Source organism: Staurois parvus, unplaced genomic scaffold, assembly GCF_062004578.1.
Source record: "Staurois parvus isolate SC_StPar_1 unplaced genomic scaffold, SC_StPar_1.0 ptg000102l, whole genome shotgun sequence".
Lineage (NCBI taxonomy): Eukaryota > Metazoa > Chordata > Amphibia > Anura > Ranidae > Staurois > Staurois parvus.
In genome coordinates, this window is record NW_028317898.1 from 1,458,202 (window position 1) to 1,519,149 (window position 60,948).

The 60,948-nt window shown below is 40.2% G+C and overlaps 2 protein-coding genes across 3 annotated transcripts in view; both read left to right on the plus strand.

Annotated features, from left to right (window-relative positions):
* The window catches only part of LOC149467744 (serotransferrin-A-like), an 18,132-nt gene extending 9,178 nt beyond the window's left edge, over positions 1–8,954 (plus strand). The window contains exons 4-9 of the mRNA XM_089671258.1: positions 783–818; positions 2,253–2,333; positions 5,506–5,650; positions 6,418–6,482; positions 7,609–7,793; positions 8,662–8,954. Coding sequence (XP_089527384.1) covers positions 783–818; positions 2,253–2,333; positions 5,506–5,650; positions 6,418–6,482; positions 7,609–7,793; positions 8,662–8,832 — 683 coding nt within the window. The 3' untranslated portion in view covers positions 8,833–8,954. The remainder of the gene's footprint in view (positions 1–782; positions 819–2,252; positions 2,334–5,505; positions 5,651–6,417; positions 6,483–7,608; positions 7,794–8,661) is intronic.
* A 13,051-nt stretch (positions 8,955–22,005) lies between these two features.
* On the plus strand, positions 22,006–60,106 carry LOC149467745 (serotransferrin-B-like). Of its 2 annotated transcripts, XM_089671219.1 has the most exons (17): positions 22,006–22,134; positions 25,926–26,080; positions 27,308–27,416; positions 31,286–31,462; positions 35,852–35,990; positions 38,613–38,668; positions 41,448–41,611; positions 41,690–41,837; positions 41,934–42,082; positions 43,327–43,423; positions 44,510–44,551; positions 45,889–46,047; positions 49,998–50,148; positions 50,308–50,372; positions 52,945–53,129; positions 56,249–56,441; positions 59,877–60,106. In XM_089671219.1, exons 1-17 carry the CDS (start codon positions 22,092–22,094, stop codon positions 59,909–59,911), a joined length of 2,067 nt encoding a protein of 688 aa, XP_089527345.1. In that variant the 5' UTR covers positions 22,006–22,091; the 3' UTR covers positions 59,912–60,106. The 2 variants fall into 2 exon arrangements, with proteins under 2 accessions (XP_089527345.1, XP_089527346.1); XM_089671220.1 differs by lacking the exons at positions 22,006–22,134; positions 25,926–26,080; positions 27,308–27,416; positions 31,286–31,462; positions 35,852–35,990 and adding an exon at positions 36,842–37,117.
* Positions 60,107–60,948: the final 842 nt, after the last annotated feature.

The window sequence follows — 60,948 nt, forward strand, 5'->3', positions numbered from 1 at the left end:
GGGCAGAGACCGAGGGGGAAGTTACGAAAATTCTTGTACAACAGAATAAATATTCAAAAGTGATGTAATGTATTGTATTGTATTTGTATTGTATTGTACTGTATTGTATTTGTATTGTATTTGTATTGTATTTTTGGACGAAAACTGTACTGATTAAATGAAAATCATATGATCTGGTATCATACAAGAAAGATTTTTGTGTTGTCCCTTTGAATAATTTCAGGCCAAAGCTTTGTACTAACGATCAGGTTATTGTACGTTTGCTTCGAAAGCAGTATTTTTTGTAAGATTTTCTGATCACGTGTACTAGGTTTAAGGGTGCAGATGTTACAAAAGAATCTTAAATAAATAAATGTAAAATCAACAACATGGGAGTAATAAATTAGCAGGAGAATTGCATGGGAAAATATATAACCAGTTAAAAGGCCAGAAACGTGGATACAGTGGATGGGACATTGTGAACTTTGTGATGTACCTAAGGCAATAGATGAAAAGGTTCCTGATAGTATTCTCTGAAGAGGTATTTTCATGCACACTTCAATGTCTGATCATGATTGTACATTAGACTATGCCATGGTTTGGCTAGTAACTTGAAAGATAAAGTGATTGTTAGAGTTTTCTTTCTGATACTTCTCCCTCACACAATACACAGTATTTCCATTAGAAAAAAATACAAAGTTACTAAATTAGAAAAAACTACTGTATGCATATGTATGTTTTACTGATGTATCTTCATTTAGAATAACAGAAATGAACTTACTTCTTACTTTTATTTCTAACAGATAATGTAAAACCTTGCAAAACACAACATTATCAAGGTAATGTATAAGCTTCCATTTAGACAGTTACATTTTAATTTTATGTTTTTGATCAATCAGCTTTACAGGTTAGCAATGCCAAAATCCCCCTTTTGAACATGCACTCATTTTATAAGAAAGCAGCCAGCACAGCACAAAACAATATCATAGAGAAAGTGTGAGAATCTTGATGAATCAGACTAGGTAACTTAAAACAAATATTAGAGGCAATATTAAAGACAACTTTACTTTTATACATAAAGCCACCAGCCCTCCCAGGTACTTACTTACCTTTGCCTGAGAGAGACAATCTTTAGTGTTTACCTACCCTCCTCTATTCTGAAATGTTCTCCAGTGCTTTTTGCACACGGCAGTGAGTCTTCATAGGTTTGAATAGGGTCACACTACTACACTAAGAGGCTGATTTGTAAAGCAGTTGTATGGGTTAAAGTGATATTAAAGGCTATTAAAAATAAAAAAAATAACAAACATGTTATACTTACCTGCTTTGTTCTGTGGTTTTGCAAAAAGCAGTCCCATTCTTCCTCTATCTCAGGTCCCCCGCTGGCTCTCCTGTCCACTCCCTCCAGCTGAGTGCCCCCAGAGCAAGCAGCTTGCTGTGGGGGCACCTGAGCAGGCTCACTCCTGAGCCGCTGTTCTGCGTGTCCGTTCACAAACAGTGCAGCTGCTCGGCCCCGCCCCCTCTCTCTCCTCATTGGCTGTGATTGACAGCAGCGGGAGCCATTGGCTCAGCTAATGAGAAGGGAGAGTCCCTGGAGAACTGAGGCTTTCATGTACATTGCTGGATCGTGATGGGGCTCAGGTAAGTATTCGGGGGGTTTGGGGATCTGTTGCACACAGACTTTTTTTAGCCTTCATTCATAGAAAAGCCTTGAGCCTTTACAAGCACTTTAACAGTAGACATACTGCTGCTTTAAAAACAATCCTCTGATGCATTTTTAAAAAACAGCGTTATGTTTCACAAATGTGATTTTTGATTTGTGTCCTTTGGGGCTCCTATGCAAGTGAAGTTCTTTGCATTTTATCAAATGTTGGAAAAAAATGGATGTGGATGGGGTGTACACAGCAGGTACTACACCATACATATATGAAAATTAAAAAGAAGGTGCAGTCAACACTGGAGAAGATTCAAGGCAAAGACTATAGAAGGCTATCACTGTAGTCAACCCTTTCCATCCTACCAGCCTAATCTAACCTGGGTGGGTGAGGTTGGGGTTAGATTAGGTTAGGGAGTTAGTGGTGGTGGAATAATGTTATTTTGTGTATAATAGTAGACTTTTTTTTTAGATCCACTTGATGGAAGACAAATACCGTATGTGTGTATTATTGGGTTAGCATATACTGTAGACTAGGAGTGAGTGTGAGCATTTATAGACTAATCTTGTCTATGCTTTCAATGCATTATTAACTATCATATTATACATTGTTAAATAGATGATCTCCGGATGGACACTTACTACATTGTTGCTGTGGTAATGAAAAAGAACAAAGTCATATCATGGGACTCTCTTAGAGGTAATAAACCAGCTCTGAGAATTACCTACACTCATTATATGAGCTTTAGATCTTTTCCGACTCCCTAAAACACATTCAGTGCAAAATGCTAACACCAGTTTAGGCATATTCTTGTGCTACAATAGAGGTGAGCTGAGCACAACAAATGGAAGCCAACATACAATTTTCAGGACAAGCTTTCAGGGCATGCCCCCTTCTTCAAGGTCCAAGCAGTACTACTGTTTCTTACTTAGCAATAAAACCTATTTCCTGGAGTACACTACAGGACACGGGCTTCTATAACCACTTCCATACTGGGCACTTTTACCCCCTTCGTGCCCAGGCCAATTTTCAGCTTTTAGAGCTGTCGCACTTTGAATGACAGTTGTGCAGTCATACAACACTGTATCCATATGACATTTTTAGCATTTTTTTTCACACATCTAGAGCTTTCTTTTGGTTGTTTTTAATCCTTCTGTGTGTTTCATTGTTTGCACTAATAACAAAAAAAAGCACAAAATTGGAAAAAAAAAGTTTTTTTTTGTTTCGATTATAACATTTTGCAAACAGGTAATTTTTATCCTTCACTAGTGTGCCCTGATGAGGCTGCACTGATAGGCAGCACTGATGGGCACTGATAGGCAGCAAGTGATGGGCACTGATGAGGTGGCACGTATAGGCAGCACTGATGGGCACAGATAGGCTGTACTGATGGGCAGCGTGAGGAAAGTGCTGCCAATAACTGTATGTACTTGGTGATCTGCTGTGTCATTGGACACAGCTGATCACATGGTAAAAGGCAGCTGTGATTGGCCTTTTACCTCATCATGTGATCAGCTGTGTCCATAGGACACAGTGATCATGGAGATCGCCAGGTGTGGTCCGCACCCAGAACTCGCCCTCCCAGAACTGGACACCCGCACTGTAGCATTCGGCTATAGCGTGGTTGGCAAGTTGTTAAATAATTTCTACCTTCAAGTGACTAGACACTGACAAAAAAGGAAAGCCGCAGGGACAAGCAGCCCCCTATATAACCTCTCCCACCCCTAGTTAGCCAAAGTTTTGTAGAAAGCAGTAGGGAGATCACAAGAACAGAGAGGAGTGTCACGTACCTGGTTGGTGAGCCAGACGTGGAGAGGAGGCGTCCTCTTACTACTCCTGTTCGGAGCCCCTAATAGTGGGAACAGAGGGCGCAGAACCAGGAGTGGAACGAGTGCCGGGTAAGTCTGGAGCTGGCGGCAGGTAGGTGAAGACCCAGGAGATCCGGATGCAGGCCAGGTGCGGATGCAGGAACGTAGGTGCAGCAGCAAGCCAGTATGGCAGCAATCAGGATGCAGACTGGGACTGGACACAGGAGCGTGGATGCGGCAGCAAGCAAGTATGGCAGTGACCAGGATGCAGGCCGGGTGCAGGACCGTGGGTGCAGCAGCAGGTAAGTATGGCAGCCGTCAGGATGCAAGCCAGGTGCAGATACAGGTAAGTAGGTGCAGCAGAGTCAGACAAGCCGGGTCAGGATCAAATGAGCAAATCAAGTACAAGGGAGCAGGCAAGCGGATAGTCAGGGATAGCCAAGGTCGGTGCAGGCGGAGTTCTTTCTTAGTCAGGTCAGATCAGGATACAGGCAACAGAATCAGGTAATATAGTGCAGGGATGTTATGGACCAGAAAGCATTGATTACACCATATTGCAGGTTTAAATAGCCCACCTTGCGGTGACGTGTACGCAACTGCGCATGCGCGTACTTGCGCACTTCTGCGCATGTGCGCCCACACGCTCCTGCGCATGCGCACTTGCACCGCCACGGTCCAAGGGGATCTGTTGCCGTCGCACAGCTGCACGGTGACAAGATCCCTGACAGGGAGTGTTCTGTACTCCAGGTAACAAATTTTACTGGCAAGTCAAAAATCCTGTTTGCCTGATTGTACAGTACAGGACACAATGCCAACAAGCTCACATAACAACAGGTCAAGAGGGCTTGACAGACTCAGAGCACCTTGTACCACCTTACACCCCGAATTGGCATCAGAGGAGGCTCGAACATCTACCTGACAGAACTTTGAAGTTTGAACAGAAGCCCAAGTGGCTGCCTTGCAGATCTGAGAAACAGATGCTTGCTGCCCATAAAAGCCCATAGAGCACTGCCAGATCTGGTACAGTGTGGCTTAACAAGGAAGGGAGGAACCCTATTCCTTACCACTATAGGATGTATCGACAACTTATCTGAACCACTTAGCAATGGTGGAGCGAGATGAGACATCTGGTAATTCTTTTTTATGATCCCAGACCTGGATGACTTATTTAAAAACAAAATGACAGGTTACTGCATGGAGAACCCTGTGATTTGGAGGGAGATTTGGGTTTTTGGGATGGCACATGCCACCATGCTTCGTGTTATACCCTAAATATGAGTATATCATGAAACATTTTCAAAAGTGTGGACTAAGCCTTTAAAGTGGAACTTTACCCATAACAACTTGATAAAAAAATAATGTTCTTATTAGGAACATACATTCAAAATTAGTAATTCTGCTACCAAAATTAGTGTGCGTTGTAAATTGCATCCAACATTTTTCGTGTTACTTCTTGCTGCAGGCTGACATTTTTGCTGAAACCTAGAGACCTGAGCAGCAGTAAATCTTTAGGTTGTCGGCAGATTGCCCTCTACAAATTCACCACAAAATAGAGAGCAACTGAGCATGTGCAGAGCAGTGTGAGGCTGTATATTACTGGATTCAAACAGTATAGACACTAAGTTTAAACTTTTTTCATAGCTATACCTGCAGAATGGGTCAGCATAAAGTGATATAGCAGGACTTAATTTTCTGACTAAAGTTTCACTTTAAGGAACAAGAAGAGCTCACGGTGCAGTTGACTGCTTCAATGGAGACGAGCCACGCCAAAACGTGACATGTAATTGTGGGATGTGGCTCCTGATCTCACCTGGAGCAGCATGTGAAATTTTTGACCACTGGAGCTCATGGCTTATAAAGAGAATGGGACATTATCAATAATTAGTAAAATATCATTTTCTGATAAAATTTGTAATCTTTGATCAGCTTGAGTATGAGTATCTGTAGCCTGATCTGTAAGTAGCATAGAGTCCTAAAGAACTGGACCATTTAAATGGACAGTAGGTATAGAAAGAGGTGCATACAGAACATTAAGTACTAATTTTACCTCTCTCTGTATAAAGGCATCGACTTTCCAGCCTATGACATCACTGAAAATCTCTGTAGACTATACAGAAATGATCACTTGGAGAAACTATCTGCTGAGTCCAATATAGTTTGTACTTCTGGAGCTAAAGAGAATCATCAAGACTTTTCTGCAACTTTCAGGTAATGGAAATCAAACCATTAGTAATTATTTATGGAGCCTATTATGCTACTAACCTGTTACACTTTCACTATATGTTACCATTCAAATCTAAATTGGAGAAAGAGTATTTTATCTTCAGAAGAGAAAATGACATAGTTCAGACTCACAATAATGCTAAGTCGATACAGTATGAAAAGAAGGCAGAAAGACAGAACAGCTGGGAACAAATCAGTAACATCTGCTAGAAAATCTTTTAGAGTTAGCCCCGGTTCAGACCAATGCGACTTGTCATGCGATTTGATGCTTCAGAGTGCATGACAAGTCGCACCCTCTGATCAGCAATGGAACAGTTCTAATCGGTGCAACTCCTCGACTTCATCAGCATCGCACTGATTTGAAAAGTAGTTACTGTACTACTTTTTCTGATTTCTGTCATGATTTGCATTGACATCTGTGCATGAAGTCGCACAGGTGTCTTACACGTTTCATGTGAAATGTCACACTGACATGCGACTTTGAAATCGTGCGAATTCAGGTGAAGCTGATGATTTCAAAGTCATATTCAGAGTAAACCAGGGCTTAATGTTTAAACTGGAAAGAAAACTATTTTTCCCAACGACATGCACAAAATGTACAAGTAATTGGGAGAAGTTTTGTGTTTGGGTGTTTAGCAATTATTCCAATGTTTAGCAATTATTCCAATTCTGTTTTTTCTCTGAGACACAATTTATATTTTAATACACCTATAAAACCTACTGTAATGTAAACAATTGTCCATCGGTTTTAGGTGTCTAGTGGAAATGGGAGGTGTGGCTGTTGCAAAGCATAGTACTGTGTTTGAGAACACAGATGGTAAGTGAGCACAGACTGTAAGTAATAATTCTTTGAATACTCTACATATGTAATATAGTGCAGATTCTTGATAAGAAAAGTCAGGGTGAACTCTGTTATTATATTGACCAACTTTACAGTGGCATATGCACAAACACACACACAAAAGCTGTGTGCTGACCAGAGGTGGACTGACAACTAATGGGACCCCCGTACAATAGGGGATCATAGGGCCCCTGTGTCCTTGCCCACACTCAAACCACTCCCAAAAAAGCCTATGAAAGGTACCAGGGGCATCTCATGGGGCCCCCTACTGACCCCGGGCCCTCGAGCAATGCCCGAGTGTGTGAATGGTCAGTCCGCCCCTGGTGCTGACTCCTCCTCCTCTTGGTGACCTTCATTAATTTGAACACTTCAATTGTGGATGAGATCATGCCCATTTCTTTAATAACACAAATACTACCTGGTGATCCTGCCATGGAGGTCCTTGTTTAGTCACTTCCTGTTATGGGGTGTCAACGTCAATGTCTTCCAATTGTGCTCCTGCATTTTCGCCATGACAATATGGGCTTCCAATGGAAACTACAACTACCAATTGTACAGACATGGTTAACTGTTGTCACCGTCACAAAACCCACCCTGAGAAATGCCATGTAGACATTGTTGGAGTGCATGTAGACAGAAAGTGGCTGCAAAGGGGCTGCAAGTGATCAGCAGAACTGAGATACAACAAAAAATGACAACAAAGTATTTTATTTATAAAATAGCAATGTTTTAGTAAGGGGTTGATTTACTAAAGGCAATTAGACTGTGCACTTTGCAAAGTGCAGATGCAATCTGCAAGTGCAGTTGCTCCAGAGCTTAGTAAATAAGTTAAAGCTTCACTTTTCAAATAATACCCAATCACATGCAAGGAAAATAAAAAAACAGCATTTTTGCTTGCACTTGATTGGATGATGGAAGTCAGCAAAACTTCTGCTCATTTACTAAGCTCTGGAGCAACTGCTCTTTCACAGTGCACAGTCTATTTGCCTTTAGTAAATCAATCCCATAGCGCCTTAGCAAAATTAATGTCATTACGTTAGGGTATATATCTACTTTCTGACATCCCTAGTTTTGACATGCCAATGCTATTCCTGCTATCCAGGTAATAACCTTGAAGACTGGGCAAAAGACTTGAAATCTGATGACTTTGAGTTGCTGTGTGCTGATGGCTCACGTGTCCCTGTCAGTGAATACAAGAAGTGCAACATTGCGGAGCTCCCACCAGGCATCGTCTTCACTCTTTCTGAAAAGAGAGATGTTGTTGCCAGAATTCTAAAAAATCAACAGGTAGGAAAACACTATGACACACTTTGCCTAGATGTTTCGAATCTGGTGTCTTCTGCAGCCAATCATTAATCGGCTTTCTTTTTCTGTCCTGCACCAGGAAATTATGAAGACTGCCAACAATGTTCAGCAATCCCAATTTTATTTAGTTATTTTAAAAAATAACCCCTTTACAGTGATCAGAGCCAATGCAGATTTTCATGTAATAGTGAACAGCTGAAGCTAGATATTATTATTATTATACTGTATTTATATAGCGCCAACAGTTCGCTCAGCGCTGTACATTACAATGAGAGACAATACATGAGACAGTACAATAACAGTACAATGTGATACACGAGGGGTTCGAGGGCCCTGCTCCTTGGAGCATACAATATAAGATAATACACTAATTTATGAATAATCCTTTTTTTTATTTAAACCAAACAAAAATGCGTATAAGGAAACATAATGACTGGGATGCTTTGCATACCACATCTCTTCAATCTGGAAATATAGTGGTGGGTGACCTGTGTATTTCATGTTAGGTAACATTCGGCATAGATTTTTTGGAATGATTATCACTGTTCATTAACTAGGTTATGATTTATGCACCTTTCCAGATTCATTCTTTTTAATAATCAATTGAAATTGAATAGATACAATGGAATACATGTTAATACATAGAAAACACTATTGGTATTAAGCAATACTACTGCTACTATTATATTATATTTTGATTTATCCTCTATCCTGGTTTTACTCTTAGTTCAGTGCTAGATTGTTATGTGTTGCATATCCATACAATTAATTTAATCAAAATCTGTTTGTTCAAAATTATGCTGTCTTCAAATTATTATGCCCACTTTCACATATTGTTGTGTCTCTGCAGTCTTTGTATGGAAGAAATGAGTTTCAAAGACACATATTTCAGATGTTTGAGTCCACAGAAGGCCATGATCTTCTCTTCAGTGATGACACAAAATGCTTGGTGGAAATTGGGCAGAAAATCACACTAAAGGAATATCTTGGAGAAAAATATCCTGCTACATTACGCATTTGATCAGTAAAATCAGGTGCATTCCCAAACTTTAGGAATTTGCATACCACTATCACAGCCACTGCATTCTTCAAAAACCACCTGTACTACTAAAAGTTGCCCAATAAACAGCTACAGCTATACAAGTGTTACTCTGGATATCTGTGCAAAGTCTTGACTGAGCCCTTGCCAACAAACTCACACTTTCTCCTTTCTACCTGAGGTTTTTTAAGTAACCTTCATTCCCATGCCAACACATTGCAGCAAAGTAGCAAAACTATCTAGCACGATGCCTATGTCAGTATGCTCTATCATATGCCTGCCAGTAGTAGCCAACATTTGAGTGTGCATATCTACCTTCAAGTCTAAATATAAATAGTGGTTGGCTATGGATTATATTATTAATAATAATTATAGTGTTCATCTCTAAATTAAAGCAGGATTAATCCTTGTCTTAATGACACCCTTGAGCTTTATGTCATAATGTACTAGTGTGCACTGCCTATTAGCACATTATGGCAGACAACCCCAATTTCAAAAAAGGTTGGGAGGCTGTGTAAAATCTATATACAAAAAGAATACAATGATTAGTAAATCTCAAAAATCCAGATTTTATTTCCAAAGGAAAATAGAAAACATATCAAATGTTTAAACTGGAAAAATTTACCATTTGAAGAAAAAATAAGGTCATTTTGAAATTGATGGCAGCAACACCTCTCACAAAAGTTGAACACTTACTTGAGTTTTGGGAGAAGAATGTCGTCCCATTCTTGCCAGATACAGGAAACTGCTTAACAGTCCTGGGTCTTCTTTGTCGTATTTTTCATATCAAGATGTTCAATCATTTTTAGACACAGCTTTTCACAAATTGGAAAAAAGTTTTACTTTTACTTTGGAGACACTCTGATTATCTAAGATGATTTTTTTTTTACCTATTCATGTTACTGATCTGTTGTCAAATTAAACTAATCAGTTGCAAAGTGTTCTTCCAACACTTTGTCAGTGTTGCTACCATCAATTTCAAAGTTGCCTTATTTTCTTTCTTAAAATGGCACATTTTCTCAGTTTAAACATCTGATATGCTTTCTATTGTGAAATATGGGTTTATGAGATTTACAAATCATTTCATTCTGTTTTTATGTAGATTTTGCACAGTGTCTCACCTTTTTTTGGAATTGGGGTTGTACCTACCCTAAATGATCCCTACAATTGCTACAATGTCAGCTCTCTCGGCTGTCACCATGATTCCATCTTCACCCGGTCTTCCTTTCTGGGTTCTGACTCTGCGGCCCCTTGACTGGCCAGGCCACAATGATGTTACTACTGCAAATGTGTACAGGAGTCACATCATCATGGCACAGAGTGGTGGTGTAAATGTAAGTTGACCTGGGAAGCTAAGTGTACATTAGCTCTGACAGGCAGGGGAAACCACTTTTGACAGAAGAGACCAACAGGGAAAATCTTGGAGAAAAAATAATTCCAAAATGGAATCACAGACAGAAATATGAAAACAATGGTAGAAATGTTAATTTCCAGACTTCTTTCATGAGCATTTGAGGAAATCTAGTAGTCCATTATATGCAGCTCATTATACTGTTCACAGTGGAAACTTTTGAATGCACAGCCTGAACAAATATTACATGGCTGTATAGTCACAGGGTTAAGGGACTGTTTTTTGCTTCTCTGCCTGCAGTTTTTATGTAGTTTCTTAATTTATGTGAGTCATCATTTTTCAAATTAAAATAAATCCATGTAGGCTAAAAGCTCTTATGAATGCTGCCTTTGATGGCACTGAGCTGCCTGGTAAATGTCACTCCTGAGACATGGGCAGTCAGAATAAATAGTGAAATGCATTCATGCAAGTCTCATCCACCTTTTCTAACATATGAATGCATACTCTACACAGTATGATCAAAAATAATCTTGGTTTAACATACTTCATTGGAGTCATTTACCAAAACTGGAGCATGTAAAATCTGGTGCAGCTCTGCACATGAACAAATCAGCTTCCAGGTTTTATTGTCAATGCTTAATTGAAAAAGGTGAAGTTAGAAGCTGATTGGCTACCATGTACAGCTACACCAGATTCTGAGTGCTCCAGATTTAGTAAATCCCCCCCCCCCCCCCCCCCCATGTGCCACAAAAGTGTAGGTGTAAAAACCAAAGTCCTCAATAAAAGGTTTCTAAGAAGGTGTGCAAGGTTTAAAATGGTGCTGGGTATTAATTTGTTTGTAAACTCTAACAATGAACTTCGCTTATTTGCTCCCTTTTGGTCTGCTAAATATACCAATTGACAGTGTGTTGTTATATCTGTTTGATAAGTGCAAAAAATATGTGTTGATTTTGCCAGATGTCTTGTGAGCTGATAACTTTCTATGATGTCTGCCTGTTCACAAGCAAAGGTAATGGAGATGAGGAAGAGAGGTCTATATTCTTTGTAATCCATCAGAAAGTAAGTAGGCAGGGCTGACACCACATGCTTTGGAATTCAGCAGAGCTGTGTTGTTATGTCAATAAAGGAGCATACTAAATTTCTGGTATGCCAACTGTTCTATATCTGTACTTGCAACATGTTAAAAGGGATAAAACATGGGAAAATGTGCATGTATTCCAGAGATTATTAAATATGATTTTATTTTTTGCCTTAACATATGCTTTAAGAGTAACCTACAAGATCACTCAATACCATGATACACTTGCATAGTGAGAATAATAAGGTCCGATGAACCCCAAACCAAGTGAGGAGGATAGGAAGTTGTTCTGAACTCAATGTCACCCATTATTTTTCCAAAATGCACAGGTCAATGTCAATACAATATGTTTGAACAGTTAGTTTCAGACATAAGCAGAGCATCACAAATTCCACTGAAACAGTTTAAGTTAAAGCAGGGGGTTATCATAAATTCTGTTTAGACCAGAATCTGCACAACCTTATAATAAAATAATGTTGTAAATGGCTAACTGTATGTCGAAAAACCCATTAGCTAAATATCTCTTAGTCCAAACCTGCCAATAGCCATCCTAAATATGTGCTCAAATAGTCTAGCAACAATACACATTGGTAAGTCTGTTCTTACATGACCTAAAGCTGTCCTTTGATACATATCCGACTCTAGCCATATTTTTGATAATGGGCACTGCACTGCAATGGCGATATCTTCATAACACCTGGTAACACTTACGTATAGGAAAGTAGCAATAAGTTTTCTGACTCAACTACTAGTCCATAAACTTTATCTCCAGTGATGTATACAGCTATACGACGTGGTGTTGAATCTATCTCTTGCATCGGGTCAGACAGCTTAACTCAAGTCAGATAAGGAAACCAATTTGAATGTTCCGTTTAATGGAGGATAATCATAGATAAAAAAACATTAATGTTGTAAGCCTCATGGAAAGATGCATTCAGGAAAACAGGATACAGTGGAATGATTACCAGAGAGAGGCAGGGGAGAGAGGATATACACAAGTACAGTGAGAGAAAGAGCTCAGCTTAGACAGGAGAAGACAGCTTAAAGACACAGAGCAATGATAAACAAGTGATGGTCACAGAGAAATAATAATAAATCAAATAGTGTAACACAACAATAAGTTAGATATCAAACACCACTATATTATGAGGTGCAGAAAGCTGATAGGACACATTGCCCCTTCTGAGGCAGCCAAACTTAAGGTCAACAACATGTCTGATGTCTTTCAAATCATGATTTCATTCAGCAAAATATTATGTTAGTTGTCGGACCATAAAATATGGTCAGCTGGAAATATTGACATTATAGGGAATGTCTGCTGAGATTTAACATTTCACCACCTCTACCTTGCACCCCTCAGTTCTCTTGATTAGTAAGGATTGGTTTAGTGACATCTTCTGGTGGGTTTAGAAAAGACTGCAATAATTGGCAGCTGGAAGCTTTCTATTTTCCATCAAAAACATGTGAGATTGCTAAGGGTCATTCATGAAAGCTGATGACCTTTAATACATTAAATTGCACAACAGACTGAAGAGCAGGGGAACTTGGTTAATTATTTTTCACAATGAATAATGTTTATGTTGCTGTTGCTTATTGTTTATTTTGTAATATTTTTTGTTTTCTGTAAAAAGTATCTCTTTCCTCTTCTTTCATTGCATCAAGATTTAAAAATCCTTAAGATGTGAATGTTTCCAGTAAAACATGTGATAGCAACTATTGCTTGTGTATGTAGAGGTTAACTGTGGAGTTAACAAACCCCAGTGACAATAACTCCCAGTCTCCTGGCACATAGATTGTTGTCCCACAAGCTAAAAATTCTCTGTACAGGGTGGAATGAGGGAAACATCATCACATGTGCTAAGTTCTATAGCACCTATACTGATGATTCCAGCTAGAAACGTTCAGCTTTAGCTATTGAGCTCTTTAAACAACTGGCTTTTTTAACATGAGGGAAGGAGAAACAGGAACACATGTCAAAATGAGCCTAAAGCTTTACTTGCTGGATTAAAATCTGGATGAGTATTAAATATCATGTGCCATACCTGAAAAAATATTTTTAATTTTATTTTTTAGTCCTGATGATTATAATTAAAGAAAGAAAACATATACGAAACCACTAATGCTGCTTCTTCTATTACTGTCCAGTAGCAGGCTGGGATGGGTCCAGGATAAATTGCAGGTAGGGGAATTGGGTTAAATGATCTTTGCCATCAGAATGCAGACATCTAACTGAAGAAAAAAGTACTGCATTGAAAATCTATGGGCTACTTTGGCTTCAGATTTGGTTTCGCGCCTACAATCCCATTTCCCTTATAAATGGGCTTCCTCTTCTTTTGAATACTTAGGGATTCGCTTGACCCCCACTTATGACTCTTTGTTTGCTGCAAATTATTATCCATTGCTTAGCTCTCTATCCTCTCTTATGCATTCTTGGCAATTTCCGCACCTGTCTTGGATAGGACGGGTTAATTCGGTGAGAATGACCATCTTGCCGAAATTGTTGTATTATTTTCGTACACTCCCGGTGCGGGTTCCCCCTCTTTTTCTTTGGTTGCTTCAGGCGAAGTTAATGCGTTTAATCTGGGCCGATAAACACCCCAGAGTATCCAAAAGTACGCTTTTTGCCCATAGACTTCAGGGTGGTCTTGGGGTGCCTAATGTGACTAAGTATTATCAAGCGAGCCAGATTGCCCCGCTGTCTATGTTGCACGCCTCTTCCGACGTCCCCCTCTGGGTCCTGTTGGAACTACCTAATTGTGCCCCTATCGCACTGTCGACATTTCTATGGCTTCCCCCTGCTCTGCGCCCTATGGCACTGAGTCCGATGTTACTTCATGGCCTACAAGTTTGGGACTCGGTACATTATTCTGGTGGCCTGATGTCACCTTTTCTGCCTTTGCTCCCAATTATTAACAACCCTCTTTTCCCACCGGGTTTAGATCACCCAGGGGTGTTTTCTTGGTGGGTGACTAATGGTTTTTTCGCAGGTGCGACACTTTTGGATTTTTTGGTCCTTTCCCACCTGGAACTCTCTTCGGGAATCCCGTAATATCTCCCCAGCGGAATTCTTTCGATATCTTCAATTGCGACACTGGCTGCTCTCGCTGCGGGGTACTTCTGCTTTCCCATGCCAGAAATCTGCCTTTGAACAGCTTTGCCAACAGCGTCCGGGCGCTCCGGGCCTTATATCCCTTCTTTATGCAGCTCTGAAAAGAGGCTCGTCGCATACTTCTCTTTCATATGTTGTTCAGTGGGAGCGCGACCTGGGAGTGGCTGTGGATCCGGAGGACTGGAATAAGGCCTGGTCACTCATAGCTAAATGCTCATTTAATACGACCACACTGGAGGCAGCCTATAAGGTATTGTTTCGTTGGTACTGGGTTCCGGCTCGGTTGGCCCGGGCTAACCCTGCCTGTAGTGATCAATGTTTTCGGGGTTGTGGCCATCGTGGTGATGTATTGTATATCTGGTGGTCATGTCCGAGACTGTTTCGTTTTTGGTCTCGTGTGTTTGGCCTCCTTTTCACCTTGTTCCATCTCTCCATACGCCGGGATGCTCGGTATGCTTTGCTTCATTGCCCCATACCGGGCCTCTTGGCTCACCAGCAGAAGTTGGCTTCCTATCTGTTTTTATCCACCACTAGAACAATTGCTCAGGCCTGGAAGAGTCCGTTTGTTCCTCTTCAGGGGCTGCGGGATCGTATGACCACTATGATGCTCAACGAACAGATGTCGAGTATCCGCAATGACTCCCAACGTACATTTTTGAAAATATGGGAGCCGTGGTTGCAATATGCCTTTCTCTCACTCCCCCCGGCTAGTCTGGGGATGTAATGGCGTTCGGTATTGGCGCTCTTGGACCCCTGCTCTTTGCCCCCCCCCCCTTTTTTTTTTCTCCTCTTTCTTCCTTTTTCTCTCTCTCTCTGTTTTTGGTGTGACTGGACAGCTGCATTTAGTTGTTATAGTCAGTTACATTAATGTTTTGTAACTTATGTGCCATTGATAGCCCCTGCGTGGGTGTACCTTTTGCCCTGTTGGCGTTAGAGCACTGTTTTTCCTTTTTTTTTATTTTGCATTTTGTTTATCTGTGCAATTGATAGCCCCTGCGTGGGCGTGTTTTATTGCCTCTGTTTTATACTGTTTAAAAAAGTAATAAAAACCATTGAAATAGAAAATCTATGGGCTGAGGGTGAACACAGTAGTAAAGGCTTTTTTTCCTAATTTATAATTTAATGAGCTTTGTTTAGGTTTTTCTAGCATGTTTAGAACTCACACTTAGAATTTATACAGAGAATACACAGTGTTAAGACCCTGAACTAGGTCTATTTATGGACTTGTTGGAATAGTATAGTTAATAGACTATCTATTAATAGATGAAAAAGACACAAGTTCATCTAAGTCAACCAACAGAAAAAAAAAACAAATAGAAAATCTCCATATACACATTCCTATACCAACATTTGATCCAGAGGAAAGCAAAATAGCCCAATAAAGTATAATCCAATTTTCTCTAGCAGGGGAAAATCCTCCCTGATCCCCAATCAGATACTGTATTCCCTGAATCAACCATCAATGGTGCTAGCTTGAAATAAAAGCCTTGTTCTGTACACCAGGAGGCCAAATTATATAAACTCAAACTCATCCATTAAGGTTTCATTGCCTCTGAAGTTAACAAGTGGGTAGAGGTCCCAAAATTCTGATGGGGTCCCCCACTGACCTCCATGCTGTCATTGATAACGAACAGCAAACATATGGCAGGGTTGCCAGGGAGGGCAGCGTGCCCTCCAGGACAAGACACAATTGCTCTAGAGTGCAAACTATTTAGACCCATACCCATCAGTCACCTGTGCAAGGGCCCACATGATTGGCTAAGGCAGAATAAATATGCATGCTGCCTATTAAAAGATCAGTCTACTCAAAGCTACTATTTTATGCTTATGGTTCAAATTCCCTACTAGCTGGTAATGTAAATCAAGAGTGTGAATTGTGAGATGTGCTTGCCATCGTTCCTAACCTCTGCTCTGCCTAATTTTAAGCCTGAATTTCCCTGCAACATTTGTGGTGTGTAGGTGTGACAGTACTGGACTATTAGGAGCAAGGTGGTAATATTGTTGGATATATCATAGACTTTAGTCCCTTCACAGGGACTGATGTGCATTGAAGGTTCCATGTAGATGGAGCTTTTTCTGGTCTCGAGCTGCTGCCTTTCTGATGGTCTCTAGGACAGCGGTTCTCAACCTGGGGGTCGCGACCCCTTTGGGGGTCGAACGACGCTTCCACAGGGGTCGCCTAAGACCATCGGAAAACACATATTTCCGATGGTCTTAGGAACCGAGACACCGCTCCTCGCCGCCGCCGCCGCCACCGCCGTCGCCGCCACCGCCGTCTCCAGGTGTGGGCGGGATGACATGCCGCCCCTGTCATCTGGACACACCTCGAGATCAATCCTCGCCTGTGATTGGCCGCCGGCACTGTAGCTCAGGCACACAGGCGGCCAATCACCGGCAAGGAGGTGGAGCTTGGAGAGGAGGGGCCGAGCGGCACCGCGAAGATCGAGCGAGTGAAGAGGAGGAGAGCGGCCGGAGAAGGAAGACAGCTGACAGGTAAGTGTCGGTACCATGGGAGAGGGAGGGAGCGAGCGAGCCCAGGCTGGAGCAGGGGTCAGCAAGGTAAGTATCACTGGTGTCAGTGGTAATAGTGCCCCATCATTGGTGTCACTAATACCAATGATGGGGCACTATTCCTCCCACTGACACCAATGATGGGGCACTATTCCTCCCACAGACACCAATGATGGGACACTATTCCTCCCACTGACACCAACGATGGGGCACTATTCCTCCCCCCACTGACACCAACGATGAGGCACGATTCCTCCCCCAAATGACACCAACGATGGGGCACTATTCCTCCCCCACTGACACCAAGGATGGGGCACGATTCCTCCTCCCACTGACACCAACGATGGGGCACAATTCCTCCCCCCACTGACACCAAGGATGGAGCACAATTCCTCCCCCCACTGACACCAAGGATGGGGCACTATTCCTCCCCCCACTGACACCAAGGATGGGGCACTATTCCTCCCCCCACTGACACCAAGGATGGGGCACTATTCCTCCCCCCACTGACACCAATGATGGGGCACTATTCCTCCCCCCACTGACACCTATGATGGGGCACTATTCCTCCCCCCACTGACACCAAGGATGGGGCACTATTCCTCCCCCCACTGATACCAATGATGGGGCACTATTCCCCCCACTGACACCAATGATGGGGCACTATTCCCCCCACTGACACCAATGATGGGGCACTATTCCTCCTCCCACTGACACCTATGATGGGGCACTATTCCTCCCACTGATACCGATGATGAGGCACTATTCCTCCCACTGATACCAATGATGAGGCACTATTCCTCCCACTGATACCAATGATGAGGCACTATTCCTCCCACTGACACCAATGACGGGGCACTATTCCTCCCACTGACACCAATGATGGGGCACTATTCCTCCTCCCACTGACACCTATGATGGGGCACTATTCCTCCCACTGATACCGATGATGAGGCACTATTCCTCCCACTGATACCAATGATGAGGCACTATTCCTCCCACTGATACCAATGATGAGGCACTATTCCTCCCACTGATACCAATGATGAGGCACTATTCCTCCCACTGACACCAATGACGGGGCACTATTCCTCCCACTGACACCAATGACGGGGCACTATTCCTCCCACTGACACCAATGACGGGGCACTATTCCTACCACTGATACCAATGACGGGGCACTATTCCCCCCACTGACACCTATGACGGGGCACTATTCCTCCCCCCACTGACACCTATGACGGGGCACTATTCCTCCCCCCACTGACACCAATGACGGGGCACTATTCCTCCTCCCACTGACACCTATGACGGGGCACTATTCCTCCTCCCACTGATATCAATGATGGGGCACTATTCCTCCTCCCACTGATACCAATGATGGGGCACTATTCCTCCCACTGATACCAATGATGGGGCACTATTCCTCCCACTGACACCAATGACGGGGCACTATTCCTCCCACTGACACCAATGACGGGGCACTATTCCCCCCACTGACACCAATGAAGGGGGCACTATTCCCCCCACTGACACCAATGACGGGGCACTATTCCTCCCACTGATACCAATGACGGGGCACTATTCCTCCCACTGATACCAATGATGGGGCACTAGTCCTCCCACTGACACCAATGAAGGGGGCACTATTCCTCCCACTGACACCAATGACGGGGCACTATTCCTCCCACTGACACCAATGACGGGGCACTATTCCTCCCACTGACACCAATGAAGGGGGCACTATTCCTCCCACTGACACCAATGACGGGGCACTATTCCTCCCACTGATACCAATGATGGGGCACTATTCCTCCCACTGACACCAATGACGTGGCACTATTCCTCCTACTGCAAAATTACAGTTATGAAGTAGCAACGAAAATAATTTTATGGTTGGGGGTCACCACAACATGAGGAACTGTATTAAGGGGTCGTGGCGTTAGAAAGGTTGAGAACCACTGCTCTAGGAGAACACTCAGTGGATGGCAAAACTCTGAGGTGGGTATTGAGGAGTGCCCAGTATATTCTGCTATAAGTGCAGGTTTGACAGTTTGAATCAAGCCCTTACATAACACATATAACTCAACAGCACTGCTCTTAACTTATAGTGCATAAAACAGACTACTATCTATGTGCGCAATAGTCCAATAAAGTGCATTACGTGCAATCCATAAATAAAGTGCAGTCCGATAATAAAAGTGTCACTGTGCAGTAGATGTATTTGTAGGTGCAAAGATCGTGCTGTGCTCCCTTCCTTTCTTTACCCACTCACCGAATGATGTCCACTCTTAATACATAAGAGTCAAATTCGCTTGAATCACCAGCTTTTACAAGAGGGTTCTCCTCGCTATCATTTTGGCAACACCTCGCCAGATTTCCAGAGGATAGTATGTAAAGAGGATCCAGCGGTGCTTCTGGCATAGCAATACATGCCTGTTAAACAAGTTACTTTGTGAGTGTAATTTTTGTTTTTAAGTATAATAAAGAATACGGGATTACAATATGTATGTCTTATGATCCTCTTTACATACTATCCTCTGGAAATCTGGCAAGGTGTTGGTGAAATGATGAACTTTGTACCTACAAAAACATCTACTAAACAGTGGCACTTTTATTATTGGAGTGCACTTCATTTATAAATTGCACGTATTGCACTTTATTGGACTATTGAGCACATGCATAGTAGTCTGTTTTATGCACTATAAGATAAGAGCAGCGCTGTTGAGTTATATATGGTTTGGTATAGTAGCAAAAGGTGTTATCCTTTATACACAGCAGCAGCTCTAGAAACTTTAATTTGATTTTCACATGCTGATTTTTTGTAAGTATTTTATTCGGGATTTATAACATACAGTTGCAAGAAAAAGTATGTGAACCCCTTGGGATTACGTGGAGTTTTGCATGAATTGGGCATAAAATGTGCTCTGAACGTCATCTAAGTCACAACAATAGAAGAACACAGTCTGCTGAACATAATACTACACAAACATTAGATGTTGCCATGGTTTAATTGCACATAACATGTAAACATTCACAGTGCAGGGAGAAAAAAGTATGTGAGGCCCTAGCTTAATGACTTCTCCCAGAGCTAATTGGAGCCAGGAGTGAGCCAACCTTGACTCCAATCAGTGTGATGATATTGGATGTGTTGCTGACAGCTGTCCTGCCCTTAAAAAACACACACCTGTTTTGGGTTTACTGGTTTCAAGAAGCGCTGTCTTCTCTCAGAAGACCTACGATCAAGAATTGTTGACTTGCATGAAGCTGGAAAGGGTTACAAAAGTATCTCCAAAAGCCTTGATGTTCATGTGTCCACGGTAAGACAGACTGTCTACAAATGGAGAAAGTTTAGCACTGTTGCTACTCTCCCTAGGCTTGGTCGTCCTGTAAAAATGACTGCAAGAGCACAGCGCAGAATTCTGCATGAGGTAAAGAAGAATCCTAGAGTGTCAGCTAAAGACCTACAGAAATCTCTGGCACATGCTAACATTTTTGTTGACACATCTACAATAAGGAAAACATTAAACAAGAATGGAGTACATGGGAGGACACCACGGAGGAAGCCATTGCTGTCCAAAAAGAATATTGCAGCACGTTTGAAGTTTGCAAAAGAGCACCTGGATGTTCCACAGCACTACTGGCAAAATATACTGTGGACAGATGAAACCAAGATTGAGTTGTTTGGGAAGAACACACAACACTATGTGTGGAGAAAAAAAGGCACAGCACACCAACATCAAAACCTCATCCCCACTGTAAAACATGGCGGAGGGAGCATCATGGTTTGAGGCTGCTTTGCTGCCTCAGGGCCTAGACGGATTGTTGTCATTGATGGGAAAATGAATTCCAGAGTTTATCAAGACATTTTGCAGGAAATCGTACGACCATCTGTCCGCCAACTGAAGCTCCGCAGAGGATGGGTGATGCAACAGGACAATGACCCAAAGCATACAAGTAATTCAACAAAACAATGGCTGCAACAGCACAGAATACGCCTTCTGGAGTGGCCCAGTCAGAGTCCTGACCTCAACCCAATTGAAATTCTGTGACATGACCTTAAGAGAGCGATTCACACCAGACATCCCAAGAATATTGCTACACTGAAACAGTTTTGTGAAGAGGAGTGGTCCAAAATTACTCCAGATCGTTGTGCAGGTCTGATCTGCAACTACAGGAAATGTTTGGTTGAGGTTATTGCTGCCAAAGGAGGGTCAACCAGTTATTAAGTCCAAAGGTTCACATTCTTTTTCCTCCCTGCACTGTGAATGTTTACATTTTATGTGCAATTAAACCATGGCAACATCTAATGTTTGTGTAGTATTATGTTCAGCAGACTGTGTTCTTCTATTGTTGTGACTTAGATGACATTCAGAACACATTTTATGCCCAATTCATGCAAAACTCCACGTAATCCCAAGGGGTTCACATACTTTTTATTGCAACTGTAGCTCGGGAGTATCACATCAAAGTAAGCCCTTACATAAGTCCCCTGGTTGTATGTAATTGTGAGTCCATTCATACCAACAGTTTCAGCCCTGAGGAAGGAGGAGGTATTTCTCCAAAAAGATGATGCATTCATCTGATACCTTCAGTAAGTACACTTCGATTTGATCTTTTTGTGTCATGAACTTTTGTAATTAGGTGCACCTCAATACCCTCCCCAGAGTTATGCCATCTTGCATCATTTCTGTTTTGTAATTTGGATCAAAAGGTTAGCTATAGAAATGGTATACACCTCTCTTTTCCAGAATCCCAGATAGATAAAAACTGGTTGGAAATCTTGTGATGTCTACACGTAACTAAAATTACAGTTTTTTGTGGACTGGCCTCTCAATCCCCTGCTACATCCTAAACTGCAGTGAGCTTTATGGAGAAGAAATTTGGAGGTTTCTCTAGCATTTGCACTGGGAAAGGGTTACTTCTTAACATCGTAACTGGTCAACCAAAGAAAAACAAACTTTTATGCCAATGATTGCAGTTTCCAGCAAATATGAATGAGGGCATTGAGAAGATTATAAAAAGAAAAAAAAGGTGGAGTGTAATATTGGGAAATATAAAAACCATAACCTTCCTGAAACACCACATCTCACACAGTAATGCACTTGTCTGAATAAATAATATCTCTACACTAACGGATATGTGACAGTACATGAGAACACTCTCATTCTGGTCCCCAGAGACAGAAGACGATGGCTCCCTACTTTTTGGTAATCTTATGCCTCAGAATGCTAGGTAGGTGAAATCAACACTTTTGACATTATTAATAGAATATTTACTAATGATAGGCTCAAAGATTACTTCTATAAATTAATATCACTAAACTAGTCTGAAGGTTTAATAAATACTGATTTCATACGTACATGTCAGACTGTATCTGTAACTCTGAAATCATAACAGCTTGCTTGGAAATTGTAGATAGATCTATGAAAAGAATAGGTAATAGATGTACATATTTTACCACTCTGACGTTCTAATAAATCTGTTTAAAATATAACAACAAACACTAGAGATACTATGCACATATTTGTTGTCATACAGAGGTACATCATAGAATCAAAATAGGAGGCATTTTTTTTTATCTAAACAAATTTATATTAGTGATCCTTTGTATAATCTATAAATGACACAGAGACATCCAACACATAGACCTGCATCTGTATGAGTATGAAATGTAAGCCTGGGATCAACACTTTTTTAAGCCATCATCTTTATCTAGTCAATTGATCTTCCAACCATGTCGAAATTGAAGGTTCTGGACTATGTAAATCTAATGTTTCCTTCTTTACTATCAGCTTACTTTCATTTTTTACTGCTATGCTGGATGTTGTGTTGCACTATCCCCTCCAGTCAGCAGAGGAAGAATCATAGCCAGGAAAGCTTAGGGACTTCAATGCAGAATGGTGAGGATCATGGGAATTGTAGTCTGAAACATCAATCACAGAATGAGATTTATGGATCTTTACAATACAGTTCCAATAGGACATATGGGAGGAAGGGTAGTGGTGGAATAGCTTTTAACAGACTGCGATAAGAACTTCCTCTTGGCACTGAGGGAAGCAATGAGAGCACATGTGCTGTATACAGACCAGACTGCTGAGAGGCCAGACCAGCAGAGAAACCTGAGGCAGCACACCACAGATTGCAGCAATCGCATCTGAACTGTTACTGCAGGGAAACCACAGCATCCTCTCACTCTCTACTTCTCACTGCTGAATCTCCAGAGGCATTCTATGGAGAGACTGAGGGGACTCCCTTTCTTCAGCAAGAGTTCACAGCCACGCCTATATGTTTAGCACTACATGGATATCATGCTATGTTGCAATTTTAGGCAAACACCTGTATATTATATTTAAAGCCCAAATTAAAAAAAAATTTTAAAAGTTAAGTGCTCATTTTGTCCAGTGGAGGGGAGAAAGCCTTATACTCACTTGATCCTCCCCTCCACCTGCAAACAGCATTCCCTCATGATCCAGTGGTGGACTGTTCTTGGCGTCCTCATATCCAGAGTAGGTCTGTGGAGCCTTCTCTGGGGCTTGATGTCATCAGGAACAGTTTACCGCTCAAGACCGCTACAGCAAGGAGATGCAAGAGCTGCAAGGACTGGTCCTGTGTGGGGAGGATCAGAGGATCAGGAAAGTATACCATATCTATCTTTATCTGTCCCCTAGGCAAAAACAAGCAATTTCCTGCACTGCAATGGAAAACTTAAATTTTCAGCTTTAATAATTTCTCTTAACAGACAACTGTACTCTGCTTACAGACCAGAACCTAACATAGTAAGGCAAACAGCAATTAAAAACTGCAGCTGCACAACAGTTATGTGCAACCAATCAACAGGTATCTTACATTGTTCTGTATGCCCTTAAAGTAGATGTAAACCCAATCGCTGAAATCTAATAAGCATTAACATGGTAATATAAAAGTTCAAATGTTACTTTCAATATTTTTAAATATGCAATTTTGATTACAATAATAGCTGATGACACTGCCATGATAATCTTTCCCATTATAGGGTGACAAATACATCCCAAATACTCTCCTGCAATACTACTCTATTATATGAGCCCCTGACGGAAAGTACAAGTGGCCATAGCAGTAAACATTGCGCTGGCATGGTCCACTGTTATAACATTAAGGAAGTTGGTCTGGAGCAATGATATGGACAGGAAGTGGCTGGAAAAGGTTTATAGCTTTGTACACTTTAAAACCTATGTAACATCTTCAACCTTCCTTGCCATATTGCTATTTTTGTACCCTGCATGCGACTTATCTGTTTTGCATGTACAGTGCCTTGAAAAAGTATTCACACCCCTTGAAATTTTCCTGATTTTGTCATGTTACAACCAAAAACATAAATGTATTTTATTGGGATTTTATGTGATAGACCAACACAAAGTGGCACATAATTGTGAAGTGGAAGGAAATGATAAATGAGTTTCAAAATGTTTTACAAATAAATATTTGAAAAGTGTTGCGTGCATTTGAAGTGGAACCTATTGCCTTCAGAAGTCGCCTAATTAGTAAATGGAGTCCACGTATGTGTAATTTAATCTCAGTATAAATATATGTTCTGTGAAGCCCTCAGAGGTTTGTTAGAAAACATTAGTGAACAAACAGCTTCATGAAGGCCAAGGAACACACCAGACAGGTCAGGGATAAAATTGTGGAGAAGTTTAAAACAGGGTTAGGTTATAAAAGAATATCCCAAGCTTTGAACATCTCACAAAGCACAGTTCAATCCATCATCTGTAAATGGAAAGAGTATGGCACAACTGAAAACCTACCAAGACATGTTTGTCCACCTAAACTGACAAGGGGAAGGGGAGCATTAATCAGAGAAGCAGCCAAGAGGCCCATAGTAACTCTGGAGGAACTGCAGAGTTCCACAGCTCAGGTGGAAGAATCTGTCCACAGGACAACTATTTTTCATGCACTCCACAAATCTAGCCTTTATGGAAGAGTGGCAAGAAGAAAGCCATTGCTGAAAGAAAGCCATAAGAAGCCTCGTTTGCACTTTGCTAGAAGCCATGTGGGGGACACAGCAAACATGTGGAAGAAGGTGCTCTGGTCAGATGAGACCAAAATTGAACTTTTTGGTCTAAAAACAAAATGATATGTATGGTGGAAAACAAACACTGCACATCACCCTGAACACACCATCCCCACCATGAAACATGGGATTGGCAGCATCATGTTGTGGGGATGCTTTTTTCAGCAGGGACAGGAAAGCTGGTCAGAGTTGATGGGAAGATGGATAGAGCCAAATACAGGACAATCTTAGAAGAAAACTTGTTAGACTGGGGCGGAGGTTCACCTTCCAGCAGGACAATGACCCTAAACATACAGCCAGAGCTACAATGGATTAGTTTAGATCAAAGCATAATCATGTGTTAGAATGGCCCAGTCAAAATCCAGGCCTAAATCCAATTGAGAATCTGTGGCAAGACTTGAAAATTGCTGTTCACAGACCCTCTCCATCCAATCTGACAGAGCTTGAGCTATTTTGCAAAGAAGAATTGGCAATAATTTCACTCTGTAGATGTGCAAAGCTGGTAGAGACATCCCCAAAAAGACTTGCAGCTGTAATTGCAGTGAAAGGTGGTTCTACAAAGTATTGACTCAGGGGGGCTGAATACAAATGTACGCCACACTTTTCAGATATTTGTTTGTAAAAAATTTTGAAACCCATTTATCATTTTCCTTCCACTTCACAATTATGTGCCACTTTGTGTTGGTCTATCACATAAAATCCCGATAAAATACATTTACGTTTTTGGTTGTAACATGATAAAATGTGAGACATTTTATGGGGTATGAATACTTTTTCAAGGCACTATATATTCTGTAATTTTTCTCCTTATCTTTTCAATAAAAAATATTGTACCAGAAAAAAGATGGAAGAGATCAGCAGCAATGCAAAAAGAGATGTCAAACAGTACTTACTTTTTTTTAATGAAAACCTTTTTGAAAGTGAAAAAATAATCTCTGACAGTATAAATAAATGTATTTCTCTTATCTTTTAGATTTGTCCCTGGCTGCTCTCAAAATTGGCTGGTGTGTGACATCAATAAGTGAACATAAAAAGTGTAAAGAACTGACAAGATCTTGTAAGGTTCCAGACCTTACACTTGTCTGTGTGAAGAAATCCACTCTGGAGGAGTGCTTCACTGCTATTAAAGTAAGTATCTGCAGGTAAATATATTAATTAAAATGGCTGCAAAGGATAAATATATTTCTGTGTTCTGCTCCCCCCTGCCCCCCTAATACTTACCTGAGCCCAATCTCAATCCAGTGATGTGCAGGGGAGCAGTCTCTCCTGGCTCTTTCCCACTCCATTGGCTCAGACACAGCAGCGGGAGTCATTGGCCGACAATCACAATCAGTGAGGAAGGATAGGGGTCAATGGACACACAGAGCAGGGCTGGGGGGTGTGCACACACAAGTGCCCCCATAGCATTCAGCTTGCTATGGGGGCACTCAGCAAGGGGGAGGGGCCAGGAGTGCCAACAGGGGACCTGAGAAGAGGAGGACCGGAGCTGCTCTGTGCAAAACTTTTAGCACCAGCCACAATAAGTATGTAAATCACTCAGAATGTATGAGGGCCCATTCACATGTAAGTGTTCATTTGAGGTACATATTAATGTGCATTGCATTAGGGCAGCCTTTCATTCAGTCACAGCCCTTTCATGGTAAAAAAGTACATGACTCTTTTTTGGCATTAACCTTTGCCTTAACCAATAGTTCTTGTGCAAACTTCAGAACAGCTCATGCCCATGTGCTAGGTGAACCAAACTTACAGACAGAGCTGTATGTATAGTTAGACAAGCCTTGGTACAAACTTTGGACAAGGACACTTGTTGGAAACTCTCCCTTTTGCCTCTTCCCCTTGTTACCCCCTAATAACATCCAAAATAAAGCAGAGCACACCAGGTGGAGAGGTACTATAACAGGGTGTTCCTCAACAGCTGTATATCTGGTGACCATTGCATGGACTATTTCCTATGAATCCCCTGATTTTGTTGATGGGACATCACAGATCAGGATCCCACAGCCAAGAGCAGATTGACATAGAGAGATGTTTCACTATGATCTATACCACATGCCAGTTCTTCTATGGGAAATGTTCTTGTTACAGCACCTCTGCCCACCCTGCTCTACTTTATTGTTAATGCTACTAAAGGGCAATATCAGGCACATGGGGGCCCAACACTGGCTTTCTATGGAGCAGGGGCCCATTTGGATCTGTGATTGCTGCAACTTCTTTTTTATGGCCTTGAATACAAATGGTTTCTTGGTGTGTAATTCATCTTATACAGTATCTTCTTACAGCTTTATTTCCAAAGCTTTATATAAATTGCAACATGGCATTGTGGTACACTTACATTGTTGGAACTTTTATTTGCAGGATGGAGCAGCAGATGCAATTTCTGTGGACAGTGGGAATGTATTTAAAGCTTCCCTAAACCCATACAATCTGAAGCCAATCATGGCAGAAAGCTATGGATCACAAAAAGGTACCGATGTACTTTGAATTTTATATGATAAAAAGAAGCTAAAGACAACAAAGCATGGAAACCTACACCAACCAATCTGAATTAATCTAAAAGTGATTGAAACTAGTGATGAGCGAATGAGTGTGAAAACTAGACACATTGGTAAAAACAGCAGAGAATCATATTAGTCATTATTGTCTTTTTCAAAATATATAAATGTGCAGCGCTGCGATGAATATAGATATAACAATATATTCAAATTATAAGGTGATAAGTGCACAATATATAAAGTGCTAATTAGTGCAATATTTATTTATTTTATTTATTTATTTCAGGTACTTCTATAGCGCCGTCAATTTACGCAGCGCTTTACATATATATTGGTATATATAGGTATGATTTAAAAAATATACATACTCTCTTTGAAATGTCCTACATGAGCCCTATGACTCAGCTCTCTTCTAGGTGGGTAAGTTACTGAAAAGGGCAATAATAGGAGCTGCACCACCAACTCTGCTGGAAGGTGCAGCCCACTAACTCATGGCAAAATAAGGAGGTTTCTAGTGTGAACAGAACCTTTAAGAAGAATGTGTTCTTTCAGGGAACACTCAGTGGACATTAAAGTGGAACTTTAGGCAAAACTTTTTTTTTTTTCATTTTAGATAGAGCAAGGGAGGGTTATGACTCTGTCAGATTTTCTCGCCATCTGTGTCCCATTTCAGAGATTTTCCTTCACTTTCTGTCCCATAGTCAAACAAGAAGTGATCTGAAATCCCTGTAAATTAAGGAAATCCCATGGGGACCCCCATTGGAAGATTTCCTCTCTATTACATTTCTGGGGACAATCCAAAATTTGGGATTTTCTTTACTTTGACTCTCAATGATAACGGTAAACAGGAAAAAAAATAGAGGGTGAATCTCTTTAATGGGGGCACAGTCAACAATAAAAACTGGCAGGGGTTCTAATCCCTCTCCACTCTATCCAAAACTAATAAAACGTCTCGCCTTTAGTGATACTTTAAGAATATCTGCCAGTTGTTAATCAATGACTGCCCGTTGTAACTGGCAGCTGCAATGCAGGAAATTCCCCAGCTGCAACTGATTAGGCCAGTGGAATGTTATCATGTAAGAGCTTCCCTCGGGTTTGGCTGAACCGTAGCTCATCACTAGTGTTGACTTAAAAAAATGATTACATATCAATTGGTCTTATTTAAAAAATGATTAGAGACCTCCTTCAGCAAAACTTTCTTAAGTAATTTTGGGTAAAGTGGATATGGTTTAGGCTCCATTCACATCTGAATGGAGCATTTTAGCGTGATTTTTTTTTGTGTATATTTTACCACGATTTTACTACGTTTTTGCACATTTTTATATAGTGTTTTTAGCCATTTTTGAGCCTTGACGTTTTTTTATTAGCCATTAGAGAAAAATATCATCTATTGCATCATTTGTTGCTAGGTTTTTCTGTTTTTTTTTAGTTTTTCCATCAGCTTTTAGTTTTTTTATTATTATTATTATTATTATTATTCATGTGTTATTATTTAGTTTTTTTGTTAGAGTAAGGAGTTAGAGCTAAGGTTAGGTTAGGGTGAGGATTAGGGGTTAGGGTTTGGGTTGGGGTTAGTATTTTATTTATTATTATCTATTTATTTACAGTATTTTATTTATTTATTTATTTTTTTCTTTCTATTTATTTATTTTTTGTTAGGGTTAGGGTGATAATAATATTAATAATAATAATAATTGAATAAATAAATGTAAAATAAATACACAAATTTATTAAAATAAATATGTGTAATAATAACTAATAATAATTAACCCATAACCTTAACCCCCTAAAACCTAAAAAAAGAAATAAAATAATAATTTATTTTTATTATTATAATTATTATTATTATTGTATTTATTTGTTTGTGTTTAATATTATTATTATTATTTGTGTTATTCTTATTATTAATAATAATAATGTATGTATTTCTTTATTTATTTATTTTTAGGGTTAGGGATTAATTATTATTTATTTATGATTTATTTATCATGTTTTTTTTATTTATATGTGTATTTATTTGACATTTATTTATTCATATATTATTACATTTTTAAAAAAGATTTTTTTCATTTGAGCAGACAAAATCACGTAAAGTGCGCGTTAAAATGCTAATCACGCTAGTCACGTTAAAATTGCGCATTTCTATTCTTTTCTATGGGAATAAGAATGCGCCAAAAAATGTGCAAATCTGCCCAATTTGAGCTACAAAAGTAGCTCCAAAACTTTTTTGAGCTTCAGGCGTTCTGCTTCAGCCAATGGAGTGGACCATCTCCATAGAGTAATATTGATTTTTTCCCCCTGAGCATTTTGGAGCTTCGAGGTACAAAAGGCTTAGGTGTGAATGGGGTCTTAGGCAAGCCATACATGGGTCGAAATTCGATTCATTTTTCGTCTGGAAATCTGACCAAAGAATAATCGGCCGATTTTCGCTCTGTTAGTGGGTCAATGGCACTGCCTGATTTTCGTGGTTCCTCCCCTTTTCTGTGATCGGGCATGTCGGAAAATTCGTGAAAAACGACCGATTTTCGATTCAATGATAGTCAAATCGTACAATCGTTTTTCCAAAAAGAATATGCACATGAGCCGTGACCTGGAAGGAACAGAAGTTTTGCCTGTTATATGGGGTGAACTTTATGACTTGGTCTGGCGATTTTCGAAATCATTGGTGGCACCATAGGATTACCGAGCAAACGACATTTTCAGATGAAAAATCGTTCGGAATTCGAACCGTGTATGGCCTGCATTAGAGTATCAGTTAAGTTTTTATTGCCATTTAAGTCTCTATTGGCGACAATGTTCAGATGATGGTGCAAAAAAAAAAATACTGGAAAGGTTAGAACTTTTGTAAATGTTTTTATAACTGTAGTGACCCCCCTGACTTGTAAAGAAAAACCTCAGATCAGGGGTGGGCTGATCCATGACTGCAGTGGAGGACTGAAATATTGATGGGTGCCAGCAAGTTTCCTTTTTTCCAGATGGCTTGTTTTCCCCAGAATAACAGGGAGAGAGGATTAGGAGTTCAGGTTTTCCAGACTCCACCACACTCATTCTGTCACAGTGCGCAATGAGAACATTAACCATGGTATAGTGTAAAAATAAGGACCATCAGGCAATCACCGGCAGTAGTGTCTATAGAGCTCCAAAGCCAGGTACTAGGTATCTTCTTACATCTTCCTTCCAAGGGAAACCAGAATCCTCTGAGAGCAGACTCCATCCCCCTCCAGCAGGGCATTATCAAGTATTTGTATCCTCCCCCAGTATGCATAACTGGCTATTACCTCCTAGTGCCCAGGGGGGACTTAAATATTCTTAACTCAGCCTTGCTACAGCTCATCTGCCTATGGCTACTGGTGTCAGTGACACCTACTGGCAGCAGACTGAAACAGCAACAACACTGAGCTTAGTGGAAAGGCAAGTGAGATGGTATAAATGAGTCTGGACAGATTACTATCCAGCAGAAATAACATTTACTAGTCACCTCTGCATATGGCAGGGTTGCTACATAATTAACTGTCCTTTTCTGTTCCAGTGACTCCTTTGTAGCATTTCTTGTACAGGTATCACAGTTAAACAGCTGACCGAAACTTTACATCTTCTCAATGCCTTCTCCCTAATTTTATTCTTTATAAAGCTCATTTTATTATTTGTGTTCAGATAAAAGATGAAGGCCTTACAATTGAATGCACTGGCATTTTTTAGCAAAGCAATTTTTATGTATTTGCTTTTTAGGGAAATGGTGGCAATCTTCACTCCCATCCAAGTATGGATTGTTTATGAGAATCAGCTGATTATGGCAAGACATAGAAGATGACACTAAAATAGGTTATGTGTGTGTTTACAGATACATGTTACTATGCAGTAGCGCTGGTGAAAAGATCGAGTACTTTTAAGTTTAGTGAACTGAAGAACAAGAGATCATGTCACTCTGGAATAGGACACATGGCAGGCTGGTATGTTCCACTGAGTGTTCTTCATGAGAAGAAGCTACTGAACTGGACAGAAGATGAAGCTCAGAGAGGTAAATGTGAAAAAAAGCAGATCTGATGCTGTAATACAAATGCTGGGTGCAATAACTAAAAGCCAGTCATATATACGCACACAATCAACATGTAGTCTACGCATGTGAAATATCATCTACCTAATGAATACCTGTCCTGGCACATTGTAGCATTCACCCGGCACTCCAAGAAATAACAGAATCCAACTGAAATATTCTTGCACTGTCAAAACCTTCACTTTTATTATCACATGACACACAGGAGGATATATCTTAGAGTCATCACAATCTGCATAATAACACACACCAATAATTATGTGAGTATTACAGCATGAAATAGACACATCATTTGACAGCGTCACTGCATTACCAAAGCTATGTTAGAAACTGGAAGGAACAAATCCCATTGAAACCATGCTGCCCTAGGGGTCACGGGGAAGTCATAGGCGCGACCAGTTGATGGGCCCATATAGTCTTGGCAAAAATCTCAGCATCAGAGCGTCCACTGGCAACTAGGGGGAGGGGGGCTTCCTACTGGTCTTGCCTGGACCTCCAGCTTTTAAACCATTTTTCTGGAAGCTGTCCAATAGTGGGCGGGTGCCACACCCACCACAGGAGGGGCTAGCAGAAGGGTTCTGCGAGGATAACAGAGTCACGTTCAACCACCATATTCATTATCTGAAAAGTCACACTTTTGCTTCTTATCTACCCTAAACTTCTACTCATCTACCCCAAACGTAAGGATTTCTAACTTCTCAAGCACGTAGACGCCTTTAAACAGGTTTTTATCTTCTAATGTGACATACTAGATGTCATAAACACGTTCAATTTCCAAGTTTTTTTCTTGCTCTCAGCAGAATATCTTGTGACTCTGTTCCCTTGGCCTAGAGAAATGACACATCAGTCACCCCTCATGCCCCTAGCATTTGGGCAACAATGCTTTATTGTAAAAATTACCCAAGAAACAAAGGGTCCAAGGCCAACACATTTTACAGGCATTACAGATGCCTACATTTTTATATGCACCTACAGCTGATATAATAAACAATCAAGAACAAATGTAAAAAGTGTCAAAAAAATTGCTAGGCAACAGTGAGCAGTTGGTAAATGAGATCTAACCAGTGTACCAGAGAATTGAGTAAACACACGTGGATAGCTAAAGGCTAAGTTCACCTTTCAAGCAGAATATCACTTTTTATAATACATGAAGTCTTTTCTAGTTTATTTTTCTGCCCACCCCACCCCCATGTGCTTATCTTTTTCTTACCTTGTCCAGGGCAACCTTAAATCCGCACCCTCTTTTTCAAAACTTCAGAAGATGCATTATGAGTCCTAACTTCCTGAAGCATCATGTGACCATCCAGGAAATTTCATATCCCATCATGGATGGCCTTACTGCATCATAGAGTAGGATGTGTTTTACCTCTCTGGACCATGCCTCTCTCATTACTGGTTTTAGAAAGCACTGCAACACTGGGCTAAACTAAGGTAATGAATAGGTGGGCGGGAGCAATCTCCTGGAGGAGGAGGGCAGAAGCAGGGTGTGTTTTACCCACTTCCCATCCGGCCCATGGACATAAACGGATGGACGGGAGCAGTGCAGGGGCGGGTGGCTGTTTATAAACATCCTCCCCGCTTCCCTGCTTGTGCTTGCTCCCTGGGAGCAGGCAGCACCGCGATCTGGTGCCCGCTATGTCCTCCAGACACAGCAGAACACTGATCGCTGTACAGGACCCCTGTGTGAGGTCCCGATCATGTGATCACTGATTGGCCAATCCGTGATCACATGAATAGTAGTAAGCAAGATGTCACTTCTGACATCATTGCTTACTACTTGTGAAATCTGTGAATGATCACACAGATCACATGGTATTCACAACAGCCTTTTACATTGTGACAAGCTGTGACCAATCACAGCTTGCACAGTATTTCTCAATGGCTGCAAGAATGCAGCCAGAGAGAAGGAGAAATTATTGCTTTACAGCCTATATGGGTGTAAAAGCAATCAGTAAAAAAAAAATCTTCATCACCCCCCCACAAGTAGTACAGTGTCACTATGGTAACACTGTACTGCTAGGGTGACAGTATGATAAAAAAAAACCCATAAATAATAATATAAAAAAACAAAATAAAAATGTAAAAAAAATTTAGAAAAATTATAATTTTTGGTTATAAACTAATTTGGATTATTATTTTTTTTACTAAAAAGATAACTGAATACATTTTGGCCAAGATTTATGAAGAAAGATTATTTATTTGCAAAATTTTACAGGAAAACCCCTTTTTTCAAAAATTTGGGACTTTTTCATTTATATAGCACAAAAAATAAAAAGCTTAGCGGTGAATAAATACCACCAAAATAAAGTTGTGTCTGTCTCAAAAAATGCTAAAAAAATCATATGGGTACAGTGTTGCATGACTGCACAATTGTCATTCAAAGTGTGATAGCGCTGAAAGCTGAAAATTGGCCTGGACAGGAAGGGGGTAAAAGTGTCTGGATTTGAAGTGGTTAATGAGGTCAGTTTCTGAAGTACTTCCTCATTGTACTAATGGTTGTAGTGTCCTGTAGGACAGTGTTTCTTTAAAATTATGGACAGTCTTGAGGCACCCCATTCTAAAATGTGAAAAACTATGCTAATAGTTTTACATAATGCAGCAACATCCACACATGTAGGACACCCAGCATTAGAGGTGACTTAGTCTTCCACAGCAAACTTTTGCACACTGGTACTGACTAGTATTCCAGTGTTTCTCTCCTCCCTCAGTTTTTCTCCATCACTGAGTTAATGTAATCCCAGCACTGGGGAGGGTCAAACAAGGATGCTGTACAAGCAACTGACATCCTCCTTATCAACTGATGATGTCATTGGTTGTCAGGACGCAGGCAGCTGGAAGGCTGTAATGGTGCACAATGAAAACCTGTGGCTTTGTGTAACTAAAAGACAGACTTGTTCCACCTGCTGGCTTGTATACAAGTTTTCGGCAATTTTTAGACATATTGCCAAGACACCCCTGAAGAAACCTCAAGGCACCCCAGAGTGCCTGGGCACCCAGGTTGAGAAAGGCTGCTTTGGATGTATACCAGAATGTCGTACAGGAAGCAGAGTCTGAGGTAAGGAACAGCTTTTCCTTTTTAAGCAACAGAGGTACTGTACATGTCTTATTGGTACACGTTGTACACATGGAAGCTGGAATTTAGAAACAAAAAGTGAACTTAGTCTTTAAACTTTATTTATATTGTAGAAATTGAATGACCAATGAAAAAAGGCAGTTTACAGCAATAGCTCTGCATATAATGCAGGTCATACACTTTTTCAGGCAGAAGAAGGTAGTGTTTATCCACAAGGCACTTTCCAATAATAATACATCAGCTACTTACAGACCATAGAATGCCAGCTGAGCACTTCCCTTAGAGGGGACTTTGATATCGCTTTGTCACACTGTGATTTCCAAAGGTCCCAGTAGATCTCTGGCTGCCGAGGGGGACTGTTCAAGGAAGCCAACGGAGGAGACACCCTTTAAGGGGAAACCTATACTTTCTATCTTCGACAGGTGCCCCAAATACTCTTCCTAACCTCTCCAGCATGGCTCTGTGCCTATCTTACTCTAAAACTGTGGGCACACCGATTTTTGAAGAATCCCTATTTATGGAATTCTGAGTCAAGATAGCCATCCAAATCTTGCTGAATTTTGGTATCCAATAGGATTGCGTCCTCCCCAATATGGCTTCCTGGAGCCCATAGCAGGGGACATTTAATCCTCAACAATCTCCTGCCAGTCTGAAGAAATGGTGCAGTGCCACTTTCAGGTTGGTGGATATGCCACAGCCCACACCTGCTTACAAGTGGTCATCATATTCCAACAGCATCATAATCCAGAGAGAAGCCAGATGCTGAAGCTTACAAACATTGTATGCTTCACTATAATAGTGACCCTGAATAAGATGCCCATAGGAGGGCAGCTGACCAAGCCAGCATCATATAACCCCCTTCCAATACATCTAGCAGCAGCCAGAGCTGCCACAGCCCCAGTGTTCAGCTCAGCCAATTGTTCATTTTGTGTCATTGCAGAAAGGCAGGGAAGGAAGGGAGTGCCACAGGCACCACCTATTCTGGGGGGAACAGTAGTGATCAAGACTGCTTCTCTAGGATGTTTAAGTGATATTTCCCCTTTGAGATGCTGCGCCCACAGACAGGAGATTGTCACCTGATCCAACAAAAATTTACCAAAATAAGTTGACTGTCATATATGTCTGTTAGCCACTGAGGCACAGCGGTGAGAGCATTTTTCACTATCCAAATGGTCTGTTGAGTATATACAATTTGTTTTAATGAGTCATTTAGGCACATAATATAAGACAGATAAAATAAACCGTACTGTTTATCTTACCATTTCATTTTTACTGTTCAGCCGTTTCAAGGTTCTTTTCAGTAAGCTGTGTTCCTGGAGCCCAGGAGCCAAACCTGTGTAAACAATGTACTGGATGGGGAGGCAAGAAGTGCCAACTCAGCAATGATGAGCCTTACTATAATTGTCACGGAGCATTCAAGTGAGTGCAAAGTTCATCACTTAATTTACTCATACTTAGAGATACAGTGTATCTATTTTTTAAGTGGTTGTAAAGCTCAGACACGAAATCTGAACAAACTATACTGTGTACTTGTCTCTATCCAAACCACTGAGTGTGATTTCTCTCTGTTCCTCATTCCTCTGTTATTTGCATGAGTCACTTCTGACAGCTTTTCTCCGACACCAAGAGAAATAAAGGTAGCGGGGGAGGAGAGCTCCAGCACACAGCCTGTGATGGACAGGCACAGCTCTGTTTGTTTTCCATGTAGTGTAAGGAGGGGTGTGTGTTTCTTTCCTCCAATCATGTTGTGATGCCGGTGCCAGGGGGAGAAGAGGAAGAGAAGGGACTGTGTGGGTAAGCACACCTCTGGATCCTGGGACAGGTGAGTGTGTGTTTATTAAGTCAGCAGCTACAGTTTTTATAGCTGCTGACTGTAGCAAACACAAAAATGTCTGGAACTCGGCTTTAAATGACAGCTGAAAACACTGAACAAGTACTGCTTTCTTGAATCCACACAAAACATAAATTACAAAAAAAAAATCTTTGGATTAAAGGCTTAAGTTGGCTATTCACTGTAGGCTGAAAAGATTCCTGCATCCACACAAATGAGGTAAATGGAGGAATCCACCCGCCAGGATTTGTATTCTGCTGTTGAAGTATGTGACAGAGATCAGAAATATTATTTTATGTTTGTGTTGTTTTGTTGAAATCAACAAGTGTGTCAAGCAGTCAGCTTGTCTGCCACGGTGTCCTGTGGCTGTGAAAAGCCAGGCGTGTCTGCATGGGGGGGGGGTGTTTGAGGCTTGGTCAAATTGAAAGGACCATATAATGTCTCTATGGTGTGGGGGAAAAACTCTCAGAATGGCTGCAGGCCTCGCTTGGAGAAGCATTGAACTGTGCTTTGCCTTTTGCACTGCTGGGACTTGTGGTTCTACATTGTCTGTGTGGCTTTCTGGACACTGGGACTTTGTTCTGCCTTCTGCTCTTCCATCAACTGTTGCCTGTGTGGTCTTGAAGCTGCGGCCAGGAAACACAGCCCTCCGAAGATCCGTGAGGTGTTGGTGCCTATCTGCCCAGACTTCCTCTGCTGGGGCCACTGCTGGCTGGTGAGTCCCTGAATTGCTACCCTGTGCCAAAGACTTAACCCTCTCTGCCCAGATCTGCATCCTGTGTACTGGATTACCCGGTTGTGCCCGGACCTCTGCCCTGTGTGGACTTTAACCCTCTCTGCCAGATCTGCATCCTGTGTATGAGATTAACCCCATTGGGCCTGGACCTCTTCCCTGTGTGGACTTTAACTCTCTCTGCCCAGATCTGCATCCCATGTATTAGGTTAACCCCGTTGTGCTCAGACCTCTGCCCTGTGTGGACATCAACCCTCTCTGCTCAGATCAGTATTCTGTGTATTGGATTAACCCCTTTGTGCACAGACCTCTGCCCTGTGTTGGACTTAGCCCAATTCTGCCCGAAACTCTTGCCCATGGACTCCAACCCCTGAGGTGCCCCCGCCGCTCTGTCCTATTGAACCCGGTGGACTATCAGCCCCCTGTTGTCCCATATTGCCATCCTGAGAACCCTACTGTATTGCTGTGTCTTCTGTTGTTCTGTGGACTAGCTGTTCTATTGTCTGTACCCAGCAAAACTTCCCAATAAACGCCCACATGTCAGGTTGCGGGTGATATGTCTCCGTGTGCTCTCTCTCTTGCATACCTAGTTCGTCACAGAGTACATTCATTAGCAGCTGCTGATTTAAAAAAAATTTACTACAAGTTCCTTGGACAGATGTCAAATGACTTCCATTGAGCAGGAATGGCCACAATACTGATCCGGACACATTTTGATTAGTGTATGGCCAGCTTAAGGATCACCATACATGTTAAAAAAAAATCTGACTTTACAATCTTAGTGCAATCAACTTTTAGGTTACCAAAACTGTAATATTAGGACCTACCTAATCCATGCAATATCTGTTTCCAAACAGCAGGTCTTTGTACTATATAGCTGTTAGTAGAAGTAAAGGAGATTATTCAATCAGATTGAATGTATATAATGCGATTTACTCAGCTATAGCTGTTTCCAGCTATACTGTATGGATAAGGGAAAGAACCTCTGTTGGGTTCTTATTGTTACCTGTAACCCCACAGGAGAGATTTACCCATGACAGGTGTGACACAGAAGTGATGCCATCTTTGTCTTTCTATCCCTGTGACACATATCCTTCTTATCTGTCCTCATGTCGCAACAATCAGATCTGAAAGAAATCCTCCCAATAGGAACACAGATAGCAGACATTCTAACCCTTGCTCATCCTATCCAAAACAAACAAGAAATTTTTTGGCTAAAGTGAGCATTTATTCGCCCACAAGAATTAAAAATCAGTACTTTGGCACACCCACATCCTGTAACCAAACTGTAACCAGTTTAGTGTTGATTGGATATTTAATTTTTAATATTTAAAACTTTTCCAATTTTATTTCATTAAAAGTTTAAAATTATTTTATTAATAAAAATAGCCCACTACATCATGCCCGTTATGAAGACAAAATTAAAGGGCTGATTTTATTGAAATAATCTTTTTAAATTCTCTATATGCATTTTCAGGTGTCTGAGAGATAACAAGGGTGATGTAGCTTTTGTGACACATACGACTGTACCAGGTAATATATTTGTGTATATATATATTTTACATTATATACTGTATATGTATGTATGCTTTCATTTTCAATTCTTCTCATCATACTAACTACTAAAGTTATAAGGTATTCCTATTGCTGACTCTTTAGGGTCTTTTTCATGCACATCTAGGCCTGATGATTACTTTAAATCCCCAAAACATTAGACATTTTCTAAAAGCAGAGACCCTGTAAAATAAAACGATGGCAGTTGCAATTTTGTTATGACATACAATATTTACTCTACTGCTTATCAATTTTATACTGGAAAAAGTAAACTCTAATTATTTTAGTGCACATAAACCCAGTAAAATACAATTTTTTTGTAAAATATTAAGATGAAGGTTGTGTCAAGTAAATATATACCAAATATGTTAAGCCTTAGGGTCCATGCACACTTGGCGTTTTGATAACACTGGTAACATTAGCTGTGTAAATTCACATAAAAAAATAGAGTTTTCAGCTTTTTTTTAGAGTTTTTGCATTAGCGTTTAGCTGTGTTTTTCCGCATTTAGCGCCATTTTCAACATTAGCATTTGTTAGCTTTTTTGGAGGTAAAATAGTCCAAAAATGCCGGTTTGCGACATTTTACCACGTTTTACAGCGCTAGAGCGATTTTACAGCCAAAAAACATTGATTACAGTCTATGTGTGCATGGACACATAGAATAACATGCTGGGGAGTTTACTGGCTGTAGAAAAAAAACGTCAAAAGCCAAAAACAGCAGCTGTAAAAATGTCCAGTGTGCACGAGGACTCAAAATTGCACATTACCATACATACACAAGTAAACCCTTTCAACCACTTCTATAGAGTAATAGAGGAAGGGTAATGCCTAGTACACAAAGTGAGTTTTTCATGCTAGTGTCCTATCAAAAATTAATTGGTTACTAAAGTTACGAAAATTTTCGTAAGACAAAATACAGCTATGATGTAATTGTATTGTAATGTATTCTTTCATTTCTGAGCATGCTCAGTCTTTGTCACTCAATTTTTTTTTCAAATACTATACTAATTACAGGAAAATCTGTGTTTTGTTATCTTGCAAGAAACATTTTCGTGCTTGTCCCTTCAGATATTTTCACATGAACTGTTGTGTAATAACGAATAGATCAGAAGATCCCTCCAAATGCGCTTTTTTGCACTGAAGCTAATCAGGCCCTGCTGACATGCTTAGCTTCTTCTTCATTGTACAGTCAGGTTGGGGGGGAGGTAGCTGAGTTACATCGAAGGTCAAGAGCCTGTCTGTGCTGCCTAGCAGGGGTACTTTGATGATAAAACTGGCCATACAGGATTGCAAACCCTTTGGAAGCAATAACTATAATGGTTTTGGACAAGTTTTATTTTTATGTTATTTTTTTTCTAAACTTGTATTTCTTATGTATTTAGTTTTCATTTCATATATACATTAGTATTATTTTTAAATCCGAACATTTTCATTATGTTTTTTGCTTTTAAACAAACAAAGGCACAAATTGTGCATGAAAAACTACAAACAAATCAAATAACATTGGTCATACAGGGACGACGCAGCAATTAATAACGAAGATATATGACACAGTCTGTAGGCATAAGGGCAGCAGCACAGTATCATTTCCAGGAACATTCATCAGTATTGCCATTGCCTTTCTTTTGGCATTGTATATAAAATATAGAGTAACACTGCAATCAAAAATACATTAGTATTTTACAAATACACATTTAAAGTCTGAAAAAAATTTGGCAGAAGGCTCAAGGTAAGCTAAGGAAACAGCAGAGCTCCCTGTCAGACTAGCCCTGTCTGCCTAAAACATCCAAATAAACTGGATGAGTTCATCCTCAGACTCAATTCTGTGTGTAAAATAAAGAACTACTGAGCTATTTAAACAAAATGCTTTTAACAGCACGATAGTGTAGTAAAAGGTGTGTAGTTTTTTGTACTGTGTCTGCTTCTACAACCTATCCTTCATCATCATTAACAATCCTATCTCAAAACCTACAGTATATTACACTCTATCATCCATCACCTGCTAGAACTATCTTCCATCACCTCCATTGCTACCTAGTGCCTATCCATCATGTGAAATGAGAAAGAAAATACGTGTTTGGCAACTTCATTATTAAAAAGAGATAAGTAACATTCATAGAGCAAGTCTGAAGCTGACCATACTTTTATCAGTATTTTTTCAGTGGGCTATTTGAAAAAAGTGAACAGTTACGCCATCCACACAATTGAGGTGGATAGGGGAATCCTCCCCACTGTGCCTTTGTATTCTGACAGCGAGACTTCTCCATCATCAGAATACAATGATCAGCACTGCAGCCTGATCAAAGCACATTTTTCCAGTAAGACTGTTTGAGAGCCCCAGACGGCCGCGCTGTTGTTAAATACTGACAGCTAGTATGGGAAACTTCTCCCTGTACTTCTGTCTCAGGGAGGGGGAGCAGCAGGTGGGTGCTGCAGCATTAGGAACATGTTACATGTTCCACCTTACAAATGGGTGGAACATATAACATGTTCCCAAAGGTGAACTTATCCTTTAATTGGCATGACCAACAGCTCAGATGAAATCTTTATAAAACCTCACCTTAATCATCACCTACAATCTATCCTCCTTCATCATCTGTAATCTAATCTTCATTACAAGCCTGTGACCTGTATTGCTTCCCCACTTATAATCTATACTCCATCGCCCATTATCATCTATCATCCTTACCTTTTACAGTCTATCTTCTGTCACACCTTAACAGCTTTTCCTCTAAACATATATTAAACTGTCTTTAAGCTGAGCTCCATAAGAATTTCCAGCTGTTGTGCCCAGACAATACCAGAAGACCAGTTTCCCAGTTTAAAAAATGCAGCTTATCAAGAATTCCAGCGAATGCTGTAGTGACTAGGAATGAAGGTGACAAGACTAAAAATATTGTTGACTTTCTTCAGTATTCTCAGGTAACTGCAATAATGCACATTTATCAATGTTCTTAGTGCTGGAATACCAAAAAATCATTACAAATTTCTGGATTTCAGAAAAAAGAATGCAATTTGTTCAGCTCCAAGTATGGGAAAAACCTTCTATTCAAAGACTCTACACTGAACATTGTGCCTCTACCACCTTCCATGGATGCTTTCTTATATCTAGGGCCAAGCCTTTACAACTCGGTCAAAGAAACATTTGGTAAGAGGCTTGTATTGATGGAAGTTATTATCAATGTTGGAGCTTTGGATTGTCTGATAAAATAATCTTTACAACTGTCACTTGTAAATTCTTTAGAGGGAAGTCAATCATCTCGAGAAAGTATACGTTGGTGTACGCAAAGCAAACAGGAGAAGATAAAGTGTGATAACTGGACGCCTGTGAGTGGAGGAATCATTGAATGTACAGAAGCCTCTTCTGCTGATGAATGTATTCAACAAATAATGGTAAACAACATGACATGCTAATATATAGGAAGAAAATCAGAACTCCCTAAAAAAAATGTAGAAGTACGCTACCATATCATGGCAAATAAATGTACGTTGCCACATCCAATAGGAAAATTATCTTACGAACACAAGAAATTCCATAAAAGGGCTTTTAAAGGCTTCATACCAAGGCAAAAAAAACCCACACTTAAAGTGGAGTTCCACTCACTCTGTAAAAAAATAAATCAGCAGCTACAAAAACTGTAGCTGCTGACTTTTAAAAAACAGCCACTCACCTGTCCCACGATCCCACGGTGCCCCCGCCGCAGCCAGTTTCGCCAGCCGTCCTGTATTCCAGGCGCTGGCATCTGCAGTGTGGGCACCCGGCTGTGACAGTTTGTGGCCCACTGCGCATGCGCGAGTAGCGCTCTGCTCTCTGAATGGCCCAGTCGTCTTCTGGGACCTGTCACGTGTCCCACAAGACTATGGGGAGGGAGGATAGGAGGACAACTTCCACTTCTAAACACCTAGGTGCGGAAGTGGGAGTGGGTACCTGTCAATTTCGGGTACACGCTCACTTCCCCCGCTCCCCAAAGGTGCCAATCCTTAATGGGGAGCGGGGGACCAATCTTTAAAGCAGAACTTCCCCTTTGGGTGCAACTCCGCTTTAAGGTATATAAAACTTTTTTTTCATATAATAAAACCATAGCCCAATTATTTTCCATCTACCACAATATTACACCAAAGAAGCCTCACAAAAAGTGCTAAAAACATCCCATGCAAAGTCCAACCAACGCGTTTCGCAGCTTAAATTGCTGCTTCTTCAGGGACCTTGAGAGAATATCTAAAAGGATAAAAACACTGATTACACAATCATATTTTTTTTTTAAGTTTCCATAATAGTAAACCATATAACTGCCAAGGGGGCATTAGATAATTTCCAAAAAAAAGTTCTAATCTAAACAAAATCATAGAAGAAGCTTGTTTGGAGTATTTTGGGTTAACATTTTCTCATTAAGCTCTGATATGTTGCATAATTATTTATAAGTGCCTGAAACCCCTAAAACCTGTTATGTCCACAGTATTTTAGTATGTCTTTGCAACTCAAACTGATGGTCATGGACATGGTTTATGGCCATGATCATAGCTCATTAGGGAGTTGTCTGTATTTAACAATCACTTACACCCTGTTGGACTATTCACTTAATCTAGTTCAAAACAAAAACTTTTCAGATACATTTTCTTTATTGATGGTTTTGTAGAAAGGTGACGCAGATGCTGTTACACTCGATGGAGGATACATGTACACAGCTGGGCAGTGTGGATTGGTACCTGTACTTGGAGAGTACTATAACCAAGGTAAGACCATACTGCAGAAAACCAATTCTAATAAAGAAGATTAAAGTGTTACTAAACCCACAACAGTAAAATCAGTCTGTATATGCAGTAAAGCATGCTTGATATACTCACTATGGAACCCAAGGGGTTAATCATCTGCATTGTGCAAAAAAGCTGTGTGATCTTGACTTCTCTGATCCTCCCCTTCTTCCAGTGTTTCCCTGTTATCTCGTGATAAGAAATATCATGTGGAGACACTCTACACATGCTCAGTTTGGTGTGTATTGCTAAAGAGTTTTTTTTTTTTCTTGGAAGTGTGCATGTGATCAGCACAGGGCCAATCAGCACTGTCCAGACAGAGGGTCAGGGGTTCTGCATCCTGCTAGAGCAGAATGAAAACCTCTTACAAGCATTCACCAGTGCTCTGCTGGACACTGAGAGAAGTCACAAGACTGCTCTAATTGCTGATGAGAAAAGGTATTTAGCAGTTTATATTTACTAAAATAATTGCATTTCCATGTTCTGTGTACTGTGGGAGACCAGATATAGTAAATGCAGGGTCCTGGGTTTAGTAACACTTGAAGAAGAAGACGCAATGGCGAAACTTATGCACTAACTTGTTCATGCAAAACTATTTGTATTTTAAAGGGGTCTTCAAACAAAAGCAAACATTTAGGCTTCAGCTACCATCCTTCTTGGCAGTATTGTAAATATTGGTTAGCTATGGAGCAATAATAGCATATCTTAGTGCTGAAGAATTTATATGTAGAGCCCAAAGTGTATTCGAACAGTTTAAGGAATAGTATTTTCGATTGTTCAATATGAAAAAAAATTATAGTTTGTGGGCAGGACTAACTGCCAATTAAAAAAGTATAACAGTAAAAACAATGGGTAACTGAATGCTGTAATATGTATGAATGCATACACATTTGGGCTAGTCCCATGGACAGCATGTTTGACTTTATGCTAGCCTGTTACTGATCTTCTAACTATGCATTCATAAAGCTGGCTCACATTGAATCAGAGTTAGTGCATTCTAAAATGTGACTTGCCTCTTTATCACAGCTTATATGATGTGTGTTATTTTGTTTATTTTCTGTTTTTTAGAGGATCTAAAGCCATGCAAAACCAGTGGGTCCAAAATACAAAGTAAGTTGGGTGTTGTTTCTCTTTTTTATTAGATAAATTGTTAATACTTCCATAGAAGTCTATAGGACTACTAAACTACTACTAAGCCCAATAGCACAGAGGGTCCAGTTTAAAAGAGAAAAACAGCTTGGTGGTGGAACTGATCATAAGGAACAGAATAGCATTGACAATTTTATTAATAGAAAGGTGATCGTAAATCTAGTATACTAGTAGTACATTTTCAGAAAAGTGGACAACCTTAAACCTAGCCTGTTAAAAAGAACCTACACTTTAAAGTACCTGTAAATCAAATCATTCAAATTTCATATCAGCTTTAACAAGTTTAGGGCCTATGAAAAAACATTTCATACTTTTGAAATCTGCAGTTTTCAATAATATAATACCTTGGAATCCTGCCATGAAAGTCCTTGTTCTGGAACTTCCTGTTATGAGGTGAGAATTGTCTCAATTGTGCTCCTGCTTTGCTGTCCTGTCACATGAACCCCTGACTGAGACCAAAGGCAGCTGTGCTGAAAAACATTGCACAGGCAGGGTCAACGTTTGCCATACTCAAGAAGCTGGTCCAGATTATTGATTGTAAACCACGCTGACATTTTTCTGGAAACACTAGGGGGTTTATTTACTAAAGCTGGAGAGTCCAAAATCAGACTCCCTTCTGCATAGAAACCAATCAGCTTCCAGGTTTCATTGCCAAAGCTTCATTGAACAAGCTGAGGTTAGAAGCTGATTGGTTTCTATGCAGAAGGGAGTCTGATTTTGGACTCTCCAGCTTTAGTAAATAAACCCCTAGTTGTCTGTCTCTGGCTTCATTACTTTAAGTCACTAACTTTGAGAACAAGCATCCAGTTTAAAATGCAAAAGTGAAAGAGACCATCATGTGAGAATCATGGAGGCTACCATTGCTGAACTCTTTTTGGGAGTGGCAGTTTCCTGGCGGTTATATTGATGATTACATCACAGTGCTTTTTACAGCGTGATTGTTCTGGGCCTGTTGCTCAAAAGTCATCCAGGCAACTACTGTTTTTATCAGGTCTGCAATTGCAGCTCCCGTACTTCCCCATGACAGTATCCTTGGAAGTCAAAATTTCTGATCTGCATACTTGTTACAGGTCAGTGAGTTAGAAATGACCATTCTAAACCCAGTCCAGAGTCCATTCCCAGTCTAGAGAATGGTTCTTCTACTGATTCTCCAATTAAAGAATATTGGTACATAAATAATCAAGCAGCATGGGAAGGACCTTATTGTACTGGCCATCAAGTCATAGAACTAGGAGCTTAGGTCTTGGCCTCTCCAATAAATTTGACTGTGAAATAACTCCTCTTTTGATTCTACAAAGGTACATACTATGCAGTTGCTGTTGTAAAGAGAATGAACAGAGACATCACATGGAACAACCTTAAAGGCAAGAAGTCCTGTCACACAGGGGTAGGTCGCACTGCTGGATGGAATATTCCTGTCGGTCTGATCAACAAGAAAAACAACAACTGCGATATTGGTAAGTATAGTGTCATGTGTAGCACCATTGCGCTATATAATCATGCAGACAAGATGTTTTAAATTTTATATGAGAATAACAGGCATTTCACTGGTCTATAATGACCTGTCCAATAAGGTTTAGTGCCTTACAGCACTATTACATACTATAGTTCTACTCTGTTCTTTAGACATCATACATTGCCCCATTCAGGATTACCTTGACCTTAAAATTACCATACTCAAATGACATGTTAAAAAGGCCAGGAACACTGCGCATACAGTTATTATGTTGTAGAAGAACCCATATCGAACCCATGAGCGGTAACAACATAATCCATGTTTAATAAACTATAGAAGAATATGTGGCACTTTAATAACAAAAGGAAAGTACTAGATTATTTACATTTAACCACCTGACATCTGGAAGGTTTTACCCCCATACCGACCAGGGCTTTTTTTGCTATTCGGCACTTTTTACACACACATAGAGCTTTCCTTTGGTGGTATTTGATCACCACTGTTTTTCTTTTTTAGCGATATAAATGAAAAATGCCTATTTTGACAAAGAATTATATTTTGTACTTTCTGTTATAAAAAATATCCATAAAACACAAATTTCACCATAAATGTAGGCCAAAATGCATTCTACTACGTCTTTGGTAAAACAAAACTCTCAATAAGTGTATATTAATTGGTTTGTGTGAAAGTTATAGTGTCTACAAACTATGGTGTAGATACTGGAATTTACACAGCTTTTACATTCTGACTGAATCACAATTCTTGATGTGCTAAACTGCCAGAGCAGTACACACAACCTCCAAATGACCCCTTTTCAGAAAGTAGATCCCCTAAGCTATGTGCTGAGAAGCATGTTGAGTCCATGGAAGAATTCATTTTTTGCCACAAGTTTTTGTAAAATTGCAATTTTTTTTTTACTATAACTTTTTTTTAACATAGAGTCACTTAAATGATATATTGCTAACACATGCCATTGGTATATGTGGAATTACACCCCAAAATATGTTCTGCTACTTCTCCCGTGTATGGGGATACCACATGTGTGAGACATTTTGGATATATTTCAAACCCTGTGTTTTTCCAGAAGACCTTCTTATCTCTTATTCATAGCATGGTGGCTGGGTTAAGGAAAATTGACATCTCTCAGGCCTATTCCCATAAAGAACAACCTTCACATATGCATACATTCTTGTTTATTAATCCCTCTGAAGCCAAGCTCAAAACACCCCAGCAGTTAAAATTTTTCATTCTGTATAAATAAAATGCAATACTGTTATAGACTATACAAAGGACACTTCACCAATCCTAAATAAAATACCCATCATTTCCTTGGCAATAAAGATTTAATGACGATAAATCAATAAAAAAATACAAAATAAAATATTTAGTTTTGCAACTTTGACATGCGTCAGTAAAACTATACATATCATCTCAACTAGTTGTATCCAGGTGAATTAGGCCCCTTTCACATGGGCTAGATCTGGTTTTCTCAGTAGGGGATCTGTCTGTTGATCCTCTGGTGAGCAGAGTAAAGCGGGTGGATGACAAGTCCATGTCCGCTCGGTTTTTGACACAGAGCACAGGACACAGACGCAACACGCTCTCCTGTATGGGCAGTCAGATGGACCTGCTGTCCATTTACACCCGACTACCCTCTGATCTGGCTAGATGGAGGGGAAAAGATCCCCTTCCATTTTTGTTTATGTTTATATTATCAAAGGAAAACAAGCACAAAAAGAGAAAAAAAGTATAATTTTTTTAAATTTAGCTGTATATTTCTTGCTATTACCATAACCTGACACCAACAAACAACCCAAATTAAATTCTTCTGCCCCCTATGGTCACAGCAGTACACATATGTGTACGGTATTTGTTGTTTGTACCTTTAGTAGGGTCTAGAAACAACAGTGCATGTTTTACTTTTTTATTCTACCTAAAGCACACTGACGCTGAAACTAACTGACACTGATAATACATTTAAAAATACTTTTTAAATCCTACCTAAAATACACTGACCCCGAGTTTTGACCTGACCATGACCTTTGGCCCTTACCTTGATCCTAACCTAGATCAAACCCCAATCTAGCTATTTTTTCTTTTTTTAAGTGTTCTTGCATGGCAAGACCACTTACTGTTATCTCACATATATATTCTTCTTATTATAGCCAAATTTACCACCCTAACTCCTCTCACAGTTTTTACACTACATAGGCAGTAATTTACCAAAATGTGCGGATTGTTCCCGATTGGTGTGCTATTACTTTGTGGAACGTTTCGCCAAATGTTTCACGAAATATCAGCGTTTTTGTGGTTAAATTGGTCCAATAGGAATGAATGTAGACTACTGGTGGAGAACACTTCACACAATTTCCCCAGAAATTGTAGCTTTTCTAGTTTATTATTATTATTATTTTACACACACTTCTTAACATTTTTTCCCTTGCATGGAAAAAGATACACTGTATCTTTTTCATTTTTCAAGAGGAGAAAACAAAACATCGGCAGGCTGAACAGTGACTGATCACTGTGATAGCCAATCAGAAGCTATCACAGCGATCAGGTGATCAGGAACTAGGCCTCCGGGTTCTCGATCGTGGGTAGGAGACCCAGGGCTCTTGGTGGGATCCCGGTTTTTGTGTAGGTAGTGTGCATTGCTCCCAGCACAAATACTGGTACACATATATTTAGCCCCACGGGATTAAGAACCACTTCCATGAGGCTGCATATACGTTGATATATTTGTTTGTTTGTTTATTTATTATATTTTTTATTCTTATTTTATTTATTTCATATATTTAATAAGTGTTCTTGCATGGCAAGACCACTTACTGTTATCTCACATATATATTCTTATTATTATAGCCAAATTTACCACCCTAACTCCTCCCACAGTTTTTACACTACATAGACAGTAATATACCGAAACGTGCGGATTGTTCCCGATTGGTGTGCTATTACTTTGTGGAACATTTCGCCGAATGGGTCACGAAATATCAGTATTTTTGTGGTGAAATTGGTCCCATAGGAATGAATAGCGGAATGTTCAAAACTAGAGTGGGAGCTGACAAAAGCCTACTTGTGAGCTGAAAAATCAGGACATGATTTCTAAACTGCCATCTTTCCCTCATTTTCAAGCCCACCTACACAATTCTTATATCAAAATGTTCAGCTATCCCTGCTGCCACTAAAAATGTCCACGGCTAAGCCATAGTCCTGATAGTTTTCACAATATGAACATTTGTTTGCAACTCACGCTGCCCATTGACATTCATTGAAACTCCACTCTAGCCACCTCAAATTTGAAGGGCAAATTCTAAACTGCAACTGTGCCTTCATTTTTAATATTTCAGACATACTATGCATCAAAATATAGGTCTGGGTCTTGTGATTCTCACAATATAAAGTTCTTTGGTGTACGATTTATAATTTTTAAACTACAACCGTTTGAATATGGCAACCGCCAGTGAAGTGAGCAAGTTGGAGCAGTTTGTTTTTAACCACTCTTCTCTGTCCTTGCTGTAGAATGAGTTGCCATAGGAACCCAGGTGGAGGCAAGAACACTTCACACAATTTCCCCAGAAATTGTAGCTTTTATAGTTAAAAGTTGAAATGCATTTCTTACTCTATCAAGCTTGCCATGTGCACTTTTTAAATTTGATCAGTCAATTGGTTAGTGTAATGTTTACTATCTTTACTCACTCCAAACACTCCACACAGTTACTCTGCCCAGTCCAACCTTTTCACAGTTACTCAAGCCACTCCACCCAGTTACTCCGCCCACTCCAGTTGTAGACTATTGGTGGAGGCAAGAACACTTCACACAATTTCCCCAGAAATTGTAGCTTTTCTAGTTTCTGTGTCTTCTCATTGAGTATTGTTTTTTATTTTTAACACTGTTATTTGAATTCTTTATTTATTTATTTATTTATTTGCTCTGTGTATTTCCATCAGGTTCATACTTCAGTCAGAGCTGTGCTCCTGGCTCTGATATTAATTCTAATCTCTGTCAATTGTGTATTGGAGATCCCAAGAAACCTCTGCTCAACACTAGATGCTCACCCAGTGATGCTGAGATATATTATGGATACTCTGGAGCATTAAGGTAATAAGAAATATCATGATGGTGCCATAAAATGGCATGGGCCCATTTGACCTAACATAAGTCAAATGTAATGTGGCTTTATAGTTTGCTTTCTAAAAATGGTGTCTCTGGGTACAAGGATGGCCCAGTTGAATGAAACCAACATTTTGTTCTTTTCAGATGCCTGCAGGAGAAAGGAGATGTGGCTTTTGTTAAACATACCACAGTGTTTGAAAATACAGAGGGTAAGGAAATCATTACTGTAAACTAAGTACAATAAGGTGATTAAAATCTGGCTGCAAAAATAACAGACGCTAATACATATTGTATTATCAACTTATTTATAGAGCTGTTATATCCTTCAGTGCTCTATAGGGAACACTGATCGATTCATATTACTATTGAAAGATTATTATGTATGTTTTGGACTGTTGGAGAAGACACAGAGTGAACTTGTAATAATGCAATCCAAGATTTTGCCGCTGCATGGTAGCAGTGCTAACCACTGAGCCACTGCTGTGCCTATGGTGCTTTGTGTAAAAAGGAAAAAAAAACTATGTAAGTGATCTTCTTAAAAATACAGTTTCATGCCTAATTTGGTAGGTTGGCCACTATGGCATTTCACAAAATTGTTAAATTATATTTTAAGTTAACTTATATATATAGCCCACACTTTTTTAGTTTCGAGTAAACTAGGTAAGGGTTATAAACCCTGTCAAGGTATTATTGTTATCTTTGTCCTAGGGAGAGTCATCCTCTCTACTTGTCCTGTTGTCCAATGTCAGAAAAATAGAACATAAGGGGAAATACAAAATTTTACGTTTGTCAATAGAATAGGAAAAGAGTGTACATTTTCCAATGTGGACTCTTGTTCTGCAGCAGTCTGAGATGGCGTTTGTCCTCACATTCTAGAGATATGTTCTCATTTCCTGTTCTGTCTCTGATAGGAAGTGAAAGAAACAGGCAACAAAAAATAAACTCACAGGGGTTTTAACCATTTCTGACTTCTAACAAAACGTGAAAAAGTTTTTGGATATACATCTACTTTAAGGCTAGGTTCACACTTTAGTGGCTCTGTGAGCCACATTTTGCCCGGGCCTATTCATTTGAAATGGCTGTCATGCCTCCTGAAAATGCAGGGAAAGGGTCCCTGTTCAATCTTCTTCAACCACAACCTGCACGGAAACCACAAGTACAGTGTTGTTCGCAGTGCGGCTGCTGCAATTTTCAGTAAGTGCTCTTAGGTTTAATGGCACCCACACACATCCCCTCAGTGGCAGCTTGTTTTTCTGTGCAGGTGGTTATGGCTGCTGGAACAGATCCTGCAACGGCAATCACTTGCAATAGCCTAATGTGTGAAATTCTTAATTTTTAGTTCCAAACCACTTCACAGGCTGATCCAGTTTCAGACTTTCAGCCCTAATTGAATAAGGACATTAAGCTACTTTATGTGTTTGTCTGCTTCTAAGAGGTTGACTGATTCATAGAGGGTCATAAAATGCATGCAGGTCTTCCATATGGGTAGATTACCTGAAGAACTTCCCAGAAATGCCCCATCTGTAGAAAAAAGGCTTTCCAAGACAAGATTAGTTGTGGCCTATATCATCTATGAGAGAATGTACTGTGCCAAACCTCATTACAAAGATCGCAATTCACAGAAATGTAGAGTGAGCTAACTGTGAAGCTCTTCTTACGTCTTTTTTCTTTATGTACATTTACTAGTAAAGTTGTTCCTATTCGCTAATGAGTGAAATTCAGAAGTCCAAGTGTACAAATAACTTTAGTCTATTAATAAGACAATGCTGTGACAATTACCAGCATGGAGTGTATGACCTACAGCACAGTGTTCTGAAGTTCTAATAAATGCTATGCAAAATGGTTGTGGATAGTGACCAAAACAGTTATTATTTTTCCATCCAAGGCTCTTGTCGCATTATGCATTGTGGTCCATTGTACATTGAAGGTCAACCATTCTCAAGCAAGGTTCCTTCAGAGGTTGATTGGGGTTCCTTAAACTGTGGCTGGTTGACCTTTCACCTGATGGTGCCTGCATAGTTTTCAGTCCATTGCCATTTGGCAGAGCCAGCAGCATGATACCAATTCTCTTTTTAGCCGTCTCTAAGGGGGACATTCTGAGGACTACTGTAAGGGGAGATATGTTTCCCACTGATTGCCAATATAAGGGACATTATTTGCTTTAATCCCATTTAATTCATTTTAGCAGGGGTTTTCTAAGACCAGAAAATGTATTTCAAGGGTTCTTCTGGGGTTAGCAGGTTGAGAAAGCCTGTTTTAGGTGCTTTTTACTTGTATTACTATTCGTAAGGTGTGCATTGCTAATAAATACACAAAAGACAATGTAAGCAGGACTTTGCAAATGTACCATACCTGCAAAACACCTAAACTGCACAGATGTGTATTCACCAACCAAGCACTCACCTCACTGCAGTATGTACCCCACTATACACTCAGAACATGCACCCATCATATCTAATACCAACCTTAACAATGAATCAGCAGGCTGCACCGCCTGTCCAGCAGACTTCATTCTTCCAAGACTTCTCTTTGATATGAAGCTCCGCCTACTTGATACACATGACTTCCCTGATTGGCTTTATTTACCATATGGGAAGGAGTGGGTGGGGTTACTTATCCCTCTCCTGCATTGAATTTCTCCTATCATATAAGTATGAAACTTTCTTCTACAAACTGTCGCTAGCTGTGAAGTTGTGTTCCTGTTTTTTTTTTGATTTGTCTGTGTACTTTAACCCATCCCCTCCCACCTAATACCAATATTGTAAATCTCCTTTTTTTCAGGCAGGAATCCTGCAGATTGGGCAAAAAAGCTTAAGCCCAATGATTTTGAGCTGTTGTGCCCCAATGGATCTCGTGCGTCAGTCACGGACTACAAGAATTGCCACCTGGCAGAAGTACCAGCACATGCTGTAGTTTCCCGGCCAAATAAACGGAGCAGTGTTTTAAGAATTGTTAGAGAACAGCAGGTAACTGACAATCCATATATTCAATACATTATCACAGTAATACAATATTATTACATTCATGTTGATTTTTAATCATTTAATCAACTCTCCTAGATTTAAGCTCCAAGGAGCAGGGCCCTCCTATCCCTCTTGTATTGAACTGTATTGTTGCTGTATTGTCTCCCGTTATATTGTAAAGCACTAAGCAAACTTGGCGCTATATAAATCCTGTATAATAATAATAATATATCGCTGTATTATAAAAAAAACAGAGAGATGAATGTTAATTTATGGAGTGCCGTTTATGGATTATGAAAATACACTTGGGTGGCCAGTAAGCCTATAGTTGGGCCATTGACCACCAATGATGATGTCATTATTTTTTATTAAAGGTGTGTTTGTTTGTGGGGGGGGGGTTAAAATGCCACTGACCATCAATGATTGTGAGATTTTTTCTTAAGGTAAAGAGGTGAACTGTAAATGAACACAAACCTGAATGTTTGGCCTTTTTCCCTTTAGGTCCCTTTCAGACGGGGCGGATCCATCAGTGTGATCTGTCTGCTCGGTGGGGAATCTCTCCGCTGATCCGCACTGAGCAGGCGGATGACAGGTCTCTGCCCGCTGCACTGCTGCAGAGCAGACACAGGCACTGCTCGCTGATCTCAATGAGATGGTCAGATGGAAACGGACCACCTCTCTGTTTCCACTCAATTGTCATCCGATCTGATCCACTGGACGGATGGGGAATGGATCCCAATCCGTCTGTTTTTGGTGTACAGGATCGGATCGGATGCCGATGGGTGTCAGCAGACTATAAAAAGTGATTATTGCATGTTGCCCCCTCTGGACAATTGGAGGCTGTGGAAATCTGCTTTGCTATATCCCCCCCCCCTTCTAACCTACCCCCTCTGTTCATTTTCTGCTTCCCTTGCTACCCCATCTCCCCCTCTACCTGCTCCCTCTTTTTTTTTCTCTTTTTCTTTTTTTTTATTCCCTCTGTTGACAATAGATCTTGTCCTCAGGAACTATTCTCATAATAATTTGGTTGAAACAAACCACACTTTTCGATCCTGCCAAGACCTTCTGCTTTCTATTTCCCATGTGACCTCCTCCCATGCTTGCCTCCAGGACTTCTCCCATCCTATGGAATTCCCTACCCCAATCTGTCAGACTATCTCCTAATTTATCCACCTTTAGACAATCCCTGAAAACCTTTCTCTTTAGAGAAGCCTATCTTGCTTCTAACTAGTAAATTGCTTTTTATTTCCTCCATAAGCTCATTCCCCACAGCTATTACCTTTTGTATCACTCAACCCTTTGATTGTAAGCTCTAACGAGCAGGGCCCAGTTTCCTCTTGTACCAAATTCTATTGTAACTAATGTCTACTTTCATTTTGTAAAGCGCTGTGCAAACTGTTGGCGCCATATAAATCCTGTATAATAATAATCAGAAGTAGGCCACCTCCTTGTCGTATGCTCTACCCACTTGCACATTTTCTCCACTGCTACCACACTCCTTCAAGGACTTATTCCCTATATACTATTGCTACTGGTTTCATCTGGATGATAGGACCTATTACTGAAGATCTGTTACACCCTGTACATTCTGGTGTCTCTATTTTATTTACTGTACTGTTGGTGCTATAGAAATCCTGTATAATAATTATTATTATTGTTATTATTATTAATAATAAACTAAAAAACATTTGTTATCAATAATTAAAGATGAACGCCAGCAAAATACAAGAAAATACCAGTTAATGCAATTAGGTATTCATGAGAGATTAATTAAAGTGGCACTGTCACCTTGGCCATTCAGGGCCAAGAAAAGAAAAGAAATTTGATTCAAATTTGACTCAAATTTGACAAGAATAGAATAGATTATAATAGAATAGAAAAGAATGGAACAGACAATAAAGAACATAATAGAATAGAAAATAATAGAATAGAATTGAATACAATAAAATATAAAATAACAGAATATAGTATCTTGCATTGCATTTGGTAATGTAAAGCTTGGCTGCAGCTGCTCAGCAATAGAAACCCATTCCATGAAGCTCTCTATGCATTGTTGCTAACCTGAAGGTCACATGAAGTTTGGAGGTCTTTAGCTATTGACTCTGCAGACAGTTGGAGACTTCTGTGCGCATCAGCATGCGCTGATCCCACTTTGTCATTTTACATGGCCTACCACTTCATGGCTGAGTTGCTGTTGTTCCCAGTTGCTTCTACTTTGTTATAATACCACTAAGAGTTGACCGTGGAATATTTAGCAGCAAGGAAATTTCACTGATGGACTTATTGCACATTGAATTCACTGAGCCCCTGAGAGTGACCCATTCTTTCACAAATGTTTGTAGAAGCAGTCTGCATGCCTAGGTGCTTGATTTTATACACCTGTGGCCATGGAGGTGATTGGAACACCTGAATCCAATGATTTGGAGGGGTGTACCAATACTTTTGGCAATATAGTGTATATACACAGTATATATTTTAATATACATATATTTTTTATTCTGCGTATTTGCAGTTTTACTGAATTTAAGGCTCATGCGCATGGGAGCTTTTTCCAGTACAGCATAAAGGAGTTCCTGTTGCTGTATACAGACACCCATGGGCATGAATGGTTGCAGGCGGCTGTACACAGCTGTGTATCACTATTTGTGTAAAGTGGCACATGTGCAGAGATATAAATTTCCTACCCAGTTTAGAACACCCGGGCCAGAAACCAGGAAATCCCAGGCACAATATATGCTAGTTTGTCTTGTTCTCTACTGAAGAATGAGCCTGTGTATATGAGCCCTATTGAGTAGAAAGAACTATCGTGTAGTGGGATGAAGGAATCTTTAGTTTCTAGATTACTACTGTAAATGGGTAACTAACGCTCCAGCATTTTTCCAAAATTCACATTTTCAGTGGTAATACCATTTAATGACCTCAAAATTTTTCTTAAAACAGGATGAATCCACTGTAACTCTTTCAGCTGCATGATACAAGTCCAATATATTATTAATACTTCAAAAACGTCACTGCTGAATTCATAAATTGAATTTTCCAGAATGAAAGTGATTCCAGAATGTTGTGTCTTCTATTTTGTCTAAAACAAATGCATCACTAAACATTTTGCTGCACATTTTCAGGCTCAGTTTGGGCGAAATGGAAGCCAGAGACAGAATTTTCAGTTGTTTGGATCAAAGGAAGGAAAGGACCTTCTCTTTAAAGACTCTACTCAATGCTTGCTTGAGGTTGACCAGAAAACCACAATAGAAGATTTCCTGGGGAACTCCTACTACTCTGCTGTGTCCATGCTAAATAAATGTTCTCCTACATCAGGTATTGTACTGCCTTTCCTTCTATTTCTTTTATCTTTCATAAAAGAGTTATATATTCCAATTAACCTTGTTTATATTTTCTTGTGAAAAATACTGCAAATTAATTAGAAGCCCATCCCATGAAATGTGTTTTTCTTAAAGCTGAAGTTTAGTGTTTTTTTTTTAAATCAGCACCAGGAATGGTACTTGCATGCCTGAAGAGTATCCCATCTGCCCCCCCCCCCCCCCAGGTTCCTCTGTAGCTGTGATCTACTGGTGCTGCAGGGGTTAATATGAGCGGCTACACCATCAACAGTGTCGACTATGCCATGCCTTTCTGCTCCCCTTTTCCCTTTTAAGAAGCCGTACTATCAGTTCCCACAACGAAAAGAGCTGTATCTGCCGATCCTCCATTCACATAGAACTTTATATTGTGGGAACCAATAGTAGGGCTTCTATAAATGGAGGATGGGGCAGAAAGGGAAGATATAGTCGGTAGTTTTGATGAGTAACTGTCACAGCTGTAGCTGTTCATATTAGATGTGCACTCCAGAAATGTTTGTTTTGTTTCGGATGCATTCATTCATTAACCTCCCTAGCGGTCTGATTATGTCCATATTTCTGTGCTCAAAGCGGTACATTTTTTTGCATGGAAATATGTATTTTTTTTATTCTAGGCCTGTAATTTTTAGGAATAACTCACTGAAATCTGTTCAAACAAGAGTCTAGTAAACATCCCGGGTAGGATAAAACTTGAAACACAAAATCATAAATTATAATTTAATAAATAATCATAAATAATAATAATAATAAATTTAATTCAATAATAATCAAACCAAAAACACTGAAATTTGAAATATAGCACCAAGTTCGCACATCACTGAGCAAAGTCGCAAAATCGTTTTCAGTGTCTGATGACAAATTTCCCCACAAATCATTATCACTCAATTCTGCAAGTAGTTCTAATTTACTATTGCTGTTCTCTAGCTGGTCTAAACCCGCTTTTGACCTAAAGGGACACTTTTTGGACGCCATGAACACTTCTCAGTTTCCAGGTAGAAAGAACAGTAAAAATGCAGGCAGGGCACAGAACAAAGCACTCGGGAAAAAATGTATGTGAAATGGTTTGATACAGTAATGTTTTACTGTGTGATTTTAGTGAATGTCACTTTTTGTCATTTTCAAACTTCCCACCGTTCCATCCCCCGTACGTCCCGACGTCGCAGGGGACGGAACCCAGAAGACAGATGCCGGCATTCGCTGGATTACATTGCCGGCGACACTGCAGGAGGGACATCGCGGGAGCGCAGGACAAGGTAAGTGATCGAGAGATTGCGGAGCAGCGCCGCATGGTAAGCCCAAGTGTAGCTCGGGGTTACCGCTTGTGGTACTGAAACTTTACCCCGAGCTACACTCGGGAATACCATCAGGGAGGTTAAAGGATTTTTTTTGTCATATTCGTTATGTTGAAATGATTCGTTTTCAGGATTTGTTTCCTTACATTTTGCATTAATTTCATATATTTGTTGGTCTGGGTGGATTGTAAATATTTAGCATTTTTTTTTTGAAGATTGCTATATATTAGTTATTGGTTTCCAATTTTGCTAGTGGAATCGTTATTCATTCATCAAAACTATTCGGGTGGAATACACAACAGAAAAAATTATGCGAAATTTGGAGCCCACAGATTTTTCAAACCTAAGAATTGCATTTGATTGTGGAACTGAGCTGACTGACTGTGACAATTAAAAAATTCAATTTAAATCACAACTATACTCAAATCAGAATTATCAAACAAATTTTAAAATTGACATCATCCAAATGAAATAAATGCATCCGTTAATTTCATTTAAACTTTTTTTTTGGATTTGTTTACATTTGTTGCTATGTCCATTCAGAGATTCATATACATCCGAATCTCCAAACAAAACTTTTGTCCAAAAAATTGGTTTGTCATGAAATGCACATGTCTAATTCATATTAACCACCCCGGTACCAGAAGATCACATTACATTTATGTAGGTATTGTCTCTGGTGATGATTTAAATGAGAAAAGAAATCACTAAACTTTAGCTTTAGGTGTTTTAGTTGAACTAGGAAGCTATTGCTGGTTCAGAAAAAAAAAACTATTGAAGGTTATTGCAGGATCACAACCTGCATACGTTTTCCTGTAGCACCATCTAATGGTGAAGTCTATTATGACGTAGAGACTATACCAAATCTCCCACTTTGAGAATTATTTGTGCTGTTAAAAGAAAACTGGAGACAAGGAAATTAGTACAAAATTGAGCTGTTTACCTAACCTAGCACATATCTAGGAGAGTACTTATGTATAGTGCCATCAATTTACACTGTGCTTTCCATTATATTTATATTGTACATTCACATCAATCCCTGTCCTCAAGGGGTGTACAATCTAAGTTCCCTAATGTACATTCACACATACACATACTAGGGCTAACATAGACAGGATCCAATTAACCTACCAGCATGTCTTTGGAGTGTGGGAGGAAACCAGAGTACCCAGAGGAAACCAACGCAGGCACAGGGATAACATAACAAAACTCCAGGCAAGTGGTGCCATGGTTGTGATTCGAACCAACGACCCTAGTGCTGCCAGAACATATTCAGAACATATATACATTTTTTCAAGGGTCCTCTAGCTAGTCCAATATGATAACTGGTACTTAATTTTCGCTTTTGTTGGTGGTGATGGGTGATCCTTGCTGCCACACCAAACAGAGCTAATGTAATAATGTGCAGGCACTTATCAGTGCAGTAGGAGTCTGATCCCAGGCTGTCACAGGCAGGGGCGTATTTGCCACAAGGCAAACAAGGCATTTGCCTAGGGCAGCATTTTTTAGGGGGGCAGCACTTCCCCCGGACGGGGGGTGATGGGGCAGTGATGTTGTTTCTCACTTTCAGGCTCTCTCTGCGGAGGGGGGGAAGGGGGTCTGGTGTTGGTTGGTGTCAGGCTCTCTACGCAGGGGAGGAGGGGCGTCCGATTTTTGTGTTGCCTAGGGCAGCAGAAAACCTAAATACACCACTGGTCACAGGTACCTGACAGCCAATTCTAAGAGAAAGTGGGTTGAATGACACTGGCTGTCATTCAGTTTGGAAGACTGACGACACTTAGTGGTAGAACAGAATTACTGCAGGACTCAGCTCTGGATTGAGTGCACATTGCAGAAAAATGGGTTTTGTTTTTGTTTTTTTATTTATAGAATACTGTTTAACGTGGATTTTAAGCTCTCAAAGTCTGGGAAAATGTGCAGGCTAAAGGTCTCTGAGAAGTGTTCCATAGAGGAAAAATGTCCTTTAGTATGTCATTACCCTGCCAGAGAGCATCAGATGTGATAGGAAGGTGACGAGAACGTCAAAGTCTTGAACTTGTCAATATGGTGATGTTTGCAGAGACAGAATGATTTCTTCTTACCTGTACTTTTTCTGTCTACAGAGCTTCTCTCTGCCTGCTCCTTCCACAGCTGCTAAGAGTCTGGCACAAAAGAATGACCTACTCCCTAGTCCATGGACAAATCTACCCTGCGTAGAGCTACATTCTCTTATTCAAGAAAAGGCTTAACTGTATCTATGATGGTCAGCTGCACTGTTCTTACAATAATGAAGGGGTTATAATATCTGAAAAATAAAATAGCACTGCTGCTATCAGTAAGCTTTCATCTTCTATCATGTAGTAATGCGTTTAAATCAATGGGGCTGTTTTGGGAACCCCGTGCTTAAGAAAAACTCCTATAGTCATTAAAAAAAAATAAAACACTGGTCCAGAAATGAATGGCAGGAGTGCTCACAGTGGTCAGCTTGTATTCATTTATGTAAAGTCTTTATCCAAAAAGGAAAGAACTGTTTCTGTAACTGCCTAAAAAGTTTTAGCTGGGGTCAGACTGTAACTTGTTAAATCACTTATGTATGGGGGCGGACTGACAACTCATGGGACCCCCAGGCAATAGGGGATCATGGGGCCCCTGTGTCCTTGCGCAAACTCAAAAAAGCTTATGAAAAAGGTACCAGGGGCATCTTATGGGGCCCCCTACTGACCCCGGGCCCTCGGGCAGTGCCCGTGTCTCCAAATGGTCAGTCCGCCCCTGCTTATGTAAAATCCATCTAAATCTACTTGTCCATCTAACACTACTCTCTCCAGATAGTGCTGCTGTTCAACGGTGTCTCCATTGGTCCTCCATAGCAAAAAAGGAGCCAACCTAAGACAGAGAGGAGTTCATTTGCTCAAACTGGAGGGTGAAAAATCTGGTGCAACTGTACATGGTAGCCAATCAGCTTCTAACTTCAGCTTGTTCAATTAAGCTTTGACAATAAAACCTGGAAGCTGATTGGTTTCTATGCAGAGTTGCACCAGATTTTGCTCTCTCCAGTTTTAGTAAATCAACCCCAAAGTGTGTTACTGACCGGATCACCAGGTGAATACAAAGAAAAAAAAATGAGAACAGAAAACAAATGTAGCCACCATATCCAAGGATTGGTAAGTTGTAATATATTACTTTTGCTTTGGGGTT

Bases quoted from the DNA above. Each gene is read 5' to 3' on its own strand.
- LOC149467745 (XM_089671219.1), top strand. From the start codon at position 22,092: ATGGCTCCCTACTTTTTGGTAATCTTATGCCTCAGAATGCTAG. The intron at 44,552-45,888 runs GTAAGTTGGGTG...GATTCTACAAAG, and splicing joins CAGTGGGTCCAAAATACAAA to GTACATACTATGCAGTTGCT. The intron at 56,442-59,876 runs GTATTGTACTGC...TTCTGTCTACAG, and splicing joins TAAATGTTCTCCTACATCAG to AGCTTCTCTCTGCCTGCTCC.